The 72,089-nt window shown below is 43.3% G+C and overlaps 1 protein-coding gene across 1 annotated transcript; it reads right to left on the bottom strand.

The window, feature by feature from the left end:
- Positions 1 to 47,514: 47,514 nt before the first annotated feature.
- Positions 47,515 to 71,725, bottom strand: LOC126272347 (U6 snRNA-associated Sm-like protein LSm6). Its single transcript, XM_049975146.1, has 2 exons — positions 71,396 to 71,725; positions 47,515 to 47,772 (listed from the first exon to the last, which is right to left on the bottom strand). Exons 1-2 carry the CDS (start codon positions 71,484 to 71,486, stop codon positions 47,624 to 47,626), a joined length of 240 nt encoding a protein of 79 aa, XP_049831103.1. The 5' UTR covers positions 71,487 to 71,725; the 3' UTR covers positions 47,515 to 47,623.
- Positions 71,726 to 72,089: the final 364 nt, after the last annotated feature.

The following is a 72,089-nucleotide window of genomic DNA, read 5'->3' as shown; positions in this document are numbered from 1 at the left end:
CCAGTGGAAGATACAGATTGCAGACAGTAACAGCCTGAGGCATACACACCTGAACAGCAACAGCCTCTAAAGGTGTTTGTAGAGAGACAGACTCACAGTGAAGGGAGTGTAGGACGTAGATGCAGACGCCACCAGATACCCTTTCATAAGCTGCCCGGTTCCTATAATAACCTCGACAGCCATGGAGGGTGGGGTTCGCATCGCTGGAAACCAAATTGCTTGAAGAGCAATGCAGAGGAAAGAGTGAAGGCTGAGAAGTTGTCGAAGCTCAGCAAGATGGTGGAAGAGACCGCTGCAGTTCCACTGGAGGATGACATTGTCCACGGCTGAGAAAGGCGTGAAGGGACTGCGGAGGCAGATTACACTGCTGGGTCACCTGCTGCCACCGATTGAGTACCCGTGCAAATGACATCCATTGCGTCCGAGGGTCCGGTGAGATCTAGGTCCTCAGTGGACGCTAGAATCTCTACCTCATCCTCAGACACAGAGCTTGTATGTAGTGGTGGAGTGGGTGCCAGCACAGGTTCCTTGGTCGAAGGGGTCTGCAATTTCACTTTCGTGTGCTGTGCCCTTGGTTGCCCTTGCTGAGAGGGCTCCTTGGAGTCAGTCTCCGGGACTGAAGACAATTGTGAAGCTCAACGACCAGTGACCTGTGGCTTCATCAGCCACTGGTGGGTGTCTGCTATACTGCTGGTAGGAACCTGGGAAGGGAATGATCCAAGGGATCCCTTCCTAGCGAGAGAAGCAGAAGACGACTTATGCTTCTCTGTCTTGGAAGTGGGGGCCAGTGGTGCTGCTCCCAAGGTAGGTAGGAGTAACAGGGAGGTAAGTATCCCCCACCATCAATGGGGCAGGTGTGGCCCTTCGACTCTGAGAGCTGACTGTATGTGGTGCAGCTGATGGAACTGTAGCGGGAGTGACAGTGGTGGCATAAGATGACGTCATGCGCACAGGATGAATCCGTTCAAATTTCTGCTTAGCCTCAGTGTAGGTCAGTCGGTCCAGGGTCTTGTATTCCATTATTTTCCTTTCCTTCTGTAGAATCTTACAGTCCAGCAAGTAAGGGGGATGGTGCTCTCCACAGTTAAGACAGGTGGGAGGCAGGGCACAGGGAGTATCAGGATGGGATGGTTGACCACAATCACATATGAGGCAGCAATCACAGTGGGAAGACATATGGCTGAACTTCCAACACTTGAAGCACCACATCAGCGGAGGGGAATAAGGCTTGGCATCACAGTGGTAGACCATTACCCTGACCTTCTCAAGTAATGTGTCACCCTCGAAGGCCAAGATGAAGGCACTGGTGGCAACTTGATGATCCCTCCGACCCCTGTGGACGTGCCAGACGAAATGGACACCTCGTTGCTCTAAGTTGGCGCACAGCTCGTCATCGGACTGTAATGGCCTGAACCATATTTAAGTTTTTATGGGGCGTGAAAGTAACTGTAACATCCCTCAGCTTCTTACAAGCGAGCAAGGCTCGTGACTGAGCAGAGGATGCTGTTTTTATCAAGACTGACCCGGACCGCATTTTGGACAAGACCTCTACCTCCCTGAACATGTCCTCTAAACGCTCTACAAAGAACTGTGGCTTCATGGATACAGAGGATTCCCCATCAGCTCTGGTACAGATGGGATACCAGGGCGAATACGTTTCACTGTCATCCATAGCCTTACGTTCCTGCCATGGTGTGGCCAGAGACGGGCTTTGAATTGAGCCCTCAAATGCTTAGAGACTTCTGGTGGTTGGCCACCAGCAAGAGAAGACGCGCCATGCTTCATTGCATGTCATTCACCCTGATGCCACTTACTCTGACCAAGGACCATCCCCACAGGTGCCACCCATCCACAGCAAGGGCCAGCTGGCAGGATGTCCATTGCCAGGAGTCCTGATGCCCCAGGAAGATGGGCATCTACCCCTTGGCATATGTGGGGAGTTAACGGCGCAGGCATCAGTAGAGCGGTCCATGTGTTGTCAGGGGGCTACAACCAATAGGGTACATGGCGGTCCCACCACAATGGACTGGCTACCGTGCTGGATATTAGGTGCAAGGAAGTCCACATTCGTCGTCTCCACAAAAGAAACACTGCACAGTGCATAGTGGAAATAGCACCCAAAATAGCACCCACAAACATATCCTCACCCACGAAATGGAGAATGAGTGGGACAGCAATGCAACCATGATAAAGCTGACTAGAGGTCTCAATGCACGTTAAACAAAATGCACCATGTAAGGCGCCCTTCCCCAATTGGATCGATCTTCGGAAGAATTTGGAAAGATGGAGGTAAAACCCAAGAGGGGACCATCACATATAGGCCGAAACGTTTGAGACTCCTTTTAGCCGCCTCTTAAGACAGGCAGGAATAACGCGGGCCTATTACAACCCCCGAACGTGCGAGGGGAGGGGCATAGGTGACATCTTGATCAGTCAACCAAGTAGGCGACTGGTGTTGTGAAGGATGAAACAACATATCAGTGATCATCACTATGTGTTTGAGCAACTCTATGGAAAAAAATCCTTTGATTATGGCCATCCTAGGCCTCCGACATATCTTTCACTACCTGCACTTTCTCCTTGCTGACATTACCCCTGTTACTCTACCTTCTGATCATCACAATTACACAGGAATGTCTGTCGTACATCTTTGCTTTTCCTATAAGCTATTTTTATTTTGTGGAGAATTCATCACTTTACTGGGCGTAAAAGCTAGAGCAAAACGTGGACAGCATACCAGACCCGAGTCGCCATACACTGTGTCTGTTATCTATGCACAGAATGTGCCAGGAAGTTCATTTTTATGCTTTCTGTAAGTTTGGACACTTATACAATTATATGGTGTGATGGATTTTTTCCTTTTAACTAATTTTGTTACTGTGAATGTCAAAAGACCATTGCTGCCTTATGATAATGTATACCAATGGCACTCTGAAGCAGAAGTGCCATCTGGATTTGCTCTAATTGACTACATAGTGCCATTTGGTCGTACTCGACAATTATCTGCTGTCTTGTTACTGCACACCACCTTAGCACACAACTAAATACACTTTGTACATATCACAACACATTACACTAAGCCACATCACTTTGTTCAGAAAAAATAATCCAGCTTTATTGCTATGAGTAACTAAGTGTACAGGAAACTAAATTTATGGAACCTCATGGTTAGAACACCACTGTTAGTGGGTTCCCATACTACACACAGTATCCATTTTGCCGAACTACTTGTTATGCCTCCTCCTAGCCACTGTTAGGAAATATATACTATCATCTTACTGTACACCTGAGCTTGCAGCTGAGCCTGCTTGGAATTTTCCATTACTTGCCACTAGAAAACAGCACTTCTTGCCACCCAATCAATTTTGCTGACAGAATGCAGAGGTCTTAAGACAAATGATTCCAGGTGTCAGATTACACCTGCTTCCATGCAGAGGTCTTAAGACAAATGATTCCAGATGTCAGATTACACCTGCTTCCACATGAACACCAACTCATGCAGTTTGTAAGTATTCAGAAGTGCACAATGCCTCATATTTCCCAGTGCACTTCTGGGTTGATGCAATGTATTATTGTTACACAAGTGAACGTGGCTCATTCCGTTGGCTGTTGTCCAAGTTCAGCATTTCATGCTGCCACATTCCACACAGCATACTTCAACCGTTTGTTCAATGACATACAGCTAACTACCTACCGACATTCTCCCTGCTGCCAATTATCTTATGTGAAAGCTAGTGCTAGAACTTACTGGTCCTAATGTAACATGGTATATATTATTTGAGGCATCCAGGCTAGTATTAGATGGTGTTACTACTAAAGCCTCATAAACAAGTGATACCCACATTCAATGAGACACTTTAGTCCCATCACATTCTTTCATCAGCTGCTGCTGATCCTTACCATGAGGTACTGTATAATGTTTGCTCACCTTACTAAAGTGCGCATCATTTATGATGGTGGCCGCGTTTAGGTTCGTTCTGCGCATCTGATGTCACAAAACACAGTCAGCCAATGAACAGAGAACGACATTGCCAGAGCTCGACTGCAGTACAGGGCACAGCCGAGTGTCTTCAGTTTTAGAAACGTTCAGTCATAAATAAAGTAACTGAATGAAAGCAGTGTCTTGATAGCAGACTTTCTTTTATAGAAAGTTTGGAAAAAGCATTCTTTATGCCAATTGCTTCATATTCTATTAATTAATTAAACCAAACAAGCAATAAGCCTCCTAATTCAGGCGATAGCAAGGAAAGGATTTTGTATTATTCTCACTAACTGCTTTTTCGCAATAAAGAACAGCGGTAATTGTTTATTTCCTATTGTACTTCAACGAAACGTGAGTAATTCATAGTCATACCAACAGTGTTTGTCGGTATTTTGCATGATACTTTAAAGTCCTTCTGGAGATCTGCTGAATATATTGAATAACAAGTTTGCCTGCTAAGCAAAAGATTGAGAGTTCAAACCTTGATCAGTGATTAATATTTTCTTTATTTCAAAACAATATTGAAGTGTCTTACTTCATGTATTTTATTTGTTTGAATGTAATTTTTTGAAATTTCTAATGGCAACTAAAATTGACCATACGGAAAGTATACGCTATGGACTTTTACCTCTGCACACTCTTCAAAATTTCATGCAATGGTTTACTACATCTAATGCTGCACAATAACTGCACTCAACATCGAAACAAAATAAGTCATTTATGGGGGGAAGGTATCAGTCAAGATGATGTGTAAAAATCAAACTTTTGGGTCAAATAGTTTTTGTGAAATCGAATGACAAGTTGTCAAAGCACTTGGAACACCGTGTGTCTGCACAGCGCGGAATGCGGGGAGCACATCTCTGTAGCAGCGAAAGGGTTAATGCGGCCGTGGTGGCTTTACTTCATAAACTGCACGCTTCCCCCTAAATGTAAGTTTGCGAACTGTACTATACTATGGCGCTGCTTCTCTTGGCACGTACAACTGGCAATGCAGCAATCTCGCGCGTTTGGGCGGGCATGTGCGAGCTGCCAAGATAAAAGAATTCAACTATACTGATGCAAGTGCTCCACCTCCCCAAAACCACCCAACATCATCAGGTTTAATGTCTGAGTGGTTAGATAATGTGTTGTACACACACAAGTCAGTATAGTGACTGACCTTGACTTGACTATTTTAAAGGGCCAGGAAGTAGCACTATAATAAATTACCAATTGATCATGTGAAACATTGTTGTGAAGGTTGGGCCGAAGTGGAACACTTTGTACCTATGAGACATTACAATGGTATTTTTTACCACCAAGGAACAACTGTTAAGCATTTTGGAGCACACCAACCAAGCTTGATGCAGGTGGTGCTGTGCTGAAAACAATATCTGGCACAGCCGACCAAGGTGATACTGGTCGTTGGGATACAACTCTTCAACAAGTCACTTTTTTTACTGCCCAAAACCATGAAAAGTTTGTACGCCAGTGCGTGTGCCTCACACATATCAATGACAATCTTCTGTATACCAGACAAATTAGTAGCGTAGTTACAGAATTAATACAACAATATGAGGAATTCAATCCAGTATGAATTGGTTACTATCTGCCAGGAGCTATCAAACCTAACTGCTACCCTGGAAGTAACTAAGGCACTACAAATGTATTGTATAACACCCGTGTAGTGCAATTACATGCTACTACATTGCGTGCTATTATTCATCTAGGTTTACTCAGAAACTTAGCCCTAACTTACTAACATTTCTTTTCACTTACTGTTGCCAGTGAAAATGGTTTTCCCTATTTTGGAAACCACTCTGTCATATTATTATTCCAGTGCCAAGGTGTACTTGTCACAATTGGTAGACATTTTACAGGCACTAATATCTCTACCTTCACTTGTGCCAGTTGTGATTTCTTCTCCAGATGGCTGGCCAGCCACCCAGGAACACAGCCTCTGGCAAACCCAGCTTGTCCTGATCATTAGTCAAGATTGTCAAACACATGTGGCAATATCTCTTTTCTGTCTTGTATCCACACCAATTATTGCTTGTGTTCTATGCTATCCTATTCCTAGAAGAGATTAAAACTCCTCCTTGCCCTCATGCTGTCCTTAGGATTCACGAACTTTGGTTTGTCCCTGTCAGAAATAGTTTGTTGTACTCTGTGCCACAGCTTAGTAATTTTGATCTGCTATCAGTCTATGATCATGTTTCAGACCTACCAGGTCATCATTGCTAACAGTACAGCTTGCTGGTGTTACCCAAATATTCGAAGACTCAACTTTTAGGTTCAGTTACCAAACTATTAGCTAAAGAACATTGACAAGTCACTGTTGATCACACAGTTGCACACATCACTGAATGGATCAAAAAAGATTACATTTACTGAATGATTATTCGCAGTGCTATGACTGTTCCTCTAACTCTAATCCTTGTTTGGCTTCTATGAATTTTGTGTACCTGTGGCTATTGTGAATATTTTAAGCCATCATCTCAACCAATATCCAGGCAACAGCCATCAGGTGTATACTATGGCTAATACCTAGGCACACTGCAGTCATGGCCCTCTGGTATGTTAAGATGTAGAGATTAGAGGTTTGAGTTATTACACAGATATTCCTTTTAAATGGACAAATTTTCTGTCTTGGCATGGGGGGGGGGGGGGGGGGGGGGGGGGATCATTTAGAGTCACTATAGTGGATAATTGTGTATTGAAGTATATTTGTGTTTGAACATTAAAAGTCCTGCATATTGGGCATGGGTTATTTTGCAATTTTTATTAAGAAATGTAGGTGATTATACAGTTTTGTAAACCACAGTCACATAAATTACCTAACTGTCTTTGTTTATTGAACAAAGCACATCTCATGGCATTTTATTGCCTTCCTCTGATGTGAGCCCCATCCTTGAGTGTTACAATTGCCCATAATCTGTGAGGCCTACTTACTGAGCCTGCCGATCCCCTACGGCAGCACCAGCACTGTCAATTTTGACCACAGCCCTACACCGCAGCATCCAAGCCTAGTCATCTTAGCTCCACCCTCACGTCAATGGCATCACATCAGCAAGCCCACATCAAGACCCAACTCACAGGGGCCCTTGTCTGGAATTTTGTTTAATTTTGTATCGAGTTGTATGGGCCATTCTACACATGAATTTCACGGATGTCAGAGCCAAATCAATTTAAACCGTTACATGATATGTAACTGATATGTAACATGCCCCTTTTAAATTATTTGCTCTAGTTCCAGTCTCCCATTTTTTTTTAAAATCCTGTATTACCATAAATGTTGGCAGAACTTTCCATGAGAGCAATTCAAATTTGCATCCAGTTTCACAATTTGTAACTCATTTTTAGGATCCATACAACAGCTCCCATGAAAGGAGGAGGAAATGTGCAAGATGAGCAGTTTTATTGAGAGGAAAAACAGGTTTTCAAATTTTTTTCGAATTTCCCACATTAGCTGTCCATGGTACTGCCTCTTTGACAAGATTCTGGTTGAGTCTGGAGCAGGCATAATACTGGATGTTTTGCATAACACCCACACCCAGTCTACTTGAAAAATTGTTACACATTAGTACCATTGTGTAGGGACACTATGTTGAGTACCGCTGAAGAAGGGACTCCCATTGAAGCATGCTCTGCCTACCAGTAGGACGACTGGGTGGTGGTCACATGGAGTGCACTGAGCAGGTTGGTGAGAATGTGTCGGTATTGAGAATGCATTCCTGGATTGCCAGCGTGGGTCTGCGACTATGTGTCCACTAGTTCCTCCCTTTGGGAATGCAATGCCTCTCAATTTAACTGCGACAGCCTCCTGTCCTGTTGTTGTAGCAAGTTTGAATTTAGTATACCCTTTTGACATAGGCTTTCAGAGAAATAAAACCTCCACTGGTGACTGCAAACAGTCTTTTCTTTTGAAGATCTTCTCGTAACACCACCAGACACCCCCTTCCTTCCCATCCTGACCAAGTCCAGCATGTACCCATGGTTTAGCATATATTTTACCAGTCATATATGGTGGTAGGTACTGTCATAGGCTGCAGTTAGGTGAATTAATGTCACATCTGTGATCTGGCGACGTCAGATTCATTCTTGTATTCTTGTTCAGGTAAAGAAATTGACTATAAATGACCTCCCAGGGCAAAATCCACAGTTTATTTGTAAGAATGGGAGCAACAATTTCAGAAATACAGTTAGAATGATTCCCTCCAAGAACCTGTAGAGGTTGTGGAGGAGGCAAGTTGATAGATTTTTGGGCCTGATGATTCTTGTCTAGGCCTTATTAAGGCTACTACTTTTTGTCTTGCACCACATCTATGGTATCTTCAGCTATGAGACACACCTGTTCATTATGTTAAATATTCACATTTTGATTACAGGATCAAACATTTTTATTTGTGATAGTTATATTTGATCATCTGATCTGCAGCTCTGTTGTCTTTTGTTGACATGATAATTTATAAAAAGTACTGAGGAATTGGTGCTTCTGAAAAGGGAACTTCATCGAAAGATCATCCATACTTTTCAGTTAGTGTCACTGTTTCTTCACAGGCTGTGGAATGTAAGCCTTTCTGCAGTATTACAATATGTGCCTTCTAGTGATACCTTTCACAAAATGAACAAAGTGATCAGTTTTCTGGAACAAGATCAAATTATTCAATATTTTTTGTCTAGTTCTTCAGAAAAATAACCTCATTGTGTGTTCTTGAGGCTGAATTCCCTCTAGAAAGGGACACACACTATTTCAACAGCATAGATAATAGAGTGATGATGGTATTTATACAAGGAACTGTCAAATCTCCTTTCTCGCCTTTACTTCCAAAGATGTTATCTGGATTATATCTGCAATGCCTTTTGCTACTGTTGAAAGAAGGTAACAGTTTAGTCATATAAAAATTTTAGGCCACTGTGTTGAGACCATACTTCAGGATCTTTGCTTATTTTCTTCATTTTTTTAAACCTTCTGATATGATGTGTGAGTGGAATATACCCATAAAACGCTTTCTTGGTTTGGAGTGGAAGTCTGCTCTTTGCCCGATTCTGAATTCATTGGTAACAGATTTATACACTGGTCAGCCAGAACATTATGACCATCTACCTAATAGCCATATATCCACATTTGGCTTTGATACAAGCGGCAACACATCATAGCGTGGAAGCAATGAGTCCATGGTAGGCTGCTGTAGGGAGTTGGCACCACATCTGTACACAGAACTCACCCAGTCTCTATAAATTCCTGGGAAAGGGGGCAATGAGTCTGTAATACCACAACCATTTTTGGGATCCTGTATTCAGTCTCATCTCTACTCTCCCGAAGAGGCCATGTGTGTAATATCAGTAATTTACACCAATTTAATTTTGCTATTATAATTATGGAGTAATTAACAATTAAAGTTTGGATATTTCTAGTCATTGAAAGACAGCTAATTTTATGTTTTCAAGCTAAATAATTGTTTGTATCCCTAATAGAAATACGACATGATGATTGTTCAGTCAGAACCAAATATGCTCATGTTCTAATTGGTGTTAGTTAACAGAACTGTAATTACAACTATAAAGAAATGTAAAATTTTACTTGTGCAAAATGTAATTAATTGAATCTGGGCCTTTCATTCAATAACACTAATTGCTCTGTTCACCTGTAAATGACAGGTGATCATTCGTTAAGTAAATAAAATGATATATGCAAATTAAAGAAATATATTGTTGCAATGATAAAATGTAATTTATAGTCTTAATAGAAAAAGATTCTTTCTTGTCTTTTATTTCATGTAACTTTCTATGTAGTCTGGGAAGATGCATGTAAAAATTTTAATTGTGTAGATCTACAAATGTAATATGTAACAATGACAGTAATTGTTTAAAACCATATAAATAGAGGTGATTTGTATGCCATCAAAAGTCAGTCTGAACTCAGTCATGAGATAGTGTTAAGTCAGTTTGACGCATGTAGTTCACCACTGAACAACTAGCGTGTGAAATAAAACTCTTTGTGAACAAGAAATACTGGAATTTATTAAACCATTGCTTGACTCCTGTGTGGGGTGCAGTAACATCAAGATAAACCCATGGCAGCACTACGAAGCAGCATCTAGGATTACACAAGATATGTATTATTTATTAGGTGGAGGTTATCTGTAATATGATGTGGTATTTTGTGTGTGTGTGTGTGTGTGTGTGTGTGTGTGTGTGTGTGTGTGTGTGTGTGTGTGTGTGTGTGTGTTTTTTAAGCAACGATACACATCGCAAACTTCAGCACGCAAAAACATTTTTGCCACACATCCCAGATGTGTTCAATCAGGTTCAGATCTGGCAAGGTGGGGGGACATCACGCCAATTGGAACTCTACTGTGTTCCTCAAACCACTGCATCATACTCATTGCCTTGTGACATGGTGCATTATCTTGCTGAAAAATGCCACTGCTGTCGGGAAACACAATCATTATGAAGGGGTGTATGTGGTCTGCAACCAGTGTACAATACTCCTTGGCCATCATGGTGCCTTGCATGAGCTCCAGTAGACCCATGGATACCCATGTGAATGTTTCCCAGAGCATAATGGAGCCCCCGCCAGCTTGTCTCCATCCTGCATTACAGGTGTCAAGAAGCTGTTCCCCTGGATGATGTCGGATTCACGTTCTCCCACCAGCATGATAAAGAAGGTATCGAATTGATCAGACCATGCAGTGCTCTGCTACTGCACCAGTGTCCAGCGCTGATATATATATGAGGATTCCTCAGACCATGCAGCACTCTGTCACTGCACCAATGTCCAGTGCTGATGGTCACATGCCCACTTCAGTCTTAGTGTCTGATGTTATGGTGTCAACATTGGCACTTCAGCTACAGAGGCCCATCATTAGACGTGTTCGGCGCACTGTCTGCTGAGACAAACTTGTACTCTGTATAGCTTTAAAGTCTGATTTTAGTTCTGTCACAGTCCTGTCCCATTTTACCAGTCTGCTCAGCCTACAACATCCAACATCTTTAATGAGGGGTGACCACCCAACTCCATGATGTCTGGACGTGGTTTCACATTGATTTTGCCGTGTGCCAAAGACGCTCACCACAGTACTCCTTGAACACCTGACAACTCGTGCAATTTCCAAAACATTCGTGCCGAGCCTCCAAGCCATCACAACCTGCACTTGGTCAAACTCCGATAGATTGTGCACTTTCCCCATTCTACACACAGACAGCATGCTCGCTGATACTACATGCATCATTCATGTGTCTGACTAGCAGTCATTCCTCACAAGGTAACACTGCTATCATCTGGATGGGTTCATATCAATAGAAGGTCAGTGGTCATAAAGTTCCAGCTGATTAGTGTATGGTCATGTCACTATATATGATGGGTTTTCAACTGTCAGTGTGTGTGTGTGTGTGTGTGTGTGTGTGTGTGTGTGTGTAGGTGAGAGAGAGAGAGAGAGAGAGAGAGAGAGAGAGAGAGAGAGAGAGAGAGAGAGAGAGAGAGATTGAGTTGCAGACAGGCACAACAGAACACCATTACACAAACTCCCTTCTGTTTGTGTACAGGATGTTTTTAAGTCAGTTTGGTGAATGCTGCACTACCGCTTTAGATACATGTCTTTCAATGACAGGATTCCTATTGTTTATTTTGGGCTTCATCATTCTGAGTTCTGTGTGTTTCCTGAAGTAATAAAACAATGACTGACTGTTTGCTAATGTCAAACTGACAGAAAAAACCCTTCTAAAGTGATATACTTCCATTATTAATAGCTACTGCTTTGAGAGGAAAAAATATAAGGCGACTGATGTTATAGAATGCCTGTCTTTGTAGTGGAAGGATCTACCATTAATGCAATGCATAATTTTGCCATTAATATCATTCCTACTGTTCCTCAGCATATACATGATCACTACAGCTTCATGTTGCATCGTTCATGGTCATTCAAGAAAGCTCTTTCCTTATATGCTGCCAGGACATATAAATGGAGTATTTCTTTGCATTAAAGTCTATCACTACATTCCTAACATAGTGTGTTGCATTTTGAGCCTATCACCTTGATACACACACACACTCTCACACTCTCACACTCTCTCACTCTCTCTCTCTCTCTCTCTCTCTCTCTCTCTATCTATCTATCTATCTATCTATCTCTCTTATTCTCTCTCTCTCTCTCTCTCTCTCTCTCTCTCTCTCTCTCTCCTTGTGGAAAATCTGTACATGAAACTGAAACCGCCTGTGTGTTGCATTAACACTGAACAGAACAAATGATTATCTGGTGTGGATTAGGTAGTCCTGTCTACATCGAAGATTTAAGAAATCAAAATTACCCAACTTTCAAAGGTTCTTGAGCAAGGTGGAAAGTAAAACCAAAGGTAAAAGTCAACAATATGGTGGTCCCAATGTGGTACTATAATGAGTGCAGGAACCATGTGAGGAAAGTAAGACTTCTGATGGAGGTATCACACCTCTGCATCCGCCTCTACGACTAATGCTAACCCTATCATGGACAACATCATTAGTGCAAGATCAATGTATATATGAGAGGTCTTTATTTGCCAATAATAATTATCCTATCTTAACATAGGTTAACCTTATGATAGATCTGTAAGCAGTTACAGTCATAATATAATCTCAGAGGAAAGTAACAGTATGTTCACTACAATTTGAAGAGAGTGAGTGTTTGGTAGAGGAACTCTGAAATACCTTAATGAACTATAAGATTATGATGACAATGATGACTTTAGGTGACAGGCTCTCAACATGATGGTCACAGTGCGGCGACAAAAACTCAGCATGCCAATCTCACAGGTGGGGACGGAGGCTGTCCCCATATGCGGAGCAGTATGTAATGCATTAAAGTTTGGATCCCTTCCTCACCAATTTAGGGATGAGGCCTGACAGTTAACAAAATTTCACCACTCTTACAATCCAGAATCAGTATAGGTGAGGATGGTGGGTAGGTGTCCTTCGAGACTGAGGGCTGCTTTGAATCAGTATATAAGACACGTTTCCAAAAATATGATGAACTAAAAGTGGCACACCACAAAACTCACAGAGTGGTTGATCCTTCTGCTGGAGAAGGAACCTATTTGTTGAAGGGCTACGTCCGATGCACAGCCTGGTAGGCAGAACCTCCTTCCAGCAGTAAGGCTGACATGAAGTCTGTCATGGCTCTGTGGTTGCTTTGAATGATCACAGTTTGTTTTCTGACACCCTCAACCATTCATTCTCCCACTGAGACATGATGCATCTATCAGAAAATGAGATGGCAGTCTTCAACAGGATGGGACATTGATGGACAACACCAGCCCGACATGCTTCCTTGCTTGCTTTGTCGGCCATGTCGTTTCCCTGTATCCCGATGTGGCCAGATACCCAGCAAAACATCACCTCCTTGCAACAATATTGGAAACACCATAAGGAGTCACAGATGATCTGAATCAACTGGTCCGCTGGATACATTTGGTGAAATGCTTGTAGGGCACTAAGAAAGTCAGAGCAGACAAGAAACCTTGTACGCTTATGTCTGTGAATCTTCTCCAGTGCCATCGTAATTTGTAAATTGTTCTAGGAGATGGACTTCGAAAACCCTATCAGGGAAAACAGTGGAACGACCGAGGATATTCTGTTGCTGGGATCCATCTGTATAAACAATGATAAAACTGTGTGCTTAAAATGGAAGAAAACAAAGTTGTAAGTACAAGTCTTCTTCTACCACATCAAGATTAAAATCACTTTCGGCCTCAGAAGACACCAAAGTGGCAACACACCCCATCCCTGGCTGTGTATTCAGAAGTCTGATAGATCCAGATTCTTGAGACAGTCAGGAGCACAAATGCTGAATGGCTTGGTCGCATACGACTGATTCCTGAACAGCCATCAAAGTTGGGTTGGACAACTGCACTAAATGCCAATGATTGAGGCAACACTGAGAGTTTCAGAGCCTGTCAAGCCAAAAGAATATGCTGCCTAATCCAGAGTGGTTATTCAGCTGCCTCAGAAACTCTGAAGTGGGCTGGTCTGAAAGGCTCTAGTTGATATCTGAATGCACACATGGTGGACAGCATCTAACATCTCGAGGTAGGAAATACAGTCTGGTCCTTAGACCACACTGCCATAATCTGAACATGATTGAGTAAATGCCCTAGAAAACTGTCAGCTCCTCATGCTTTTCCACTAAGGCATTTCAAGAACTTCAGTGACTGGAAGCCCACTGTTCATAGGTGATTCAGGTGTGGGAGCCACGTTGATTTTGAGTCAAATAATAAACCCAAAAAGTGCACAGTTTCCTGAAAACGTAAAATAATGTCCCCCATTATGGACACTGGTTGGTAAAAACTTCGATGAGCATGGTTAAAATTGACACATGTCATCATCTCTCATGAACCATGAATCATGCAATTGGTGGGGAGGCTTGTGTGCATCAGTGATACAGATGGTCGTACCGTAGGTGCAACCACAACGGAGGAGTATCTGTTGAGAGGCCAGACAAACGTGTGGTTTCTGAAGAGGGGCAGCAGCCTTTCCAGTAGTTGCAGGGGCAACAGTCTGGATGATTGACTGATCTGGCCTTGTAACACTAACCAAAACGGCCTTGCTGTGATGGTACTGTGAATGGTTGAAAGCAAGGGGAAACTACAGCTGTAATTTTTCCCAAGCTTTACTGTATGGTTAAATGATGATGGCATCCTCTTGGGTAAAATATTCCTGAGGTAAAATAGTCCCCCACTCGGATCTCTGGGAGGGGACTACTCCAGAGGACGTCATTATCAAGAAAAAGAAAACTGGCGTTCTACGGATCGGAGCGTGGAATGTCAGATCCCTTAATCGGACAGGTAGGTTACAAAATTTAAAAACGGAAATGGATAGGTTAAAGTCAGATATAGTGGGAATTAGTGAAGTTCAGTGGCAGGAGGAACAAGACTTTTGGTCAGGTTATAAATACAGGTCAGGTTATACATACAAAATCAGATAGGGGTAATGCAGGAGTAGGTTTAATAATGAATAACAAAATAGGAGTGCCAGTAAGCTACTAAAAATAGCATAGTGATCACATTATTGTGGCCAAGATAGACACGAAGCCCACGCCTACTACAGTAGTACAGGTTTATATGCCAACTAGCTCTCTGCAGATGTTGAAGAAATTGATGAAATGTATGATGAGATAAAAGAAATTATTCAGGTAGCTAAAGGAGAGTAGGAGATGGGAGAGAAGGAAACATAATAGGTGAAACATAATAGGTGAAACATAATAGGTGGGGCTAAGAAATGAAAGAGGAAGCCGCCTGGTACAGTTTTGCACAGAGCATAACTTAATCATAGCTAACACTTGGTTCAAGAATCATGAAAGAAGGTTGCATACATGGAAGAATCCTGGAGATACTAGAAGGTATCAAATAGATTATGTAATGGTAAGACAAAGATTTGGGAACTAGGTTTTAAATTGTAAGACATTTCCAGGGGCGGATGTGGACTCTGACCACAATCTATTGGTTATGAACTGTAGATTAAAACTGAAGAAACTACAAAAAGGTGGGAATTTAAAGAGATGGGACCTGGATAAACTGACTAAACCAGAGGTTGTACAGAGTTTCAGGGAGAGTATAAGGGAACAATTGACAGGAATGGGGGAAATAAGTACAGTAGAAGAAGAATGTGTAGCTCTTAGGGATGAAGTAGTGAAGGCAGCAGAGGATCAAGTAGGTAAAAAGACGAGGGCTAGTAGAAATCTTTGGGTAACAGAAGAAATATTGAATTTAAGTGATGAAAGGAGAAAATACAGGGTGTTTCAAAAATGTCCAGTATATTTGAAACGGCAATAAAAACTAAACGAGCAGCGATAGAAATACACCGTTTGTTGCAATATGCTTGGGACAACAGTACATTTACAGGCGGACAAACTTTCGAAATTACATTAGTTAAAATTTTCAACAACAGATGGCGCTGCAAGTGATGTGAAAGATATAGAAGACAACGCAGTCTGTGGGTGCGCCATTCTGAACGTCGTCTTTCTGCTGTAAGCGTGTGCTGTTCACAACGTGCAAGTGTGCTGTGGACAACATGGTTTATTCCTTAGAACAGAGGATTTTTCTGGTGTTGGAATTCCACCGCCTAGAACACAGTGTTGTTGCAACAAGACAAAGTTTTCAACAGAGGTTTAATGTAACCAAAGGACCGAAAAGCGATACAATAAAGGATCTGTTTGAAAAATTTCTACGGACTGGGAACGTGGTGGATGAACGTGCTGGAAAGGTAGGGCAACCGCGTACGGCAACTACAGAGGGCAACGCGCAGCTAGTGCAGCACGTGATCCAACAGTGGCCTCGGGTTTAGGTTCGCCGTGTTGCAGCTGTGGTCCAAATGACGCCAACGTCCACGTATCGTCTCATGCGCCAGAGTTTACACCTCTATCCATACAAAATTCAAATGTGGCAACCCCTCAGCGCTGCTACTATTGCTGCACGAGAGACATTCGCTAACGATATAGTGCACAGGATTGATGACGGCGATATGCATGTGGGCAGCATTTGGTTTACTGACGAAGCTTATTTTTACCTGGACGGCTTCGTCAATAAACAGAACTGGTGCATATGGGGAACCGAAAAGCCCCATGTTGCAGTCCCATCATCCCTGCATCCTCAAAAAGTACTGGTCTGGGCCACCATTTCTTCCAAAGGAATCATTGGCCCATTTTTCAGATCCGAAACGATTACTGCATCATGCTATCTGGACATTCTTCGTGAATTTGTGGCGGTACAAATTGCCTTAGACGACACTGTGAACACCTCATGGTTTATGCAAGATGGTGCCCAGCCACATCGCACAGACGACGTCTTTAATTTCCTGAATGAATATTTCGATGATCGTGTGATTGCTTTGGGCTATCTGAAACATACAGGAGGTGGCGTGGATTGGCCTCCCTATTCGCCAGACATGAACCCCTGCGACTTCTTTCTGTGGGGACACTTGAAAGACCAGGTGTACCGCCAGAATCCAGAAACAATTGAACAGCTGAAACAGTACATCTAATCAGCATATGAAGCTATTCCGCCAGACACGTTGTCAAAGGTTTCGGGTAATTTCATTCAGAGACTACACCATATTATTGCTACGCATGGTGGATATGTGGAAAATATCTTACTATAGAGTTTCCCAGTCCGCAGCGCCATCTGTTGTTGACAATTGTAACTACTGTAATTTCGAAAGTTTGTCTGCCTGAAAATGTACTGTTGTCCCAAGCATATTGCAACAAACGGTGTATTTCTATTGCTGCTCGTTTAGTTTGTATTGCCGTTTCAAATATACCGGTCACTTTTGAAACACCCTGTATAAAATTGCAGTAAGTGAAGCAGGCTAAAAGGAATACAAACGTCTCAAAAATGAGATCAACAGGAAGTGCTAAATGGCTAAGCAGGGATGGCTAGAGGACAAATGTAAGGATGTAGAGGCTTATCGCACGAGGGTTAAGATAGATACTGCATACAGGAAAATTAAAGAGACCTTTGGATAAAAGAGAACCACTTGTATGAATATCCAGAGCTCAGATGGAAACCCAGTTCTATGCAAAGAAGGGAAAGCAGAAAGGTGGAAGGGGTATATAGAGCATCTATACAAGGACGATGTACTTGAGGACAATATTATGGAAGTGGAAGAGGATGTAGATGAAGATGAAATGGGAGATACTATACTGCGTGAAGAGTCTGACAGAGCACTGAAAGACTTGAGTCGAAACAAGGCCCCTGGAGTAGACAACATTCCATTGGAACTAGTGACGGCCTTGGGAGAGCCAGTCCTGACAAAACTCTACCATTTGGTGAGAAAGATGTATGAGACAGGGGAAATACCCCCAGAGTTCAAGAAGAATATAATAATTCCAATCCCAAAGAAAGCAGGTGTTGACAGATGTGAAAATTACCGAACAATCAGTTTAATAAGTCACAGCTGCAAAATACTAACACGAATTCTTTACAGATGAATGGGAAAACTGGTAGAAGCCGTCCTCGGGGTAGATCAGTTTGGATTCCGTAGAAATATTGGAACACGTGAGGCAATACTGACCTTACGACTTATCTTGGAAGAAAGATTAAGGAAAGGCAAACCTACGTTTCTAGCATTTGTAGACTTAGAGAAAGCTTTTGACATGTTGACTGGAATACTGTATTTCAAATTCTAAAGGTGGCAAGGGTAAAATACAGGGAGCGAAAGGCCATTTACAATTTGTACAGAAAACAGTGGTTGGAAGGGAGTCAGACAGAGTTGTAGCATCTCCCCGATGTTATTCAATCTGTATATTGAGCAAGCAGTAAAGGAAACAAAAGAAAAATTTGGAGTAGGTATTAAGATCCATGGAGAAGAAATAAAAACTTTGAGGTTCGCCGATGACATTGTAATTCTGTCACAGACAGCAAAGAACTTGGAATAGCAGTTAAACGGAATGGACAGTGTCTTGGAAGGAGGATATAAGATGAACATCAATGAAAGCAAAACAAGGATAATGGAATGTAGTCGAATTAAGTTGGGTGATGCTGACGGAATTACATTAGGAAATGAGACACTTAAAGTAGTAAAGGAGTTTTGCTATTTGGGGAGCAAAATAACTGATGATGGTCAAAGTAGAGAGGATATAAAATGTAGACTGGCAGTGGCAAGGAAAGCGTTTCTGAAGAAGAGAAATTTGTTAACCTTGATTATAGATGTAAGTGTCAGGAAGTCATTTCTGAAAGTATTTGTATGGAGCGTAGCCATGAATGGAAGTGAAACATGGACGATAAATAGTTTGGACAAGAAGAGAATTGAAGCTTTCAAAATGTGGTGCTACAGAAGAACGCTGAAGATTCAATGGGTAGATCACATAACTAATGATGAAGTATTGAATAGAATTGGGGAGAAGAGGAGTTTGTAGCACAACTTGACAAAAAGAAGGGACCGGTTAGTAGGACATGTTCTGAGGCATCAAGGGATCAGAAATTTAGTATTGGAGGGCAGCTTGGAGGGTAAAAATCGTAGAGAGAGACCAAGAGATGAATATACTAAGCAGTTTCAGAAGGATGTAGGCTGCAGTAGGTACTGGGAGATGAAGAAGCTTGCACAGGATAGGGTAGCATGGAGAGCTGCATCAAACCAGTCTCAGGACTGAAGACCACAACAACAACAACAAGCATCTTCTCTGGTGAGAACTGAAAACCAGTTGTCTTGGCTCAGGTTTCCAGCTTCCTGATGTCCAGCTGTAGCTGCCTTGTCATCATTGTAAGAGTAGAAGAAAAGTAGATAATCGTCCATAAACAAAGAGCATATGACAGGGCTCCTCATTGTAGAGGAAATGGCTTTGATAGCAATGTCAAAAAAGGGGACACTGAGTATGCTGCCTCGGGAGACCCCATTCTCTTGAACATAGCAGTCAGACAACACCACCAACATGATATCGAAAGTACTGGTCCTTGAGGAAGGACTGGATAAGAAGTGGCATACATCCATGTAATACCCTATTCACAAAGTTGGTGAAGGATGTTTTACCTCCAAGTATTGTCTTATGCTTTTTCGAGGTCACACAAACTAAATAATTTTGACGTTAGAAGGACTCCTGTATTGCCATCTCCAGTAGAATTAAGTTGTCTATGGTGGATCAGTAGCACTTGAATCTGTACTGGGAGCAGCTCAGGTGACCTCAGGATTCGAGCAGCCAAATGAGGTGGCAGTTGACCATGCATTCAAGATTCTTACCCATACAGTTAGTAAGGGCTACACTCTGGTAACTGTTAGGGTTTCTACTGTTCTTGCCTGGTTTCCATAATGGAATTAATACTGCCTTCTTCCAAGTTGCAGGGTACTGTCCATCAAATTAGGTCTGATTTAAACAAGAGAGGTGCTGTACTTTCACTTCAGAGCACAGCTAACACACAGCATGGCATAATGAATCCCATCAGGTCCTGGAGCAGTGTGTCTGGCAGTGGACAGAGCTGATTCCAGTTCCCGCATGGGGAGTGGAAGGTTGTAGACTTCCTCATTACGCAAGAAGAAATTGAGCTCTCTCACCTCTGCAGTCCCAAGGAATACGTGAAATACAGGAGCCTGTCTGGATGACACAGTGACAGTAAAAAACTGTTCAGCTAAAACATGAGCCATGTCTTTAGATGTGTCCACCAAGACCCCATTTCTTGACAAGGTTTTAAGGGGACATTTACTGCTCTTACCTAAAATCTGCCTTGTCGATTCACAAACTTGTGAAGTGAAAGTGGACTGATTAATGGAAGTCATGAGGTTTTTCCAGGAGTCTCTCTTCCATTCTTTTATGAGTCATCTCGCATGTGCTCTCACAGATCTGAAGGCATGAAGATTTTCTGTAGTTGGATGGTATTTGAAGTTCTGCAGAACTGTTCGTCTCACTCTGATTACCAAGTGACAGTCTTCATTCCACCAAAGTACAGGCCATCGTCTGAGGTAGTTGCTAGACTGGAAGAAGGGCTCGTGGCAGCCTGTTGGATCTCACATGTGATATGAGCCACCATCTTCTGTCCACAATCCCTTTTTTCAAAAATAGTCTCTCAACTGTGCTGCAACCAATTTGTCCTTTGAATCATTCATCTTTGTGGTCCCCTGTTGACCACTGTCCAAGTCGGCAAATAGGTCCACACTGGGAAGTGGTCACTACAAAGTAGATATGTAGCCACTTCCCACTGAACCAAGTTTGCAGTATCTGGGGAGCAAACATGAAAGTCAGTGGCTGAATAAGACCCTGTATCTGTGGAAAAGTGTGTCATATGACCCGAGTTCAAAAGGCAGATATTCTCAGAATGGATGATTTGCTCAATAGATCGACCCCTGGAGCAAGTTGTAGCCGAGCCTCACAGCACATTGTGCACATCAAAGCCCCATAAGGAGGAATGGGTGTAGAAGTGCCTGAAAGAGTTCTGTCAGTATGTCTGCATCCAAAGCCTCACGAGCTGGAAGATATAAAGAACACACCATGATGTTAAATGGTTCTAGAACTTTCGTGACAAGTGCTTATATGGCTCTGGTAAGAGGGACAGGAGAGCAGTGTCATCTGTCATCAATGACAACAGCCATTCCACTTTTAGCTGTGTCTCCAGTAATATCGTCCTTCCTTTAGTGGCGGTAACCCCTTAATGTAGGTGTATCAGTGACTTTAAAATGAGTTTCTTGTGAGCAGATGCAGAACGGTTTCTTCTGGACCAGGAGCTGTAATTCTTCCAAATGTGATCGGTATCCATTTAAATTCCACCCCAACAAAGAAGTCCCTGTGGGTGCCATTGATTAGTGATGGCTGGTCTTGTCTTTTTCCCTGAGAGGCGATGAGTTACCTCGGAGGTCAGGGTGAAGTTAGGCAGCGCCTGGCTCTACAGTTCCTCCAAGTGAAAATCTGTATCCTGAAGAGTAAAGTCCTCATCCGAGGAGAGAAATCTCGCTGGTACAAAAGGTTTAACTGCCACTTTCTTCAACTTTGAACTACTTTTGGAGGAACATTTTTCCTTACTTATGGGAGGAGTTGGTTGCTTGGGTTGAGGGGACAGCTTACTAGGCTTCTGATGGCTGGCTTACGTTTTAAGCCCATCACCAGTGGCTTCCGAATGATTTCTGGTTCAAGTGTAGTTCCCCCCCTCCCCCCCCCCCCCCCCCCACAGGTGCACCAGTAAGTGTGTGTGCTTGTACTTGAATCTGTGGTCTGAGTTTGTCTGGAGGCATCACACTTGGTGATTGGCTCGTTAACGGCCAATGCAAAAGAAGTACCGAAACCCAGAGGTTGCTTAGCTTTGAAAGCTTTTTTAGCTTCACAATAGGATGCATCTTGTGACTTTCAACTCCTGAATTTTCCTTTCCTTGTTGTAAACCCACACTTTCTGCTCCATACTGGGTGATCCCTGAAGCAGTTTATACATTTTGGAGGAAGTTTACAAGAATTATACGACTGGTGAGCTGAGCCTCCACAATTTCCACATGTAGCTCTCTCATTATATCTGACTGTAGTATGGCTGAAGCTTTGACATTTGAAGCATCGCATTGGGTTAGGAACAAACGGGTGGACCTTAAGACTGATGTAGTCTGCAAGGATATGTTCAGGTAATTCTGGAGTACTAAACATTACAATAAATGTCCAGATTTTTACAGTTTGCCATTGACTCTCATCATATAGTTCTACACTTCTGTGATGCCCGCACGTTTCCATTCGTCATGTAACTCCGCAGGGTCCATCACCACTATGTTGGAGAAGGGAACTACACCTTTACAGAAGTTATGGGTGTTAAGTAACTCAGCCTTGACTGGGTAGTCACTTAAGGTCTTACATCCCAGAACCTTAGATACTTGGTTTGAATTAGCAGTTTCAACTATTAACCCTTTAACTGCTCTGGACGTGTTAACGCATGCACTTGTGTACCTGTCCCTGTGTGCTCTGAACGTGTTAACGCGCACCACCAGTCCTTCTACCTGGTACTCTGAACGTGTCTATGTGTAGACACGTTCAGAGTACCAGGTAGAAGGACTGGTGGTGTGCATTAACACGTTAAGAGCACACAGGGACAGGTACAAAAGTGCATGCGTTAACACGTCCAGAGCAGTTAAAGGGTTAAAAAGTCATCGGTCACTTTTTATGGACCAACAATACCCCTCCCCCCCTCCCATGCCTTGTGAATGAATAAAGGAGAGACCTTCTCAAAGGTTCGTCCTGTTCTCTTGATTACAATGAAAGTGTTATGGCACACTAATGCCCTGTTACTGTGATTCTGAGGCTGCCTCTTGGAAGGACTGACCAACCAAGCTCTCTTTCATGATTGGGTGTAGGTAGTACCTGACATTACACCTATCATTTCAGGAGTAGTTGTTTGATGAGACCATTCTATAGGGATCCCACAAGATGCTACAGAAACAAACGCCAACCCAGGCAGTGCCTGAGCAAGCCTTATCCTTATAGAACTGGCAGGGGTGGGGGCAGCAGGTGCCCACTAGAGACCTCAACAGCCATTGACCTCATAAGCAACTAGCACGCTTTGGGGTCGAGGGTTTTTTTTTTTTTTTTTTTAGAACTGTGTACCTTCCTCGTGATCCAGGTGGTGGAACCAAGACCCCCATTCAACAAAACTACTTTTCGCTGCCAAATTGCATGGTGGTCGCTGAAGCATGGCCGGAGCTTATGGTAACAGAGGATGGGTGGTGTTTACCAGCCCCCAGCTCAGGAACCCAGTGTCGCCAAGCCTGTAGCTAATAAACAAATGCTGAACCCCATGGCAGTTAATGAACTGCTGTGACCATTCCTCCTCCTGGGGATCACTGAGGCACAAAATGCTCCAGAGGAAGTATCATTGAGATTCTTATCCTCTTTAAGGGCTTATGCCTGGTCAATATTGGGCAGACTTTTGTATGGAATGGTTCAAGATCATTCCTGCAAATGACCTGCCATTATATTTACCCTCCCTTGGAGACACTGCTCAGTGTATTATGGTTGCCAGTCTTCTCTCAGGAAGCTGCCACCCCATCCAGATTCAATTGCAAGACAAAACAACCATCTAAAAGAAGCCCCCAATGTGGATTATCACATCACGTCTTTGGTAGGAATAACCGTCAAAAATTCATTTTTGTTGATGATTTTGCTATTTTCTATTCCTTGCAATGCAACAACTACAGCAGACCATCAGGAAGCTAGAAAATGGACGAACACAATTAGTTCTAGGTTCTTATTAAAGAAAGCTCTGAGTGTAAATTGCAACTACTCATGTCAGAGCTTTAACCAAACAGAACTTAAAATGGTAAAAAGTGTTCAAATTTTAAGGAATATGTGCCAAATATTAGAAATAAAACTAACCTCACTAATGCACCTTAAGGACCTAATAGCAAATTCGTTGAACATTTTTAAATGCCTCGGTAGAAAGACATTAGGTGCAGACAGATCCGAACTTCTGCAGTTTTATAGAACACAGATCTTGACCAGATTATGACAGTGTTATTTATAGATCAGCATGAGTCTCCTATCACAGGATCTAGATGCTGCTCACCAAGTGGTCAGGCCACCAAGAGGTGACCTATTGGACCAGTACAGTTTTGCATTTGTTTGCAGAGGCTTGTGAACCGCACTCCGAGTATTATGACACCTCCTTATTGAAAGGCATGCTCTGGAAGCATTAGCATTGCCTCAGACATTTGCATTTAGTTTTATAGGACATCCAAACTTTTGAGTGAGTGGATTATCAGGAATTAACCAAATACGACCAAGCCATTCGAGATTCATGCTTCAGAGTGTCTCATGGATCTGGATTTATTGTATCTGGATAAAGAGCGTGGAACAAATTGTCACATTGTTATCTTCATAGAACTAAAGTGATTTTAATGATATGAATATAATAGAGGGAAACATACCAAGTGGGAAAAATATATCTAAAAACAAAGATGATGTGACTTACCAAACAAAAGCGCTGGCAGGTCGATAGACACACAAACAAACACAAACATACACACAAAATTTGAGCTTTCGCAACCGGCGGTTGCTTCGTCAAGAAAGAGGGAAAGGAGTCATTCCAATCCTGGGAGCGGAAAGACTTACCTTAGGGGGAAAAAGGGATAGGTATACACTCGCACACACACGCACGCACGCACGCACGCACACACATCCAACCGCACATACTCGGACTCAAGCAGACATTTGTAAAGACATTTCACAAATGTCTGCTTGTGTGTGTGTGTGTGTGTGTGTGTGTGTGTGTGTGTGTGTGTGTGTGTGTGTACACACGCGCGCGAGTGTATACCTATCCCTTTTTCCCCCTAAGGTAAGTCTTTCCGCTGCTGGAATTGGAATGACTCCTTACCCTCTCCCTTAACACCCACATCCTTTCATCTTTCCCTCTTCTTCCCTCTTTCCTGACGAAGCAACCGCCGGTTGCGAAAGCTCAAATTTTGTGTGTATGTTTGTGTGTCTATCGACCTGCCAGCGCTTTTGTTTGGTAAGTCACATCATCTTTGTTTTTAGATGTAAAGTGATTTTAAGTTTGACAGACTGTAAGAAATCAAAACTACTTTTATAAAAGTTGGTTTTCTGAATTTTAAGACTGCATCATCATTGTTTTATCATTATATACATATAGATCTAAACAGGGAACTCACTTGGTTGCTCAGCTAGCTTTACTGGTAATGTATTTTGAGTTCACCTCCCAGGCCAACTAACAAATTACATGCCAAAGTAAATGGAATACTGTAAATGAGTATGTAATTTTGTGTGTTCATAACTTCTCAGAAAATATGTATGTAAACTCATGTTTGAGCAAACTTTTGGCATATTACTTCATGCCAGCAAATTATCATAATGTCCAACATCAAATGAATGTTTGTGCATCACCATGAGCATGTCATGTTCAGTATTGATTCAGAGGACAATACATAAATAAATAAATAAGTACTGGAGCTTGTGAGACAGGATCAAAGTATATAGTTTCTCATCTTCTCCGACTCTTTCTGTGCTTTGTAATATGAACAACAAATGTATCCAGTAGAAAAAATTATTCAAACTGTCCAAGATGGTCCACAACTATGGCAGAGATGTAGTACTCTGCTGATTACTTCAGCATGGCGGGGCATGGAGAAATGATTGAACTGACAAAGCAACTAAAGAAAACTGTAGAGGAGGCTCTGTGATTTGGTATGGCAGATATCATCTCATTGTTGGGCATAAGGATCATGTGTCAGTGGGAAGGTGAGTAGTTGGAGGTAGTAAAAAAAAAAGCAACTGCAGCCAACCAAATTGACCATCTAGGCATGGAAAACACCTTGCTAATCACAACAATGGAAGGAAGTGTTGTTCATCAGATTAAGAATAGAACACTGTCCACTGACACACAGTTCCTTCCTCTGGCTGGGAGACTACTAATATGTAAAGCCTGTGGAATACTACTTTTGGTGCAACATATATTAATTCCACGTGTTTTACAATCTGGACAACACTCTGCTTTGCAGAGGAATTTTCAATCACCTTAGCTGCCAATGCCAAAAATATAACATACAGTTTAAGCTTATGTGAAGCACACAGATTTTGACCAGAGCTCAGTGTGTGTGTGAGTGTGTGAGAGTGTGTGTGTGTGTGTGTGTGTGTGTGTGTGTGTGTGTGTGTGTGTGTGTGTGTAAAAAATAAGTCTCATGGCTAATGAGCTCTGCAATTTTTTTGTAGTTCTCTAGTCTTCTTAATCTATTTTTCTACTCGGGTTGCCTCACATTTTTGAGTGCCTCATCAGCTTCATACATTTCTACTAATTTTGTAGTAGACGGCACATATGAATTAAACTTCACAGCCATCTTTACAAACATAGAACACTGCAGCAATCCTAGCACTCCTAGTGGTAACATTTCATATTGCAGTGAACAGAAGACAAGTGACTTTTATTATCAAATCTATAGCAAGGCCCTAGATTTTATCATATATAATTGACGATAGGCAAGATTTGACAAAGTCCCCTACTACACCATCAAATTTCTTTGACATAAATATTTGACATGTCAACTTTGACAAAGAAATATGATAGTGTAATACCGGCCTTAGGAATTCACACACATACATTTGAGTGGAATGGGAAAAAACTGTAATAACTGGTACATTGTTAAGTACCCTCTGCCTTGCGCTTCACAATGGTTTGCCGAATATTGATGTAGATGAAGTACACTTTCACAAATCGACTTTGAGCAATGAGATCATTTGAGAACCCTGCAAAGCAGGACACAGTGGCACTTTCTGTGGCCCAAAATCTTGGCTTTAACTAGAGGTAGATCCATTCACACACTGATTATTGAAGAGACTCAAAAAATTACAAAATTATAGATCTACAGGAAGAACTTTTTTTCAAACTATATATTTGAAGTACACCTGTCATAGGAAATACAGCTAGGTCTAAACTAGCAAACTCCTTTTGCTGCCGTTTGATATTCTCTGAATTTGTCCTCAAGATTTGATTACGAAATAAATTAGTTTATGATGTGGAGATGGATATCACTGTTAGACAGCAGAACTGTATTACGGGCAAATGTAAAATTTTCTCAAAGTCCTCTCCAGCCAACTCCAAGCCAAGGCAAGACAGGTCAATGTATCATGTCACAATCGGAACAACAAACAGGCAGAAAGCTAACAATGCGAATAGTAAAGCAAACCCAAAATGTATTTCCACATCCTGAGAATGAGAGGCCTGTATAATAAACACAGGAACAAGACCTCAGAAAGGAGAAGACATAACATAGTTTTAACACCACAGCTTGATTTTACAACAGAGTGTAAAAGTTTCACAAGAACATCTATCGGCCTGGTGATATAATAGAAATACAACAAGCTGAAGCCCTGAAAGCCATTCTTGCGCAACAAAGGGGTAGTGAAGACTGCTGATTTGTCTGGAAAAGTATGATGCATTCAGCCATCATCGAGTAAGCATAACATTATTGCCTCAGACAAGCAGTAAAAAATAGGCTTATGAGCCTTCCCATGAATGACGTTGCGGTACACCAGCTACAAGGCCAAACCTGTGAAGTGCTGCTATCGATTGCCAAGATGACTTCTGCCTTCGAAACAGCTACCTATCTGGTCTGTTTCACTCAATTGATGTGAGCTGCTGACCTCGCAACTACTGAAGAGAAGAGTTGAAGACTTCTACCAATAACTTGCTCAGCTCAATTGATGGTGCTTGATTCACTATACACCCCACAATAATCAGGAGGGACACTAGTTGCTGATGCCCTTGACTAGTACCTGTAAGTAGTCATTGACATCCCAAACCTCCCTTAGTGGAAAGGACTATGCTGTTGTCCATCTCCACACCGTACAGTGCTACTGAGAGGTTACCTGAGCACATCCCTTCCATGTCCACAAGAGCACTCTGGAAATATACAGTCTTTGACCTGGGCAGCAATGCCTGCTGTATGGGCTATGTCGGACACCAGCGAGACCTGCCATCCACTCAACACCATGTTTACATCAATGGTCACAGCTGGAGCGAAGTCCTCCGAAGACTGCTGATACAGCTTCAGCACATATTGAAGTCGTGCACTGACAGGTCTGCTCCACCACACTCCATTCTTCATCATCCTGACAGTAGTAATGCCCCAAGCCAGGCCCTTACAAACTGGCATCAGAAATGTATACGCTGGCTGCTGCCACCATAGTGGAACCATTTCTACAGCATCATTGTCACGACTGTCTGGATGAGCAGGAAACTGAGAACCTGCATAATCACCCTGATGCAACACAATGCAGTGAGGGAGAATTTTTCTGTTGATCTTTCTGATGATTTTATTGTTTGTCACCATGGCAAATTGTAGGGACATTAATTCTACTCCCAGTGTACAATTTGTTAAACTGTGGGAACCTGCAGACTCGTCAATATTTAGAGCAAGTAACAGTGAAATGTGTTTAGCACCAGTGAGATGCAGATTTGGAAATTTATCATGAAATGAGTTGCCACACACTACGTCAGTACCAGCTATGGGTCACATTTGCACAAGGTTTGGGCACTTGGTGCAGGACTGTTCAGAGTCACATTGGTCTATGATATCGTGTAGGGAGTAATTTCTTATATTGTTGTGTGTAGTTTCTTTTGTAGTGACAATAGTAGTAAAGTCTGCAAAATAGTGGAAACATGCATTGCTACTACAGGTGAAACTGCCACTGCTTTAACAGCACGAGTAAAAACTAATGAGCAGGAAAATAATAACCTGCATAACCATAGTGAAACCTTACAAGCTGTGGCACTGTAAGTACAGTCAGAGTCCTGATCCACCAGCAAAGAATTTAATAATGCTTTTTTCCAGAATAAAAACAACAGAGAATGTCACTATATTAATTAAATATGTATTACTTACAGCCGAACTGTGCAGTTGCATGAATGAATCATGGATGTTTATGGATAAATTATGGTTAATAGGTCAACTAAAACATATGTAATGTACCATGAGGTACTTAACAAGACATGAATACTCCAGGAGCTGGCTTGTGATTTGCACCAGCACTACCAGAAGCAAGAGAGCGAGAGATTTTTTAGAAGGAAATGCATATGTAGTGCAGAAGGCTAATGAGTCAGTGGAATCTTTTTCTGGTAGGATCCAGAAGAATTATGCACAAACACACACGCTAGATAACAGAACACATTCTCAATGGAGAGAAGTCCTTTGAAGAAAGAGCGATTTCAGGTGCGCCGCAGGGGAGTGTCATAGGACTGTTGCTATTCACAATATATATAAATGACCTAGTGGATAACATCGGAAGTTCACTGAGGCTTTTTATGGATGATGCTGTAGTATGTCAAGAGGTTGTAACAATGGAAAATTGTACTGAAATGCAGGAGGATCTGCAACAAATTGACGCATGGTGCAGGGAATGGCAATTGAATCTCAATGTAGACAAGTGTAATGTGCTGTGAATACACAGAAAGAAAGATCCTTTACCATGTAGCTACAATACAGCAGGTCAGCAACTGGAAGCAGTGAATTCGATAAATTATTTGGGAGTAGGCATTAGGAGTGATTTAAAATGGAATGGCCATATAAAATTAATCATCAGTAAAGCAGATGGCAGACTGAGATTCATTGGAAGAATCTTAAGGAAATGCAGTCCAAAAACAAAGGAAGTAGGTTACGGTACATTTGTTCGCCCACTGCTTGAACACTGCTCACTGGTGTGGGATCTGTACCAGATAGGGTTGATAGAAGAGATAGAGAATATCCAATGGAGAGCAGCGCACTTTGTTACAGGATCATTCAGTAATCGCGAAAGTTTTACGGAGATGATCGATAAACTCCAGTGGAAGACTCTGCAAGAGAGATGCTCAGCAGCTCGGTACGGGCTTTTGTTGAAGTTTCGAGAACATACCTTCACCGAGGAGTCAAGCAGTATATTGCTCCCTCCTACGTTTATCTCACGAAGAGACCATGAGGATAAAATCAGAGAGATTAGAGCCCACACAGAGGCATACCGACAATCTTTCTTTCCATAAACAATACGAGACTGGTATACAAGGGAGAACCGATAGAGGTATTCAAGGTACCCTCCGCCTCACACCATCAGGTGGCTCGTGGAGTATGGATGTAGCTGTAGATGTAGAAAGGACTGATACTAGCCACCAACCAAAAAGTTCCATTGCAAAGATTGCCAGAAGTGAACAAATCATTTGAAATGATAAGACTGGATGTCTTAGAACCATGTAATAGAATTTCTGCAGCGAATAAGAACATATTAAAAATAGTAGATCACTTTTCCTGATATGTTGAAATAATGGCAGTCCCAGATCAACAAGCTAACACAGTAGAGCAAGTCACAGTAAATAATTGGATCATGTTCAGAGTGCTGGATACTGTAACAATAGACCAAGGTGCAAATTTCACATCAGATCTAATGAAGCAGTTGTGTCATTTTCTTCGCTTTCACAAGTTAAGAACAAGTAATCTCCATCTATTAGTAAATGGATGAACTGAAAGGGTTCACCGGAGAATTTACGGAATTTTAAGCCACTCTGTTACCAGCCATCATGATAATTGGGATACCTACCTAGCATTAGAATGAACCAATACAGAAGTCTGAGAATATCATGGATGCACAGAGCAGCATTTAGGGAAGCTAACACAATACAGAATTGGTCAGTGGGTGTTGTAACCAACCCATATACACCAAAAGGTTTTTGGCTTTCACAGCCCACATCAAGTAACTGAAATGGCATCACCTGCCAAGTTGCAACTGCCGACAAAGGCTTTAATCAATAGTGACTCATTGTGCGTTTTGCTGAATGACAACTTCTCCAAATTTATCTTCAACATGTTCCCCAAAAATTAATGGCTTTGTCATAATTAAAGTATCTCTATTGGTTCAAGTACATACTACTGTATAAATGGGTTTGCTACTTGACATCCAGCTTGTTCCTCTTCTCGTGGAGTAGCCCGAGTAGCGACAGCAATAAGGTTACAACTATACGCACTGGAATTTCTATTCCTGTCTGACGAGATGGCCGGATCAGAACAGCCGTTGCTTTAATATAATTTAATATGTTTCATGTGCCCTGATGCCATGTACAACAATCAAGGGCTCTTCACATGGGCATCATCCAGCTGCAGCAAAGGCCATCTGGCATGATGGCCGTTGCTGGCAGTCTTGATGCCTCAGGACAATGAGCATCTAATCCTTGGGAAGTGTGGGGAGCTTGCAGGTCATGCATCATCAGTGTGATCCCTGTGTTTTCAGGGGGTTTAACTGAAAGGGGATTGATCCTACCAAGTCATACCGACTACCATGTTGGCCTTGAAGTGCAATAAGATTATAACTATCCACACTACAATTGCTATACCTGTCTGATAAGGCCGATTTAATTTAACATGTTTCATGTGCCCTAATGCCTACGCAAATATTGTACATGGGTAATCTTCAACACTGCATGCAGTAACATTATTTAAGGTTTTCTGCCCCAGTTGGTCTACACTGCAGAAAAATTTGGAAAATGTGACAACAAATTACTTTATCCAGAAGATGGTGAGTGAAAGAACATTTCAAGAAACAAAATCAGAACCTAAAGAATAGTCATATCGGCTTCAAAAGTTGCTTATATTATTTTAAGAGCTATTTTGGATACTGAGAGTTGCCTTCACTCGTCTAGATGTATGATAATTTGCAGCTTACAGTAAAATATCCATTGTAGCCTCAAACATTTGTGTTTTTTACACAATAATGCACATCCACTGCCGTAGAAAAATAAGACCCAGGGTGAACTATTGCCCAAAAAGATTTTTTGTTGAAATATCAGCCATTTGCAAACATCTTGGCAACTGTTGTCCATGCAAAATTTCTACTTATGGTGGTCCACTCCGCTTAGTTTCCTGCTTTCAGTAGCCAAGTAAGTGCTTTGTATTTCTGCATGGCAGTGGTAGTGGCATGTTTGAGAATGACATTGGCAAGGATATTGCTATGGGCTTCATATTGCATCAGGCTTGTCATTCTACTGGCTGATTAAATTTCCATGATTTCTCCAGGACTTTTCCAGAATTTAACTATATTTTTCCCAGATAGTCTTTTATGGGTGGAAGCTGAATGTTGAGTATGCTTTAAATATTCAGTATTTTTACTGCCTTTTTAAAGTGCTGGTTTTACATATGATGCTTAATGCAAAATATACTTGAGCAACTGACATTTCCACATACCACCAAATGGCAAAGTGAACTGCAATACACTGAAAAAAGCACATCACATTAGACAAGAAATATTTCAAATATGAACTACGCAATTTTGAAATCAGTTCCTAAAATAAGATGAAATTAACTGATCGGACCATCACACCTTGTGAAAAAATTGAAAATAACGCATTTATTCATTGTGTGCAAAGTCAAATAATGATATACATATAAATTTTAACTAATGGCCAACCAATTAAATAAAAGAACACTGGCAGAATACTTACAATTAAATGCAAATCCAACATTCACACACTTTTTGGAAGACTTCCTGTGAACAAGTATTTGAAACAGGGAATCTCCCATTTGATGATTCAGGAAGTGTATTTCGTTATATTGAACTGTTGCTGGAATGAATATTCAAGAGAACGATAGACTAGTCACATTAACACACTTGTAACTCTTCTGAATGTAATTTTCTCCATCAGCTGATTTAAAGAAAAACTTGAGCACTATTTTAAAATTTAAAATAAAAAACAAAAATCTGTAGAAGTCTCAAACATACAAAACTATAAGGAAGAAAGTTTTGTGACACTACCAACGTTTATTTTTTTCTTCAGTAAGTACCACTTCCCTACTTTCAGTTTCTGCTAGCAATTTTAACTTTTTATTGTAAGAAGTTGAATTTCTTCAAGGGCTCTCTTCTAATGCTCTGCCTTTTCCTTCTATTCTCTTTTTTATCCTTTGCCAGTGATTCCATATAAGGAGAATGAGCATTTTCATTATTTCAGCATTTGCTATCCCTCCTGAAGAAATAATAGCATCAAAAACCTGCCATTGATGAATCACATTTTTTTTTTTTTCTTTCTGATGTTCTATGACGCCTTACGAATTCACAGAAAACCCCTGTTCCAATGACACATTCCCATGAGAATTTCCATCTCACCAAAGATCTTACATCATGAAATTCCTCTTCCCACAAATGAACTTAAAAGTTTGATCCAGAAATGGTCCAATCTACTTTGCTTTCATTTCTACAAGAACTTTCTACTTTTCCTCTAGGTAGTGAACTACACTCCTTAAACTGATGTTTAACATTATCAGTTGTCATTGTAGAAAACCATTCTTTCTCAACCACAAGCGAAAGGTATAAATGTAAATGAGTGGTTGCTTCTACTGATTTGATTGCTACCTACCACATTTGGATCTAAAAATGAAATTGGCTTCATCAAATGGAATTTTAATGGTGACTTCTCCATTAAATTCTGTAATAGTACCTTCATACAGGTTGAACAGTCATTTTGGAACAGCTGCATGTGTAAATCTGTGATGCCTTCAGTCTTCTTTGACTCATAAAACATGCCAATTTTGCATCAAGTAATTTATCTTGGATGTGCTCTGAAACTACTTTGAAACTGTGAATGGTCTCTGACACTTCACGATTCTGAACATCTGTTAACAAATATGGATAAATTTGGGAAGAAAGAAATAACTCGCTCAGCTACATTTAAATTTTCCAGCCCCCTCCCTGAGCAAAACTTAAGCAGGAATGCACTGGAATATATAGAGTTAATATAATCAACTTTTCTTGCTGGCTTGTCCTCAAATAACTAGTACAACACTCATAAAAACTGCTGTACTGTATTCCAACCAGTGTTTAAATGAGGTGGAGGTGGTGGTGGTGGTTGTTGTTGCTTGAGGGTGCAAAATAGCTGATGTTGCAAGAGCCCATGTCAGAACTTAAACTGAGTGTTTAAAGGCATTACATAGTGTATGTAATCCACAGGTACCAATTTCTAAAAGCACTGTACCCTGAGATTGTTCTAACTCACTTGTTAACTCTCTTAGTACCTTCAAGTTGAAGTCTGGGCCATCCATTGATACCTGTGTAACTTTCTTCACATTTTCTTCACCCAAAACACTTTTTAGCCCATTTAAAAGGTCTCAGTTTCTTATGTATCCTAAAAAAACCCCAACATGTTAAGAAAATCTAAACTGGACTGAATGCGTAACTGTAATGTACAAGAAGACATCAGCATCTCTCTGTACCCTGCAAAAATATAAAAAGTTCTTCGCTCTTCAGAAAAAGAAACTTTTGCAAACATTTATACTACCAACTACTGATTACAGTGATGTGATCCTGCAACACCTTTCTCAGGAAAACTCGCAGCACCTGGAACTGCTTATGCAAGTCTGTGTTCATTATATCTATGACATTCGACTCCTTGATCGCATTTCACCATCATAAGCACAGTTATCTTGGCTGCACGAAGACAAGCACAGAGATTTCCATACCATCTGTCTTCTCTACTGTGTTATAGATGTCCACTGTCCCTTACAGATCTCCATGATCTTAATGCTATTATCTGAACAACATGGCAGAAACACTCATTCCAATCAGAGTAAAATCCTTTCCATCCCACTCCATCATTCAGCGACCTTCTTGAAGGCCTCCTCAGCAGCAGCAACTCAACTCTGGAACACCCTCCATATTATACTAGAAAACTCCAGCTTCAGAATACAGATAACAACATTTGTACTAAAGCAACAATACGACTACCATTGTCCCTGTATACACTTGTTACCGTAGTATATCCCTCATTTCAACCAGATCTTCCTCATTTTCCTGTATTCTTAGCTGATGTAATCTCGAAATTTTCTTTTCCCAGAACTCGTCATATCAGAAAAACTATTTTACAGCCCTACAAATTATTCTTTTATTTGTCTCTATCATTATTTTTACACTAGCACCACCACCACAGCTGCTGCTATTACAGGCTGCAGCTGCAGTAATACAAGTAATGCCAGCCAGTATTAACACTGTTAGTTCACTGACAGTACAATTGACTGACACCACCACTGCATACTCTCCCATCACTTTAATACTAGTTGCCATACTGAAATTGTTATTTTCTGAGGTAACTGTGATGTAATATACACTGTATGTGTGAAACCCTGGTCTGATATAATATGGCCTGAGGGCCCTAGGCATATCAGGTTAAATAAATAAATATCTCACAGAGACTTCGTTTTCCTCAGTATTCCAAAATCTGATTTCAGTAGTTAATTACGAAAAGAGCATGATTAATGTTAGGCATATAAACATTAAAGATGCCAAACTCGAGTACTGTGTATTGATAAAAGTTATACTATAACCTTAGTGAAACAAGCATAAATAAATATTACTACCATCTATTAATTTTATTCAGGCATGGCGAGTACAGGACCTCAAGCTGGGCCTGGCATTGCTTCCACTTACTTGCGTCAGGCTCCTCCTGTTTTCTTTCCTGTCGGTCCACCCTCTGTCAACTCTTGCTCACTTCTGACCCTGACGGTATTAGGGCACCCGAGGCCTAGGGAGTCTTTCATTTCTGTCCTCCTTGGCCCTTGCTCTAGTGCTTCAGATAGCTCATTCTTCGACTGTTGGAATTTTTTTCTCTTTCCATTTCTCTTGAAGTTAGTCAACACCTTCAATGGCGGATGAGGCCTGGAGACCCAACAGCGAAGAAGGTCGAAGTACCAACTCCAGCAGCATCTGTACTCCATGTCAGGAGCAGCCTTTCCTCCTGCTGGCAGTAGCTCTAAAATGCTTGGTGACAGGCTATGTGATGAGCTGACCATAAAAATTCTGTCACATGTTTTATGGAAACATTGTCTTCTGGATCCAGTACAAAGGCTAGGGCATCCCTCGTAGGTGACGCGTATTGGCATGGCCCAGTCAGTGTGAAAAATCTGCAAGGATTACCGTCGCATGGGTGGCGACAGCTAAACAAGCTAGCCCCCACACCCCGTCTTGCAGCACTCAATGTCGGCACCATGACTGGACAGTACAACGGATTACCTAAAGCCCTTGAAACTCAATGCAGAGACATCTGTGCAGTGCAAGAAACATGGTGGAGTGGAAACAAATTGTATGACACTGGATGCAGTTACAAGCTCATGTATAAGGGCACACATGGAACTGCTAGTGGCATTGGCATTGTAGTGTCATCCAAGTTTGATGGTAATATCTCTGAAGTGCAAAGATATGATGATCGCCTGATGAAGATGGTGTACATCACAGATGGCAGAAAAATCCACATTTTTCAGTGCCTACACTCCAAAAACTGGCCAAGCAACTTCCATTAAGGATGCCTTTTGGAGGACGCTTGATGCAAAGACTGCTGAAGTGCCCCCAGAAGATTACATCATCATACTTGGTGATCTGAATGGGCACATAGGGTGCAGAAAGGAAGAACATACTGCTCACGGTGCGTATGAATTCAGAGAAAAGAATGACAACGGTCAGAGTATCCTCGATTTCTCAGAAGCTCATAGCCTGGCAATTGCAAACACATGGTTCAAAAAGCGTGACTCACATCTAATCACGTATTACAGTGGCACTAATACCATGCAGGTCAACTACATTCTCATGATATGCCGTGATCTCAAAGATATGCTTGATGCAAAAGTCATCCCCTATGAAACAGTTGCGATGCAACACCATCTGTTGATCTGTAAGGTATGAATCAAGTTGCCAACAAACAAGCATGCAGATCGCACAGGACCTGCAAGAATCAAATCGTGGAAATTCAAGGATAAGGGTTGGGGGTTGTTTGGGGAAGGAGACCAGACAGCGAGGTCATTGGTCTCATCGGATTAGGGAAGGATGGGGAAGGAACCATCCCGGCATTTGCCTGGAGCAATTTAGGGAAATTACGGGAAACCTAAATCAGGATGGCCGGACACGGGATTGAACCGTCGTCCTCCTGAATGCGAGTCCAGTGTCTAACCACTGCGCCACCTCGCTCGGTTCAAGGATAAGGAAGCTGACATCATAGCCCAAATTACTTTGCCACCAATTACCACTGGAGAGCTGGGAGAAAGTGAAAGAGTCTACTCATGAAACTGCACATGCAATTCTTGGGACAACACAACCAGGACAACGGAGGACCTATAGAGATGTGTGGCTTTGGAATGACACCATCAAAGATGTGGTACACATAAAGAAAAGATTGTGTCATGAGTTTCAGATAAAACACAGGAGCAATGGATTTCCTACAGAACAGCCCAAAGAGATGCAAAACAGGCTATAGCAGCAACCGTATCCTCATGTTATGCTGATCTATACGCAAAACTTGACACACATGAAGGAGAGCAGGACTTATATCAAGTCGCTAAAGCAAGACATCACAATTCAAAAGATGTTCATCAGTTCTATGGAGTCAATGATGAGACGGGTAATCTGCTACTTGACTGGAAGGAAGCCAGAGAATGATGGTGCAGCTACTTCAAGAACATCTCAACAAAAGAGTTCCCCCATCCACCACTACCCACTGGCCATGCTGTTGAAGGGACCCTAAGAGAAATTGCAGTCGAAGAGGTCAAGACTGCTTTGAAGAAAATGAAGCCTGGGAAAGCCACCAGCGCAGATCATCTTCCAGCACAGTTACGGTGTTCCCATCATTGGAAGGCAGTCGAATGGTTAATGGAACTCTTCAACAAATCATTGACAAGGGGCAAACACTTACTGGTTGACAGCAGAGCATCACCGTGCCTATCTTTAACAGGAAGGGAAAATCCCGCTGAGTGCACCACCTACCACCCAATTTGACTTGTCTGCCATGCCATGAAAATCTTTGAGTGTGTTCTGGACCAAAGGATACGTGAGATCACACAGATTTCCAGAAACCAAGCTGGACTTGTGAAGAACTGCGCCACAACTGATGCAATTCATGCTGCAAGACTCTTAGTCGAGAAACATCATGGGAAAGCCAAGCCGCTGCATCTAGCATTCCTGGATCTCAAAAAGGCCTCTGATCGGGTGCCACACAGTCTCATCTGGGTAGCACTTTGTGCCGGAGCAGCTTATTATCTGGGTGCAGTTACTATATACACAGCCGAGAAGTTATGTCCGTACAACCTCAGGACTATCCAATTACTTCCCCATCACAGTCGGTGTCCATCAAGGTTCTGCATCACCACCACTTCTGTTCATTCTCGTAACAGACACTGTGACAGCTGATCTGCTCCAGCCAGTACCATGGACCCTATTTTATGCTGACGATGTGATGCTGGCAGCAGAAAACAAGCTTGATCTGCAGAGCCTAACTCAAGAATGGAGTGATCAGTTGGCGTAACACGGTTTGCGCCTTAATTTGAAGAAAACCAAGTACATGACATCAGACAGACATGAAATGGGAACCATCATGATTAATGATGAAGACCTGACTCGTGTGAGTGAGTTTAAGTACCTTAGTTCCACGATCACCATTGACGACAGACTCACGGAAGAGATCAACACCAGAACTCAGGCAGCCTGGATGAAGTGGCGTACAACAACCAGAGTCATGCAGGATGAAAGATAATTTAAAATCAAAAATCTATCACAATGTCATTTCACCAGTCGCCTTATATGGTTGAGTGTGCTGGCCAACTACAGTTAACGCTGCCCAAGTGTAATGGAAACGAAGATGCTAAGGTGGACAGCAGGCCTCACTAAGTTAGATCACGTTTCTATTGACAGCGTTAGGAAACAGTTAGGTGTTGCACTAATCTAGGACAAGATGGGCGAGAGTCGTCTTGGATGGTTTAGGCATGTTTTACGGACCGGTGATGACTATTGCCAAGGCAGGTTACACACTGAAAGTTGTCGGCAGTAGACCCAAAGGGCAACCTAAGCAACGTTGGGCTGATACAATTCATAAAGACCTTAAATGCGTGAACATCCACCCAGATGCAGCCCGTGATAGTGCAAAATGGAGACAACAGACCCATGTAGCGGACCCCGCAGGCTTGCATGACAAACGAAGGAAAAAGAAGAAGACTATAATGTGTTAATTGTAAAAAAAAGGTTACTCAAAATCAAAACATACCGTTCAATAAACACTGAAAAGAAAATTGAAATGAGAAATAATGAAGCAGGGCTCAAACCGTAATGTGAAATAATGAAGGAGGGCTCACTAAGATAGATTTTTGCTAAGTGAGGAAATAGCGCATCTTATGACACCACCTAGTTAATTGACTAACAGATGCCAATTGTGCTGCAGACCAAAGCCCTTGCTTCACTTGATCTCACTTGATTGCAAGGCTCACATATACGAAATACACTCCTGGAAATTGAAATAAGAACACCGTGAAATCATTGGCCCAGGAAGGGGAAACTTTATTGACACATTCCTGGGGTCAGATACATCACATGATCACACTGACAGAACCACAGGCACATAGACACAGGCAACAGAACATGCACAATGTCTGCACTAGTACAGTGTATATCCACCTTTCGCAGCAATGCAGGCTGCTATTCTCCCATTGAGACGATCGTAGAGATGCTGGATGTAGTCCTGTGGAACGGCTTGCCATGCCATTTCCACCTGGCGCCTCAGTTGAGCCAGCGTTCGTGCTGGACGTGCAGACCGCGTGAGACGACGCTTCATCCAGTCCCAAACATGCTCAAAGGGGGACAGATCCGGAGATCTTTCTGGCCAGGGTAGTTGACTTACACCTTCTAGAGCACGTTGGGTGGCACGGGATACATGTGGACGTGCATTGTCCTGTTGGAACAGCAAGTTCCCTTGCCGGTCTAGGAATGGTAGAATGATGGGTTCGATGACGGTTTGGATGTACCGTGCACTATTCAGTGTCCCCTCGACGATCACCAGAGGTGTACGGCCAGTGTAGGAGATCACTCCCCACACCATGACGCCGGGTGTTGGCCCTGTGTGCCTCGATCGTATGCAGTCCTGATTGTGGCGCTCACCTACACGGCGCCAAACATGCATACGACCATCATTGGCACCAAGGCAGAAGCAACTCTCATAGCTGAAGACGACACGTCTCCATTCGTCCCTCCATTCACGCCTGTCGCGACACCACTGGAGGCGAGCTGCACGATGTTGGGGCGTGAGCGGAAGACGGCCTAACGGTGTGCTGGACCGTAGCCCAGCTTTATGGAGACGGTTGCGAATGGTCCTCGCCGATACCCCAGGAGCAACAGTGTCCCTAATTTGCTGGGAAGTGGCGGTGCGGTCTCCTACGGCACTGCTTAGGATCCTACGGTCTTGGCGTGCATCCGTGTGTCGCTGCGGTCCGGTCCCAGGTCGACGGGCACGTGCACCTTCCGCCGACCACTGGCGACGTCATCAATGTACTGTGGAGACCTCACGCCCCATGTGTTGAGCAATTCGGCGGTACGTCCACCCGGCCTCCCGCATGCCCACTATACGCCCTCGCTCAAAGTCCGTCAACTGCACATACGGTTCACGTCCACGCTGTCGCGGCATGCTACCAGTGTTAAAGACTGCGATGGAGCTCCGTATGCCACAGCAAACTGGCTGACACTGACGGCGGCAGTGCACAAATGCTGCGCAGCTAGCGTCATTCGACGGCCAACATCGCGGTTCCTGGTGTGTCCGCTGTGCCGCGCATGTGATCATTGCTTGTACAGCCCTCTCGCAGTGTCCGGAGCAAGTATGGTGGGTCTGACACACCAGTGTCAATGTGTTCTTTTTTCCATTTCCAGGAGTGTATTTGGTCTGCCTTTTGGCAAAATCTGTCTTAGTGAACAGTGTAATAAGAAATGTCGCACTCACCACTACTAGTGCAGTTCAGACATGTTGGTATCTTTTACATGAGATCTGTATAACATTACAGCAGCACATGGGTTTTAAAGCAACCAACTAAAATTCTTGAAACATGCAAAAAAATCCCTGATTTTTACTGGAAACCGTTCCCAATACCTCCCAGTTTCCAGGTCGAGTGGCAGCCCTGTGCATGTTGTCCATCTACCTTTACAACTGTCTAGCATGAATAGAAGAGCTACAGTAGCTGACATCTTGCAGCATAACGTTCTAACTTAACATTTCTCTTCAGTAATGCAGGAAACGCCCAGCAAAACAACACCCGACTCACAGCAATGTGTCGCCCTCAGTCCTTCACATATCCAATCTTCTCCACAGCGATTGAATCAGATAGTACTGTTGACGAAAGATTGGTTAGCTTGGTTGTTTGCTGAAGAGATGTGACAGTAGCACAAGGAATTATCTCTAACAGAGTGATCTCCTCCATGCCAAGCAGCATGCAGTTGGAAAATATCAGCCGAGCAAAACACATTTTGCACTTTTCTCACATGATATTCTGAAAGCATGGTCAATGTTGATACAGTTTTTCTTGACTTTCAGAAAGCATTTGACTCAGTCCCACATCAGCACTTATTAATGAAAGTATGATCATGTGGGGTAAAAAAAAAGTTGTGACTGGACAAAGAACTTCTTGGTAATATTATATTGGATGAAGCATCACCAACAAGCATGGCCCCAAGAAAGTGTTTTGTGATTTGCTGTTTACGTTGCATATTAATGACCTGGCACACATTACCTCAGACTTTTAATGGAAGACCAATTACCTGAAAAAAGTTGTATAAATCCAGTATCATATTTCAAAAAGTGCTGCAAAGATTGGCAACTTGCTTTATATGTTCAGAAATGTAAAACTGTGCAGTTCGCAAACATGGTACTAAATGACATCAGTAGTCAAAATTAAAATGAGTCAACTGAGGCACAACAATTTGTGGGGATACAAAGTGAAATCATTGCTTTGGCTCAGTTGTAGGTAAAGCAAGTCGCTGACTTCGGTTTACTGCTAGGATCCTGGGAAAATACAATCAATCTATAAAAGACATTGCTGACAAAATACTCATGAGGCCCATACCAGAATATAATGTAAGTGTGAGAGACTCATATCAAACAGGACTAACATGGAATATGGAATCTAGAATATACACAAGGAATAGCAGCATGAATGCACTCAGGTACATCTGACTCAAGGGAGACTGAAAAATATGAACTGGCAAATGTTCGACAACAGATGTTGAAACGAGCTCATGAAAGTAAATACTTCTGCATTAAAGAAGACCACTTGTCGTAAAGCAGAAGCATTGAGTCAGTGATAGGCACACACAAAAAGAAAGGAAACTTTCTGGCTTTTGGAGTAATCCTTTTTTAGGGCTAGAGTAAAACACACACACACACACACACACGCACACACACACACCCCACCACCACCACCACCACCACCACCACCTCCTCCTGTTATCAGGTATGATGATGATGATGATGATGATGATGATGATGATGATGATCAGAACTTAACTGCATCTTTTCTTCATTTTCTGCTTTTCATATTAAGGATCTGATGTCCTGAATGTCTTCCATTACTGCTTTAGATATACCATAGAAGACCTCAAGTGAACCTCAAGCTTCTCTTCTGTTGTGCAGTGCCTAAACATACTGGCATTACTTCACAAAGTCCACTGCTATGACAACATCCTTTGAAAGTTTTAAGTAAAAGAACTTTGTTACTCTTCATTATTTACCAATCTTTTCTAAGTTTTTGTCATGTCTAGTTTAGCATCAAATCAGACAGAATTTGTATGCCTAACATACCAACACTGAGCTCTACTATAAATTTTTTTTCAAGAAAGTGCACTTGCTGTCTTAGATCCCATCTCACACTTTTCTTTGTACTGAGCTTAAATGTTTAACACTGGGAGTTTGTCATGAATAGACCCAAGACCACCTTACCAGCCAGTAACTAATCAGTATACCTAACTGGATGATGCAGAGTCTGCAGCAATATTTAAAATGTGTAAATCTGCCCTTGTAGAAGTTTTCACAAGTGTTTTGTACTGCTGAACTTTGCCCTATAGACTTGGCTCTTCAAGTGAGGCAACCACAGACTACAGCAGGAAGTTAGACAGGCTGTAGCATGCACTCCTTACTTCCTTGGCCTTCGCCGTTGTGGACAGTGGCTTGCACATGCGCGCGCGCGCCCACACACACACACACACACACACACACACACACACACACACACAATGGATCTACCTGGTGGTTAGCCTACACTAGCAGTGCCTGCCTGTGGGCAAGATGATGAGAGCTCCCTAGGATTGTAACAGCCTGCTGTAGATTATCTAAAAACAATTCTTGTTCTAGAATAGGCTTAACTGCCACGTCAGTGCAATTTCCTTAGTGAACTACAGCATGTACATCCATAGATAATGTGTTAAGGAATAGTTTCAACTGCTAAACAGCGAGCTTATGTAAACATTGGGCTTGAGGCTGAGGAGAAGCTTGTTTACTGCAAAGGGTGCAGCACATCCAACAGCATTGAAGGTTTTATACTAAAATATGATAAAAAGTGTGGTGTTGTCCCATGCTGAAGTTGGTACCTCACAACAGAACCACAACTAAGAACAGCCGCTGCCATATGCTATGATGAATGAGACACATTGGCACAGCCATGTCCTCAAGATGTTCCATCTGCTGCTACTGCAAGCATACTTGCATCAGAGTGCGGTGCCACTCAGCCTCCTACTAATCATCGCCTAAGGTGACAGCATTGTCTTATTTCAGATCAAGCAACTTGGTTAATAGTCAATTTTACATTGAAAGAAGAGACTATCATTCTGTATTGTTTCAAGTGGTAAGTTACAGCAAGGTTACCCAACAAAATTTTCTCGAGGACCCCCTTATCGTGCATGATCTGTACCTTGTCATGTCACAGTATCAAGTACCTAAAAGAGCCAAATTAAGAGTCTTTATGTTTTCTATTTTTGGTACTTAGAAAAAACATTGACATATTCATTACTGAAAAAATATTGAGCTTAAAACTTTTTCAATTTAGCCACCTCTGTTGTTGTTAAATTTTTGATTATTGCTCAAAATCTCTGTCTTCAAATCTGTGTGTTTGGTATAACAAACACCTTAAAAAATTGAAATTGAGTATGAACTGAAAATGACAGGAAAAAAGTGCACTAGAGATTGCATTGAGTAGACATGTGTGAAAAATAAGAACACTAATTTCATACAATGTATTATTTATTTGAAAAATACAGTTACAACATAGTACTCCATCAGTATACAGTTAGTTTTAATTTTCAGTTCTTAATGAGATGAGTTCAATCTGACCCTTGAGTCCATTATTTCTGAAGTATTAGGTTCCAAACTTGAAACTTTCACTCTGAAATCCGACCGCATGTCGAACTGATTCCTATATCTGTTTTAGATGAAACACTTGGAAGAAAATGCTTGCTCACACAGAAAATGCTTGCAAATGGAAGGATCTGTTTCACTGCCTTATCTCGAAGTTTCTTGTACTCTTTGCATGCTGATGCCCAGAAGTCTGCAATTTTATCACCGATGAAAATGTTTATCATCTTACCATAGCTGGAAAGATCCACAAGTTGATCTTGCTCTTCTTCAGTGAGGCCTCTGATTTTGTCTATTTCTTCACAGCTGAAGGGATTTCGAATATATCTGCCTACAGGGTCAGGTTCAGGGAAATACTCTCTAAAAGTGGTGGCTAGGCTGTGTAGATGCTTGATTACATTTATCTTGATGTGATTAGGCAAACTCTCCTCTGATGACTCCACAAATTGTTTTAAAGTAGAAAAGTTAGTTAGAGACTCATTTTCTATCCTTGACATCCAGATCTGACTTTTTGACCATAGCACTAATCTGCTCAACTTTGAACATGTCTACATTCTTTCCTTGCAAACTCAAGTTTAACACATTCAAGTGTTCAAACACATCAGCTAAGTATGCAACTGAGCAAAGCCAAAAGAAGTTAGTGAGAAAATCCGCGTACTTTGTGTCAAGAAGGAAGAGAACCTCATCTCTAAGCTCAAAAAATCTTGACAAGATCCTACCTCGAGAAAGCCATCTTACTTCTGTATGAATAAGAAGTTGCTCATGCTCACTGCTGATCCCTTTACACAACAAAGAAAATAATCTGGATTGTAGATGTTGAGTTTTAATGTAGTTGGTGATTTGAACTACTTCGTTAAGTATCTTTTGCGAAGGTTCAGGCAATCTTTTGGCTACTAAGGCTTCACGATAGATACAACAGTGAGTCCATTTAACCTCAAGGGCTACTGCTTTGATACGAGCTAGAAATCCTGTGTGTGTGTGTGTGTGTGTGTGTGTGTGTGTGTGTGTGTGTGTGTTTCTCCCCTCCTCCAGCCATTGACTTTGCTCCATCCGTCGACAAGCCTACACATTTTTCCCCAGTGACATCGTGTTCACTGAGATACTTATTTAACGGAGTAAAAATATTGTCTACTGTTGTATGCAGTAGTTCGCATGAAAAAAGAAAATCTTCGAACACTTGGTCTTCTCATAAGACTCGTGCGAAAACCAACATTATAGCTTTTTTTTGTGTGTGTGCTTTCATCCAATTGTAGAGCGTACATGTCACTCGTGCAAAGTCTAGTCACAATGTTTCTTCGATGTTAACTGCCATATCAGTAATTCATCTTTGAACAGTATTATTTGAGAGCGGGATAGTTCCTATTACCTTAGCAACTGCATCACCTCACATTCTCTTGCAAAGTATTAATGCTGATGGCAGTATACGTTCCTCAGCAACTGTGTGTTTTTCCCCACATTTAGCAACAAGCTGAGCCACCTCATAAGATGCAAGGGTTGAATGTTCATTTACGTTTGCACCACAGTGTTTGCTAATTCTTTTACGAGATGTTTTCAATTCTCCTAAATTATTTTTGAAAAAATCTAATGACTCACTTTTGTACTTTGGTTGCTTTGTTTCAAGATGGCGCTGGAGTTTTGCTGGTTTCATACATTCATTCGAAAGGCTTTCATAGCAAATTACACATTGAGGTTTAAGCTGTTGCTCAGGTCCAGTGAACATAAAAACACTGACAACTTCGGTTCGAGACTCACTGACTTATTTGCTTGAACATCAGATGCATTATCTTCATCTGTTGGCCTTTCTTGTTTTAACGAAACACTTTTTAACCAACAGTCCAATTTTAACTACGCGAATAGTAGCTTCCGTGAAAAACAACACTTTACACACTTCAGTTTTAATACAGAATATTCAATATGTAAACAACACGGTGTGTGAAAGCACTGGCAATAAGTTAACAATGGCCAATTTTCATCTGAAATGCGAGTTTCTGTGTAAAGTGACTGTCAGTTGTCAGCTACAAAGAGGTAGTGTGTGCAGTCTAACGGCATAAAGCAGAACTATTTGCCTCTATCTATTTCTAGTTTTGCACTAGAATGTACTAGTGTCAGTTGCCTCTAGGAAGACGCTAGACACAGAAGTTAGTGTTCACAAAAGCTCTGCTTGTGCAGGAAGTGGCCAAAACAAAACAAAAATCTGTTAACATAAGAAATATATTTAATACTTTTTTTATTCTAATAGCATCTTGGGGACCCCTTTGGCATAGCTCGTGGACTCCTGGGGGTCCGCAGGCCACCTGCTGGAAACCACTGAGTTACAGAGTTCAGCATCAGTGACAAGTAGACAGACATTTCTGAGGGTATGTGATCTAATACTGTGTGTGTGTGTGTGTGTGTGTGTGTGTGTGTGTGTGTGTGGTATCTACTAGATCTCCATAAGTACCAAATCTAGGCATAATAGAACCCACTACAGTGCTGGTATGACTGTGTCAAGTGTTTTTTCACCCAGCACTACGAGAAGTATCTTCCCACATTTCTTAAAATTCATCTCAAATATGCATTCTGATATTATACCTTAGTAACATTTTGGTTGTGTCTATTTCTTCTGCTGGGGGGGGGGGGGGGGGGGGGAAGAGGGAACACATTTTATTTACATTATTACAAAACTAAAATACTAAGACTCCTTATCAGTATAACAACTGAAAATATGAACATTATCTTAAGCACCTTACCAGCAGACAGTGAGTTCTGATCAAACAGAATGCATTACACCAGCTAAGTTTTCTAAATTAAAAGAAAGCAAGGAGTCTTGAGATCGAGTTTTCACTACTTTTCCACTCCCACACCACGGAGGACAATGGGGGCACCTTGGGAGAAAAGCGTAACATTTACAGACACGAGTTTACAGAATATTACCTACAAGGTTAACATATTCTATAGTCGGTGACAGCATTAATGCCCCTTGCTGCAGACCTCGGCAAGGAATGCTGCATAGTCAACTCGGCTGAAAGTGCACAGGCAGTAACTACATTACATTCTTGCACCTTGGCAACATGACAGACCGGCTCGTCTGAATGTGCTAGATGTTTGAAGAAAGACTACACTTTAAAAATAAGGTCCCTTGTCTGTTTGTGAAACACTTGGTTTCTTCTAGGAGTTTCAGCCATTATGAGAAAATTTGCATAACACACGGGAATTAATCAACGTTTCACACATGTAAAACACGACAGAATGATCAAATATGACCCAAGTTTACACAGCATGGAATGTGGAAACAGATTGAGTGCTGACTGGCTAGCTTCATAGCTGCCTACTGTGCATCCTCAGCCCAGAGGCCATAAATGCTGCTGTTGACTATGTGGTCTAACCTTTGTATATAACTGTTTCACACAATTCTTACCGAATGAAGAAAGTATCGACCTGTTTTATGGCACGGAAGTATTAACAATGCTAAATTACTACATTTTTTGTGCAATACATATTTATTGACACTTTATTTCATTCACAAAGTAGTTATCATATTACAATTTCAATTCTACATTAAAAAAATCTTCATGGTATAACAAAACAAAGAGAAATTAAGGCAAATTTCAATCATATTCTCCTCTTCTGAGTACTTATGTATAAAACATTATTCCCTCGGATAAATGCATCACCATACTTGTTTTTCAACTGACCGTTCACATATTCTTCAGTCTGTTCTAATGCAATGTTCATGTAACCATCAAGACAGGCAAGAACTCCTGCAAACAAAGATGTATAGAGCTTAAAACTTAATGTTCTGGTTAGTGTGTCAAAGGTTGTTTCTACTGACTGATCTCAAATTCTTAAGAGCAAATTAATAAATTACACTGGAAAACACGTGCTTCCAAATCTAAATAATAATACTGGTTGTAAAAATTACTTAAACATAACCTTTTTACCAAGAGGATTCAACAACGGTTATTCACTGACGTTCCAAAACATCACGAGCACTTCCCACCGCAGGATGGGAGGCCGCCTGGTTGCACTAGGGGGTACATAACATGGTAAGGAAGTATATATGCAGAGCAGAGATGAATGTGGTATCACTCTAGATACAATATGGGCCACAAATGGGAAAACTGACAAACATAAGTGACTTTGACAAAGGGCAGATATGTTATGGTGCCACACCTGGGAAGGTGCATTTCAAAAATGGCAGAGCTGATCCGCTATTTGCATAGTGCTTCTGTGAAATGTGATGGAAGGACAGTGAAACCAGAGGTAAGCAAGATGGTACAGCCTGATCTGCACAGCAGGATTAGTTGGTTTGTGGGATTGAAGGGACCAGACTACTAGGGCCATCGCTCCCTTTTTCCATGAACTTTTAACATCCACAAAGAATAAGAACAAACAATGGTGACACCTAGAGACAATACAGGACAAGAAAGACACAGACAGAGACCAGAAAAAAGGAAATCAAATAACACCGATTGTGACAGTGGTTGGCCGACCACAGAAACAAAAAAGGAAAAGTCACCAACCAAGAAATGCAGTAAAAACCTCTGTCTAAATAGGTGGCCAAAGGCCAGACTCAACACAAAAAAAGGACAAACACTTAGATCAAGCGATAAAAACCACCTGCACAAATAAAACTCAAAACCAAATTTGCCATTGCAACGTCATCTGATAAAAGTGCAGGAAGCTTATCAGGCCTTGCAAATGTCTGCCTCAGCGGAGTTAAAAGCGGACAGTCCAACAAGATGTGGATCACCGTCAAAGCTGACCGGCAGCGACATAAAGGTGGGTCCCCACAACACAATAAATAGCTGTGTGTAATCCAGGTGTGGCAAATGCACAGCTGGCACAGGACAACAGAGTCCTTGCGAGAGATCCGCAAGAAGGAGCACCACGCACCGGTAGCCTCGATGGCCCGAAGTTTGTTGGGTGAAGGAAGAGTACGCCATTCTTCACCCCAGGTGCGAAGTACCTTCTGCCACAAATCTGACCTGAGGTCACTCTCTGAAAGGCCAATCTCCAAGTCTGGTGTACGGACAGCCTGATTGGCCAGCACATCAACACGTTCATTTCCCGGGATGCTAATATGACACAGGGTCCACACAAAGACCACAGAGTGGCCGCAACGGGCAAGAGTATGTAGGGTCTACTGGATAGCGATCACCAGACGAGAACGAGGGAAACACTGGTTGATAGCTCGTAAACCACTCAGGGAGTTACTACAGATAATGAAGAAATCACCTTAGCACGAGTGAATATACTCTAGGGCGCAAGTGATGGCGAACAGCTCGGCAGTGAAAACAGTGCAGCCAGCCGGCAATGAGTGTTGTTCATAATGATCCCCTGGGGTATGAGCATAACCGACACGACCAGCAACCATCGAACCATCAGTATATACGTCAGAGCCATGAAATGTGTCAAGGATTGAAAGAAATCAACGACGGAGGGCCTCAGGAGGGATTGAGTCCTTTGGGCCCTGTGTCAAATCAAACCGAAGGCATGGGCAGGGCACACACCACGGTGGTATACATAGAGGGGCCCGGAAAAGAGGTGGAAGAGGAAAAACCTCAAGCCCAGAGAGAAGAGCTCTGACGCGAGCCGCGGTCATACGCCCTGGCCAGGGCCACTGTTCCGAAAGATTGACGAGTGACTGAGGGAACAGCAGACGATAATTGGGATGCCCAGACAAGCTACAAACGTGTGTAGCATAAGCGGCCAGTAATCGTTGGTGCCAGAACTGCAATGGACGAACAGCTGCCTCCACAAGTATGCTGTTCACAGGGCTTGTCCGGAAAGCTCCAGTGGCGAGTCGGATCCCGCTGTGAAGGATGGGGTCCAGGAACTGCAATGTAGAAGGTGATGCCGAACCATAAGCTAGGCTCCCATAATCTAGACGGGACTGAATTAACACCTGGTACAGCTGTACAAGGGTAGACCAATCAGCACCCCAGCTGGTGCAACTCAAGCAACGAAGAGCGTTAAGATGGTGTAGGCACTTCTGTTTAAGCTGCCGAATATGAAGGCGCCAAGTCAACCGGGTATCAAAAACCAATCCCAAAAACTGATGCGTCTCCACCACAGCTAGAGGTTCGCATTCAAGAGAAAGCCATGGCTCAGGGTGAAAAGTGCGTCGCCGGCATAAATGCATAATGCACGTCTTGGCAACCGAAAACTGGATGCCATGCGCTACAGCCCAAGACTGCACCTTGCAGATAGCACCCTGCAGCTGCTGTTCAGCAGCTGCAATATCAGTGGAACTAAAGTATAGGCAGAAGTCGTCAGCATACAAGGAAGCTGAGACAGATGTTGCCATCACCAAAGCGAGCCTATTAATTGCAATTAAAAAGAGGCAGACACTTAAGACAGATCCTTGCAGTACCCTGTTCTCCTGAACTCGGGAGGAATTATGGCAGGTCACAACTCGCACATGGAAGGAACGAAGCGACAGAAAATTTTGGATGAAAATTGGGAGCGGACCCCGGAAACTCCAACCATGAAGTGTAGAGAGGATGTGATGTCGCCATGTCGTATCGTATGCCTTCCGCAGGTCAAAAAAGATGTCAACCAGATGCTGATGGCGGGCAAAGGCCGTACGGATGGCAGACTCCAGGCACACCAGATTATCAGCAGCAGAGCAGCCCTTACAGAACCCACCCTGAGACGGAGCCAGAAGGCCCCGAGACTCAAGTAGCCAACTCAACCTCCAGCTCACCATACGTTCGAGCAACTTGCAAAGAATGTTGGTGAGGCTAATGGGGTGGCAGCTGTCCACCTCCAGTGGTGTTCTTGCCAGGTTTCAACATGGAGTTATGATGCTTTCCCACCATTGCAACAGGAATTCGCCCTCAACCAGAAATGGTTGTGAAGGTCTAGGAGGTGTCGCTGGCAGTCCACCGAGAGGTGTTTGAGCATCTGACAGTGGATGTGATCTGGTCCGGGAGTCGTATCAGGAAAAGTGGCTAAGGCACTTCGAAATTCCCACTCACTGAACAGAGCATTGTACGATTCAGGGGGGGCACTTGTGAAATGAAAGGCTCCGACGTTCCAACCACTCTTTCAAGGAGCGGAAGGCCAGAGGGTAATCTGCAGAAGCACAACTCTGAGCAAAATGCTCTGCTAAGCAGTTTGCAGTTTTGTTGCAGTCAGTACAGACTGCTCCATTCAGTGAAAGCGCAGGTACACTGACGGGGGTCCAATAGCCATTGTGTCACCTAATCTTGGCCCAAACCTGCAATGGAGAGATACGGAGGCCAATGGTGGAGACATATCTTTCCCAGCACACCTGCTTGTGTTGGTGAATAAGGCGGCGGGCTCGCGCATGGAGCCATTTAAAGGCGATGAGATGTTCCAATAAGGGATGCCGCTTTTGACGCTGGGGTGCCCAACTGTGATCTTTAATCACCTCAGCGATCTCAGGCGACCACCAAGGCACAGTCCTCCACAGAGGGGACCCAGAAGAACAGATAATGACAGAATCTGCGGCAGTAACGATGCCAGTGGTGATCGAGTGAATCACTGCATCAACGACGTCATTGGAAAGAGGCTCAGTAGTGTCCATGGAGGAGAATAATTCCCAGTCAGCCCTATTCATAGCCCATCAGCAGGGGCACCCAGAAGAGTGACGCTGTGACAGTGACAGAAAGATCGGAAAGTGGCCACAACCACACAAGTCATCATGCACACTCCACTGGACAGATGGTAATAGGCTAGGGCTGCAGATCAAAAGGTCGATGGCTGAGTATGTACCATGCACCACCCTGAAATGTGTGAAGGGAAAGGTCGAGCTGTGCCAATACTGGATCAAAGATGCTGCCTCGGACTGTTGCCATTGATCCACCCCAGAGAGGATTATGGGCATTGAAGTCACCCAGTAACAGAAAAAGTGGCAGCAATTGTGCTATCAGCGCAGCCAGGACATGCTGCGGGACATCACCATCCGGTGGAAGATAGAGACTAAAGGCAGTAAAAGCCTGAGGCGTCCACACCCAAACGACGACAGCCTCTAAAAGTGTTTGTAGAGGGACAGAATCGCTGTAAAGAGAGTGAAGAATGTAGATGCAGATGTCACCAGATACCCTCTCATAAACTGCCCGGTTCCTATAATAACCCTGATAGACAACAAGGGCGGGGGTTCGCATTGCCAGAAACAGTTTCTTGAAGAGCAGTGTAGAGGAAAGGGTGAAGGCTGAGAAGTTGTTGCAGCTCAGCAAGATGGTGGAAAAATCCGCTGCAGTTCCACTGGAGGATGACACTGTCCATGGCCAAGAAAGGCGTGAAGGGACCGGGGAGGCAGATTACGCGGCTGGGTCACCTGCTGCCACCGACTAAATATCTGTGGGAATGACATCCATTGTGCCTGAGAGTCCGGAGAGATCTAGGTCGTCAACGAACACCAGAATCTCTACCTCGCCCTCAGACGCAGAGCTTGTAGGTTGCGGTAGGGTGGGTGCCACCACAAGTTCCTTCATCTTAGAGGTCTTCTTCTTTGACTTTACTCGCTGCTCCTTGGGTTTCAGTGGCTGGGAGGGCTTCACCGATTCAGTCTCCAGAACAAAGAAGGATTGTGAAGCCCTATGGCTAGCTGCTTGCGGGCTCTTATGCCACTGACGGGCGTCATCCTTGCCACTTGTGAAAACCTGGGAAGGGAGGGACCCAAGGGACCCCTTGCGAGCGAGAGGAGCCGAAGAATTTGGACGTTTCTCCTGCTTAGAAGCGGGGATGGAAGTTCCCGATTGTGGAGGGGGGGGTGCTACCCCCGAAGTAGGTGGCAACAGGGTGGGTAGTGCCACCCATGGGCAAGGGAGCATGTGGAGTTTTACAGCTCGGTGATCCGACTGGAATTTGCTGAACTGATGGGGCTATCATGGTTGTCGTGGCGGCGGCATATGAGAAAGTCATTCGCATAGGATGGAGTTGTTCATGTTTCCTCTTAGCCTCAGTATAGGTCAGTCGGTCCAAGGTCTTTTATTCCATTATTTTCCACTCTTTCTGTATGATCCTGCAGTCTGGCGAGCAAGATGAATGATGCTCTCCGCAGTTGACACAGATGGGAGGCAGGGCACATGGAGTGTTGGGATGGGATGGGCACCCGCAATCTCAACATGTGAAGCTGGAAGTACAGCGGGAAGACATATGGGCGACTTCCAGCACTTAAAGCGCTGCATCTGGCGAGGGATATAGGGCTTGACATCAAAGCGGTAGACCATCAACTTGAGATTCTCTGGGAATGTATCACCCTCGAAGGTCAAGATGAAGGCACCGGCAGCAATCTGATTATCCTTCGGACCCCAATGAACGTGCTGGACAAAATGAACATCTCGACGCTCAGCTCATCATCGGACTGCATAAGAAGGCCCCGATGGAAAATAATACCCTGGACCATATTTAAACTCTTATGGGGTGTGATGGTAACAAATATCCCCCCCCCCCACTTGTGACAAGCAAGTAACCTTCGTGACAGGGCAGAGGATGCTGTTTTTATCAATTCTGACCCAGAACGCATTTTGGACAAGCCCTCCACCTCCCCAAACTTCTCTAAATACTCTATGAAGAATTGAGGCTTTGTTGACATGAAAGACTTCCTATCAGCTCTCCTACAAACTAGGAACTGGGGCGAATATGTGTCACTGCCATCCTGAGCCTTATACTCCTCCCACGTTGTGGCCAGGGAGGGGAATGACTTGGGATCATATTTCTGAGTGTTGAATTGAGCCCGAGAATGCTTAGAAACTGCTGGCGGCTGGCCAGCCGTGAGAGATGATGTACCATGCTTCATTGTGGGTCATCCGCCCTGATGCCACCCACCCCGACCAAGGGCCCTCTCCACAGGCACCACCCAGCCTCAGCAAGGGCCATCTGGCAGGATGGCCATTGCCGGGAGTCCCAATACCCCAGGGAGACAGGCATCTATTCCTTGGCACACGTGGAGATCATCAGGCATCAGCAGAGCGATCCCTGTGTTGTCAGGGGGCTACAACCAACAGGGTACATGGCGGCAACAGGAAGCCCATGGTCGTTGTCTCCACAAAAAGCAACACTGCACAGTGCGTGGTGGAAATCGCACCCAGGAATTTATCCTCTCCCAAGAGATGGGGAACGAGCAGGATGGCAATGCAATGATGAGAAAGCTGGCTAAAGGTCTCAATGCACGATTTTTTCTGTGTTATGGTTTTAGGGCGCAAAACTGCTACGGTCATTAGCACCCAGTCTGTGACTTAGGAAAAGGCATAAATGGGAACGAAACTCAAAAAATTGGAGAAACTAAAAATAGAAGGAAAGCTTAAAAAACCACTATAGAAGAGGGTTGTTGTTCCCAAAAAGAGCTTCAAATGACTGACATCTCACAGTCACTAATAAACTCGAGAACGCAATCAGCTGAGCGCGTGTCATCTGCTAAAATCGAAGATATATCAGGTGACAGCTGTAGACGGATGCGTAACGGAGTAAAATAGGGGCACTCAAGTAAAAGGTGTCTTACCGTCCACAGCTGAGAGCAGTGGGGACAGAGTGGGGGAGGATCAATGGCTAAAGACACAGTGCCCTATCCGGAGTCTAGTTAAAATTACCTCCTCCCGACGACGCGTTCGGGATGAAGAGGTCCAAGCACAGGGAAGAGCTTTCACGTCCCTCAATTTATTATTGGGAAGTGTCGACCAATGTGCGTGCCATAAAAGAGCAACACTATGACATAAACAACTTCATAGATCGGCGAAGGGAATTGTGCGAATAACTGGCTGAAGAAGAGAGACTGCAGCCTTGGCTGCTATATCAGCTGCCTCATTTCCACAGATACCAATGTGTCCTGGGATCCAGAGGAATGCCACAGAGATGCCCCCCAACTGGAGCAAGTGGAGGCAGTCTTGAATCCGGTGGACCAGGTACAGAGCTTTGAGACTGCGGAGAGAGCTGAGAGAATCTGAACAGATAACATACTGTATCCGCTGATGGCGACGGATGTATTGGACAGCCTAGAGAACATTGAAAAGCACCGCAGTATAAATCTAACACTGGTCAGGAAGCCGAAATAGATTTGGGGCGTCGCCAACAATATAGGCACTCCCTACACCTAACGATGTTTTCGAGCCATCAGTGTAAATAAATGTGGTTTCCTTCATTTGTGCACATAGAGTAGCAAATGGCCGACGATAAACAGGTGGAGGGGTACCATCCTTGGGAAATTAACAAAGGTCACGGAGGAGGCAGGTCCAGGCATGGATCCAAGGCGGTGCTATAACCCAAGTTGTCAAGAAGGTTTTAGGAAAGCGGAAGGAAAGAGAATGGAGCAGTTGACGGAAGCGGACTCCCGGTGGTAGTAGCGAGGAAGGGCGGCCTGCATACCCTAAATCCAAGGAGGCATCAAAAAAAATGTCACGGGCCGGATTAGCAGGCATAGAAGACAGATGGCTAGCATAACGACTCTGAAGGAATGCTCACCGATTGGACAGCGGAGGTTCAGCAGTCTCAGCATAAAGGTTTTCCACAGGGCTGGTGTAAAAAACTCCAGACACTAAACGTAATCCACGGTGGTGGATAGAGTCGAGACGCCGAAGAATAGACGGCTGAGCAGAGAAGTAAACTATGCTTCCATAGTGCAATTTCGAGCGCACTAAGGCGCTATAGAGGCAGAGAAGGACCACTTGGTCCGCTCCCCAGGAGGTACCATTCAGGACACGGAGGGTGTTGAGGGATCGCAGACAGCGAGCCGAAAGGTAGGAAACGTGGGGGGAAGAGAACAGTTTTCTGTCAAACATGAGACCCAAGAATTTAGCGACGTCCAAAAATGGAAGGTTGACAGGTCCTAGATGTAAGGAGGGTGGAAGAAACTCCTTACAATGCCAAAAATTAACAAAAACGGTCTTACTGGGAGAAAAGTGGAAGCTGGTTTCGATGCTCCAAGAGTGGAGGCAATTGAGACATCCTTGAAGACATCGTTCAAGAAGGCTGGTCCATTGAGAGCTGTAGTAGACAGCAAAATCGTCCACAAAGAGGGAGCCTGAGACATCAGGAAGGAGACAGTCCATAATTGGATTTATGGCAATGGCAAACAGTACAACACTCAGCACGGAGCCCTGGGGTACCCCGTTTGCTTGGGAGAAAGTACGGAGAGAGTAGTGTCCACCCGCCCTCTAAATGTGCGCTCTGCCATAAATTCGTGAAGAAAAAGGGGCAGCCGACCTCAAAAGCCCCAAGAGAACAGTGTGCGGAGGATGCCCGTCCAAATCGTATGCTCTTTCCAGATCAAAAAATATTGCTACCGTTTGGCGTTTACGGCGAAAATTGTTCATGATATACATGGAGGGAGCAACAAGATGGTCAACTGCAGAACGATGCTTTCGGAAACTGCATTGGGCAGGTGTTAAAAGACTGCTGGACTCCAGCCACCAAGCTAAATCGCAATTCACCATATGCTCCAAAACCTTACATACACTACTCATGAGAGAAATGGGGCAACAGCTAGTGGGGAGATGTTTGTTCTTTCCAGGTTTCGGAATAGGAACAACGATAGCTTCCCGCCATTGTCTGGGAAAAGTACTGTCGGTCCAAATTCGATTATAAAGGCGAAGGAGGTAACGCAGACTATGGGTTGACAAATGCAGCAACATTTGGATGTGGATACCATCCGGTCCAGGGGCGGAGGACCGAGAAGAAGAGCGTGCATCTTGGAGTTCCCGCATGGAGAAAACAATATTGTAGCTTTCGCGATTTTGAGAGGAGGAAGCAAGAGGTTGTGCTTCCGCTGCACGTTTCTTCGGGAGAAACGCTGGCGGGTAATTTGAAGAGCTCAAAATCTCAGCAAAGTGTTGACCCAATGAGTTAGAAATTGCGACGGGGTCCACTAACGTATCTTGCGTGACAGTGAGCCCAGAGACCGGGGAGAAACTAGGTGCGCCAGATAACCGTCGACTGACTCCAAACATCCGAGGAAGGAGTGAAGGTGTTAAATGAGCTAGTAAAGAAGTTCCAGCTTGCCTTCTTGCTATCGCGGATGACACGACGGCATCACGCACGGAACTGCTTATAGCGGATACAGTTGGCCAAAGTAAGATGGTGGCGGAAAACGCGAAGAGCATGTCGCCGCTCACGTGTTGCGTCATGGCATGCCTCTTTCCACCAAGGAACTGGGGGGCGCCGGGGCAATTCGGAGGTGCGTGGTATTGAACGTTCCGCAGCTGTAAGAATAACGTCTGTAATATGTGTGACCTCATCGTCGACGCCAGGAAAGTGACAGTCATTGAATGTCGCTAGAGACAAAAAAAGCGCCCAATCGGCTTGGGCAAACTTTCAGCATCATGGGCGCATGTATGGCAGTTGAGGCTACAGTCTAAGGACACATGGAAAATGGTCACTTGAGTGTGTATCATCAAGGGCGAACCATTCGAAGTGCCGAGCTAGCAAAACAGTACCGACCAAAAGGTCCAAATGAGAAAGTTGCCGTGAATCCAGACAAAAATGTAGGGTCCCCAGTGTTCAGGCAAACACGATCCGCTTGGTGGAAGACATCTAGCAATAGTGAGCCACGCGGACAAGGATGTGGAGATCTAAAGCGGGTGGTGGGCACTGAAGTCCGCAACCAACAAATAGGGGGGGGGGGGGGGGGAGGGGGGGGGAGCTGATCAAGCTGATGAAGGAGATCAGCTTGTGTCATTGGTGTGGACGATGGAATGTATAGAGTACCAAGAGAAAAGGTGTACCCAGAAAGAGAAAGACGGACAGCGACAGCTTGGAAGGAAGTGTTTAAGGGGATTGGATGATAATGGAGAGTATCATGCAGAAGAATCGTAAGTCCTCCATGTGCTGGAGTGACTTCAACAGAGGAGAGATCAAATCGGACAGACTGAAAATGGGGAAGAACAAAGTGGTCGTGGGGACGCAGCTTTGTTTCCTGAAGACAGAAGATGACCGGTGAGTAGGATCTTAAGAGGATCGACAATTCATCCAGATTGGCTCGAATGCTGCGGATATTTCAGTGGATAATGGACATAGGGCGAACATAAAATGGAGGAATGTGACCAAGGTTGCTTTCAACACAATGACTGCTCAGAGCTTGCGAGCAACAACATGGAACGGCATTCAGCCGAAGGCAGAAGATCCTGATCCATAGGTTGTTCAGGAGCAGCTCCTGCCACCAGCGATCGGCCGGTTGATCGGCCGCCAGCAGTGTGCCTCGGCAACACACAAGACGGCCGAGGGCGGCTACCGCCAGGTGGTGCTGCAGATGAAACAAGCCGTGGCGGAGAAGGAGAGGAACTGGGTTTCTTATTAGCCTTCTTGGAAACATGATGTTTAGATGAAGGAGGAACTGATGGTTGTGAAGTTGGGGTACGTAAAAAAAATCTTCACGCGTATGCCCTTTTTTCGAAGTCTTGGTGTCTGACTTTTGGGCTCGAGATTTAGCAGAACCCGATGAAGGGTGAGCCATAGAGTGAGCAGACGAAAGTGGGGAGGTTGAACAGGCGATCTTTGCGCTGGCCGATCGGACGACCGTGGAACTATAGGTGAGATCACAAGTCTTCGTGGCCGCCTCCTTTGCTGGCCGATGAGAGGCAAGGACAGTGCTGTATTTTCCTGTCCGAGGCACAGTGGGCTTTCGACTGGTGAATAATTTTCGAGCAGCAAAGTTCGACACCTTTTCCTTCACTCTGATTTCCTGAATGAGTTTTTCATCTTTAAAACTGGGGCAGTCTCGAGAGGAAGCAGCATGGTCACCCATACAGTTGGTGCAACGAGGGGATGGAGGTGGATAAGCATCCTCATGGGCATCCTTGCCACACGTAACATATTTGGCTGGCTTGGAACAGGACTGGCTGGTGTGATTGAACTGCTGACACCGATAGCAATGCGTAGGGTTTGGGATGTAAGGGCGAACAGAAATTATCTCATAGCTCACTTTGATTTTTGATGGGAGTTGAACTCTGTCAAATATCAAGAACACAGTACGGGTTGGAATTATGTTCGTGTCAACCCTTTTCATGACTATGAACAGCCATTACGTCCTGGGTCACACAGGTAGTGTTGAATTTCCTCGTCGGACAATCTGTTGAGGGAGCATGTGTGAACGACCCCACGCGAGGAATTTGAAGTGCGGTGCGCTTCCACCCAGACAGGGAAGGTGTGTGATAGCAATTTTTTTGCCTGGAGGGTACTGACCGTTTCTAACAACAAGGTGCCATTTCGTAATCTGGAACAAGACTTTACAGGACCTGCAATAGCGTCGACACCTTTCTGAATAATGAAAGGGTTGACCGTGGAGAAGCCATGACCTTCGTCAGACCGAGAAACAACAAGGAACGTGTGGCAACGATGGAAGGACTGTCTGTGGATGAGACTCATTGAACTTACGCTTGTGAGCAGACTTAGCAGAAGATGAGGAAACCATTGTGATAATATCCCACATGATTACCGGTGTCTCTGACAGCGCGCTGCTTCCTTGTGGAGGCCCTCTCTGAGGGCACTCCCACCTTAGGTTATTGTTCATACCTCCCGAGAAACATACGGAGGGACCAATCGGCACTTTCGGAAGGTATCAGCTCGGATAATCACCCCTCCCTGGGCCTGGCGGTTACCGGGGGGTACGTACGTGTCCCACCTGTCCACCTGGGGTGGGAAATTACGTGTTACCCCGTCACCGGCTACACATGGAAATGTGTGGGTCGGCCTTCAGACACGCACAGCGAGGAAAAAAGAGAAAGGGGAAAAAAACAAAGGGAAAGGAAGGAAGAGGGGTCTCAAATGCCGCAGCGGAGAAAAGGGCAAAGAAAAGAGGTAAGGAAAAGAGAAGGACAAAGGAAGGACGAAGACTTGCAAGCAGAGAAAACAAAGAATGTGTTACATTTTCGACCATCTGTCTCCGGACGTAGGCACAAAACATACTCCCAGAGGGGGAGAAAGGGAAGGAAAGAGGCGGAGGTGGGGGGGGGGGGGGGGGGTAGATGGGGGATGGGGAAGGATGCGGAAAGGGAAGGTATGCAGCCTGGAAAGGAAGGCCACATTAGCTTGGGGTCCCGTGCTTGCTACACACATATCCACAAAAAGAGTTGTGGACCCCCTGAGGGGTCAATGCATGATGGACACAATGCACCATGTAAGGTGCCCTTCCCCAGTTGGCTCGCTCTTTGGAAGAATTTGAAAATATCGAGGTCAAACCCGAGAGGGGACCATCACATACAGGCCAAAATCGTTTGAGACTCCTTTTAGTCGCCTCTTACAACAGGCAGGAATACCGTGGGCCTATTCTAATGCGAATCATGAAAGGTTGACGACGATGAGCACAAAGTGGTGAGGGATAACCACTTAACAAATGGTGATGTCTAAAATGACAACCAAGCTAAAATGATCTCTTCATGGCAAGAGGGCCAAGAGGAGGTCGGCCAAGTCAGAGGGAGAAGTCTAATGTCCCAGAGCTTGCTCCAATGAACGGAAGGACAGTGGTGAAGCCAAATTGACACCATCTGCTGACAAGACTGACATGGAGGAAGGAATGGATGAACTAGTGGGCTGTGGTAAAAGGACTGCAGCCTTGTTGCCTTTCAGACTGACATGACCACAGGCCCACAAACATCACATTGGTTCCCTCAAGAGTGAGCAAGTGGACACTTTCTTGGACCCATTGCAATAAGGGATGGACTGTGTACAGCACACAGAGGCTTTAAAGGGCACTGAGAGAATCAGAGCACATGACAACTCAAAAGCCTGTGTCACCTCATGTAGTTTGGCGTGATGCAGGGCAAAGAGCTCTGCTGTAAATATTCAACAGTGTTCTGGAAGGCGATACTGAAAATAATCAGTGCCAACGATGAAGGCACAGCCGTCACCATGGTTGGTCCAAGAGCCATCAGCATACCGAAAGGTACTATCATGAAGTTCCGTGAGAAGGTCGAGAAACTTACAGGGACAGATTGCATCTACAGTAGTTTCTTCAGAAGTGAATGAAGTCCAAGTTGAATACTGGCTGCTACAAGAAGCCAAGATGGTAAAGGATTCACATCCATCAGGAAGGTGGCAGGTAGCACGAAGTTAAGATACCAGAGCAATAGCTGAAAACAAACTCCAGGAGGTAACAGAAGAGGGACGTGCCCCATACTGGTGGTCAATGGAGTCTTAGGATAGAGGAGACACAGGATGGGTGGCCGGGCATGGCAGACACACAGCATGCTATCTGCAGAGAACACCAGATCGGTATGACAGCAGTAGTTTGGCAGCTTCTACATAGAGATTATAAACCACAATGGTGGATTTTATTTAGACATGCAAGATGTGTGGATGAGCAGATGCATAAACAAGACACCCACAGTCTAGTTTCAAACGGGCAAGGGATTGGTACAAACAGAGAAGAGTAGTCTCCGATCTGCTCCCCATGAAGTACCGCCTAGGACAGGTAGGACATTAATGGACTGAGTGCAGCTGCAACCAGATAAGACATGTGGGAGGACCTACAAAGTTTCCGATCAAGGATGAGCCCGAGGAATTTCATAATTTCAGCGAACAGAAGAGCAACAGGCTCAAGATGTAAAAATGGTGGAAGAAATCCATTGTGCCACCAGAAATTCATACAAATGGTTTCATCACAGGAAAAGCAAAAGCCATTGTTGAAGATGCTGCTCAAGGAGACAAGTTAGTGGAAACTGCAATAGACTGCAATTTTGTCAACGATAAGGGAGCCAGAGATGCTGTGTGGGAGACAGGCCATAATGGGTTTAAGGGTTACAACAGAGAGGACGATACTAAAGATGGAGCTCTGAGGCACCCACTTTGCTGGATAAAGGTGTCCAACAAGGCAGAACCCACATATACCTTGAAAACTCTCTTAAAAATTCCTGAAGGAAATTGGGTAGGCGGTCTCAGAAGCCCCACGTATAGGGAGTATGGAGATACCAGTCCTCCAGCAGGTGTCATAGGCTTTCTCCAAATCAAAAAACACGACCACACGCTGGTATTTCTTCAGAAAAATGTTTGTGGACATGGGTTGATAAAGTGACAAGATAGTCAACTGCAGAATGGTGTGCTCAAAATCCACATTGTGCAGCAATTAGTAAATTGTGAGACTCGAGCCACCATACCATCTAAGCATGAATCATACATCCCATCACCCTGCAAATGGAGTGTTAGCGACAAGGAAGGCTTCATGCCAACATCTGGGAGACATGCCATCTGCCCAGATGCAATTGTACATATGAAGGAGAAAGTGCTTGCCTGGAAGAGTGTGAACATTGTCCGGCCCTGGGCAGAAGACAGGGATGAAGTGAGAGCACGAGCTAGCTCCCTCATAGAAAAGATGGCATTGTAGCATTCACAATGCTGAGAGAAGGTATCACCCAAGCCGCCTCCACTCATTTCCAATGGAGGAAGGTGGGGTTATAGTGTGTGGAGTTCAAAACCTCTGCTCAATAGTGGCCCAAGGTGTTGGAGATAGTCATAGGGTCCACAACAACATCACCTGCTATGGTAAGGCAAGAAATCGGGAAATGGACCTTGGTTCCAGAGAACCAATGGAGGTTGCCCCACATGACGGAAGAGGGAGTGGAACTGTAAAAAGGACAAGTAAATGATATCCAGCTAACTTTTTTGCAATACTGAAGAATGCGATGACACTGTGCATGCAACTATTTATAACAAATACAGTTTGCCAGCATAGAATGACAGTTAAAAATGCAGAGAACATGTCTACACATGCGAATTGTGCCGCGGCATGCCTCAGTCCACCAAGGTACCGGGATATGGTACGGTAAAGGTGAAGTGCGAGGCATGAACCATTCTGCAGCGGTAAGGAGAATGTTTGTAAGTTATTCTACCTGGTCATCACAACTGAGGAAGTGCTCTTCATTGATGGTCACCAGGGAGTAAAGACTCTAGTCAACCTTAGAAAACTGTCAATTGGGTTTACACGTAGGTAGGGTGAGAGATAGCAAATGGATTGCACATGGGAAATGGTCACTTTAGTATGTGATAGAGAGAATGGACCAATCGAGATGACAGACTAGCTGGGCAGTGTAGAACAAGGGGTCTAAATGGGAATAGGTGTGCATGGAGTCTGAACAGAATGTGAGTACTCCAGTGTTATGGCAGGCGAGTTGATTACAAAGCCAACAAAGAGGACACCTCTCAGACAGGTTCACGAAGAGCCCCAGAGGAAATAGTGTGCATTAAAGTCACCACGCAGGAAAATGGGGAAAGGGAGTTGCCCAATAGGCTGAAGGAATTCTGCCCCGGCAACAATGAATGACAGAGGGATGTAGACGGTACAAAGAGAAACGGTTAATGAAGGAAATGGGGACTGCAACAGCTCGCAGCTGGGTGTTCATTGGTTTGCCAATAAATGTCATCCTGGATGGGCAGCATGACTCTTCCATGAGATGGAATGCCATCCTCAGGGCGAAGGTCAGAGTGGACTGGAAGGAAATGCAAGAGAAAAAAAGCCATTATGATGACGCAATTTTGTTTCCTGCAGGCATAAAACAAGCAGATGCTGTGATTCCAAGAGCAGCCATAATTCCTCCTTGCTGGATCTAATGCTGCGAACATTCCACTGGAGAAGAATCATGATGGGGAAAGGAGGCTAGGGAAAAAACGAAAGGCTTGTCACCTTGGCAGCTGACAAGTGCCAGCCTTCGAAGACCCACTGCTACAAGGTGCAGAGACTATAGGATCCTATTCCACAAGATCTCCAACAGATTCAGCATTTCCGCTGGGCCAGACTGCGGATTCCAGGACAAAACTGTTGGCAGTATGTAGAGGTAAAATGTAGGTCAGGCCATAGAGGCATCAATCTGCGACACCATTGAAGAGGATCTGCGAGTCTGAAGAATATAATTTGCCTTTGATTTCTTGGAGCCTTTGTGGTCATTAGATGAAGACTCGGATGCTTGTTAGATTGAGGGGCATAAAAAGTCTTTTTAGGAGTATTCCTTCTATCCTTTCTGGTGTAGTACGTGATTTCACAGCTGGAGGTGAAGATCTGGTGGCTTGCTGTACAGCTGGAGAGGAGACAGGGTTACTACCATGACATTAAGTGATTTTACAACCTTGGTGCTGAGGTCACAGGTCTGTGGCTGTGGCTGCATCAGAAGATTAGCCAACAACTTACGGGTGACCAAGGTAAGGCATTTTTTCCTTCACCCAGGTCTCTTGGATCACTCACTCATCGACATATACACAGGCCATTCTTAGGCTGAGGCTGCACGCTCACCACAGAAATCGGTACAGCAAGGGGAATGAGGAGGAGGAGGAGGAGGAGGAGGAGGAAGAGGCAGGCAATCACCCTCGTGAGCATTCCAACCACAAGTAAAACATTTGGTCATGTTTTGACAGGACATTTGAGTGTGATTATAACATTGACATTGGTAGCTGCTAATCAGGTTTGGAATGCACGATCGGATCACGATGACTCCATAGCCTGCTTTGATCTTCGATCGAAGCAGCACAATCACACATGAGAAAAATAGTGTGTGAAGGCACTATCAACCTTTTTCATCGCTCAATGGACTGCAGTGATACCCTGATCAGAGAGGTAAGATCGTATTTCTCCCTCGGTAAGACTAACGAGCAGCCTAGCATAAATAACAACTTGTGAAGAATTCAACACTCAATGGGCTTGGACATGAACAAGATAGCCGTGGAGGAGCGAAGCTGCAAGCAGTTGCTGGGCTAGAGAATCACAACTGGTCTCCAAAAGCAAAGTGCCATTAAATAAAAGAGTAGGATTTCACAGGGCCAGTAACTGCATCAACATCTTTCTGAATGATAACCAATTTAATCTTTATGAAGGACTGACCTCCTCCGTCTGTGATACCACAAAGAACTGAGGTGCTACTGGCAGAGTCTTGGAATCTTTAGCCTTATTCCACTTACATTTAGTAGGTGCAGACAGAGATGTTGATTGGCTCACTGCAAGAAAATTCTCATGATTGCCAGCATCTCCGATGGTGCACTGCTTCCAACTGCCCCCCCCCCCCCCTTCAGAGGGGGGGATTCACCAACCTTAGGTGATTGTTCACACCTGCCCAACTTCTGACAGAGGGACCAACTGGCAATTTAGGAAGGTAACAGCTCAGGCAATCACCCGACCCTGGGCTTGGTCTGAACCAGGGGATATGTGCAAACCCTACTGTCGACCTGGGGCTGGGAGTTACATGTTATCCAGTCACCTGTTATGTGTCAAACACACAGGGAAAAAGAAAAAAAAGAGGAACCTCAAACGCCAAAGCAGACTAAGCATATGAGATGGAGAATGAATAAAGATTCAAGAAAAAATAGAGGAAGAACTGTTCTGAGAGGATACTAAAACTTCAGAACACATTCCCAAAAATACCACAGACATGTCCCTCAAGGGAGGGGAAAAAGAATAGCAGGAGGCTAGACATGCAGCATGGAAGGGGAAAGGTGCTGCAAAGGCTGGGGCCCACAGTAACCAAGCATGAGCTCATCAAAGGGTGGTGAGCCCCCTGGGTTTGTGTAGCACACTTGATGACATAGTACAATGCTCCTGCACGCACAAGTGTTTTAGAGCATGCCATTCACTGTGTACTGTTGACAGATGGCTCCAGTTTGTTCTCATGTTGAACCAATGACATTAATTACAACAGCAGTGGACACAGCATGTCAGAGTGGACCATTAGCATATAGAAAAGTGTCGCCTGGCCATGCGAATCATGTTTCTTGTTACACCAGATCAATGGTCATATCCAGATATCCCATGATCTGGGTGAACAGCAAGTCAACACATGCACCGCACAACAGATGCTGATTTGTGAGGTCAGTATTATGCTATGACGTTCAACTGGCCTTCCATGAGGCCTTTACTTGTAATTGAAGTCACCATGAGAACTATGGGCTATGAAAATTATTGCAGACTACCAGAATCCTTTCATGCCTCGTGCCTTATCCAATGTCAATGACTTTTTCAGCAGAGTCCCTTATCATTTAGCTACAAAATGGCAGGTCAGCAACTGGAAGCAGTTAATTCCATAAATTATCTGGGAGTACTTATTAGGAGTGATTTAAAATGGAATGATCATATAAAGTTGATCGTCGGTAAAGCAGATGCCAGACAGATTCATTGGAAGAATCCTAAGGAAATGCAATCCGACAACAAAGGAAGTAGGTTACAGTACGCTTGTTCGCCCAATGCTTGAATACTGCTCAGCAGTGTGGGATCCGCACCAGGTAGGGTTGATAGAACAGATAGAGAAGATCCAAGTTTCGAGAACATACCTTCACCGAAGAGTCAAGCAGTATATTGCTCCCTCCTACGTATATCTCGCGAAGAGACCATGAGGATAAAATCAGAGAGATTAGAGCCCACACAGAAGCATACCGACAATCCTTCTTTCCACGTACAATACGAGACTGGAATAGAAGGGAGAACCGATAGAGGTACTCAGGGTACCCTCCGCCACACACCGTCAGGTGGCTTGCGGAGTACGGATGTAGATGTAGAGTAACTTTCCTTATCACAAAGCTAGAATTGTGCTACCACGGTTTGCACATGATAGTGAACTCCCACATTGATGACTACCACCTAATTCACTTGATCTGAAACTGATTGAACACATCTTACGCAATTGGACAACAATTTCATATCCTCCACCCCATTACTTTCTACAACTGTGCAACCTCTATGTAAACATCTCATGCCACATAACTCTGGTAACCTACAACAGACTTGTGGAAATCATTGCTGTACTGCATTCCATGATGGACCAACTCTGTATTAAAGAGGTGTTGATAATGTTTGGCTCACAAATGTATGTAACAAACTAAGTACTTGTGGTTAAAATGGAACGGGATCATAATCTACTGTTGTATTGTTTGTGGAACTGTACTTCTATATTTTCCAGTAATGGGAAAGGTTTTATGTAATGATTATACAAATGCGTGGTGCCTGTTCTTTCATACATTTAAATTGAAGGGGATCACAGCAGTCAGCTGCAGCAGGGCATTAAGCGGAATTCTGGGTTCAACTCCCACTCCAGTACACATTTTCACTTGATGCTGCTGATTCCACTTAATGTCCCGCTGCAGCTGACAGCAGTGATCCCTTCACAAAGTCACTCTTCCTGCCACTTCAGTACAACAAACTGTACTAAAAATGATGTACTTTGGAGAGACCTTTATGTGGTGTACCACTGAAACTCCACTTTTTGTAATTTCAAATTAGAAATATATGCCCTATGCCTCCATAGATGTCAAAGGAATTAAGTCAAGTATACATATGAAAAATCATCAACTATGGCATTTCAACTTCACGGGCACTGAACGATGGGAGCTGCTCAATTGGCTTCTGTCAGACAACAACACAGGCCAGATGATCTTGTCAACCAATCATAACATACACATATTCCTAGTTGTCAGAAAGGGGCCACTGGTTGCTGACTGACAGATTTGCAGCTTAGCCCGAGGTCCCAAAGTCTGAGTTAAGTCGGAAGGTAACAGTTTGGTTGCTAGTTGGCAAAGTAAAATATGTGAAAGCAAATATCTCACTTGGTGGGGAGTTATCTGTAGCTTACCTCAAGGCCAGGTACAATTGGCTGACTAGGTCATGTTTCTCGTGCTGTGATTGGCTGAGAAGCAAATCAAGCAGCCACCATTCTGATTTCAGTGCTGCCACAGCTAACATGCTGTATTCGGCAGTTTTCATATATAATTGTGTATTATAAAACTATGCAGTTTCAATGATAGACTACAACAAATATTTCTCCAAAAGGGATTGTTTTCAGTAGGGTTAGATTTTGCTACATTGGTATATAAAATCACTATTTATCGAAGCAATTTAAAGAAACTAGAGAATCTTTATGACCAGATGGAGATTTGAAGCCTGCTCATCCTAAATCCATGTCTAGTGTATCAATCATGACACCACTTCCACTACATAGTTAGCTTTAATAATCACTTTATAATGCACCTCAACATGTCTTTCATTCTTCTCTGGAACACAGCAATAGTTTGTTTAGGGAAACTGAGCAAATATATTGAGCAAGTATAAATGAACAATGCCCTCATTACTGTTGCAAAGGTTATCTTAATACCAGCAGAAAATCCAAGCGAGTTTAATGCAAAAACACAGTAGGGCCTATCATACACAAGGCCTGTTCTGGCCAGATGTAAGGAAGACGTGGAAAGTTTGTTGAAATTAGTGGACAGCATGCTTACATAGAAACAGTCTTAATTTTTTTAAAAAAAATCAGTAATGCCTGTAGTGTAGAAGTGAAAATTCTATCTAGGAAGGAAGATCATACAGGATGGCCAATGCAAGGAAGCTGTAGGTAAAACGACACAGGCGAATAAAGTTTCAATGAATTGAAAGAGAATTAATCAGAATGATGCAAAATTACTACAAAATTGCTGAGAAAACAGGATTACATGTTAATGAAGAAAAGACAGAATACCTGCCCATAAGTAAGAAAACCAGAAAAGATGCATGTCTGACTGTAGATGGATTCAATTTAAAGACTGTTGACCACTTCAAGTACCTAGGAAGTCTTTAGTAATAACAACAGAACTGCTAAAGAAATGGATGCCCATTTATCAACAGCAAACAAGACAGTTTTTTGTTTCATCAAAATTCTAAGAAAAAGATCACTCAGAAGTAACTTCAAAATCCGCTTATATCAATCTACCATTATACCTGTGATGTTGTATGGATGTGACACATTAACATTTAGAAAGAAAGGAGAAGAAAAACTTAATATTCGAAAGAAAAGTACCAAGGAAAATTTTTGGACCTGTATATGACAAAAATAACATGGAATGGAGAAGAGGAAGAAAAGAAGAATTAAGAGGGCTGTACAAACACAACAATATTCTTGAAGTTCTCAAGAGGAGAAGGTTGAATTGGGCAGGCCACAGAGCAAGAATGACAAGAGACTACCTAGAATGGCATTTAGCAGAATAGATGGAACGAGAAGAAGAGGGAGACCCAGAATCAGATGGTGGGATAACATTCGGAAGGACACAACTAGGATGAACAGCAACAGCAACAGGACAAACAGCGCAATGGACTGGCAGAAGTGGAAGAGGCTCAGAGAAGGCGTATGGTCGACAAGGCACTTGCCACATGTAAAGTAAAGTCGTATGGAACTGGGCAAAAAGTATGTCTCGACCACAGCACTGTACGGAAAAAAAAGACTGAAGAAGACACCCAAAGCATGCGAAGTTATCAAAGAAAGTTGAAAATTAGGTGAATAGATAAAGTGTCTGACGGCATACTAAAAATAATTGGTACTGAAGTTTATGAAAGACCCTTTCTGTAAGAAGGGATGGGCTAGTGGGACATATGTTATGGGATCATGAATAACTTTGTGCTAGAGGGAGCAGTAATGGGATAAATAGAAGGGACACACAAAAACTAGAATATGCAAATTACTTACAAAGGAACAAGAAACAAAGTTCAAACCAGCATCGTTTTTCACAGAACAAAATTATATTCTAGACTGCCTAGGGAGATGAAAAAGATTACTAAAAGACTTTTGTTTACAATGGCAACTAAAACAGTCATCAGAATAATTAGTGATTAATAATTTTATGTGATAACTACTAGACTCTGCCACACTGCAGTACTTCATCATAATGTAATGTTTTCACATGAAAATCATTTGCCAAGATCTGTGGGGGATGGCAGTAACGTCTTGTCATTCTGCTGAAGTTCAATACCGCTTTATCATGGAGGGATGCTGTCTCAGTTTTCCAGGCAGACTAAGGGGAGGGCATGAAGACATGCATGGGGTGTAGTTGCATGTTTATGGGCTTGGAGTGATGCAAGTGGTATAACAGCATGTTCATGGTCCACATATCAACAAAAGGTGTCAGTGTGTACAGTGGTGAAGAGCAAAACTATGTTTTCTGACATAAGTTATGTGGAGCAAACTGTGTGTAGACCAAAGAATATTGTACAATAGGGACCAACCCAATGAGACAGTTTGGGTGAATGGAGTGTGCTCTACATGGCTATCCTGATTTCGGTTTCCCTAAATCATTTCAGGCAATTGCCAGGATTGACCACCTACCCCACTCTAATGAAAGTACACGTACTGTAAGACTTGCCTGGCTGATTAAAAAAGTATTACAAAAGTACACAGTAGTTACTATACATAGAGATGGAAAGGTATGCACAAGACGAGAAACATAGGGCATAATCCGTATTATTTCAGGCAGGGGGTTACCTTCATAGTCTCTGATGTTATCGAATTTAGTATATGTTGAAATTCAGGAGTAAGTAAGAAACACATATTTCTTTGAAATCATAAAGCAATTATCTTCCAAATAAAAATAACCCACAAAATATTTAGAACTGTTCCAGAGATACAGCATTTTAAATTTTATTTTACGAAAATAGCATCTTTAAATGGTATGCGCACTGTCATCTTTGCAGGGCTGTATATCTGAGCAGATATTTTTTTTTGGGGGGGGGGGGGGGGACAAAAAATACGTATTCCTTATTTAATCCTTCATTTTACCATACGTTAAATTCAATAACATCTAAGACAATGAAGGTAAGATTTTTTCCTAACCTGCCTGAATTGATATGGACTATGCCATAGAGAACACCATTAAATGTACCTGAAAACAAAAACTTTGAGAAAGTTTACAACAGCATGGATTTTCCGCATATTGTGAGAAGAATCTGAAACAAAATACCCTACATTTTTCTCATATTTGTTGAATATGTGCAGCACGGACTGGGAAGGACCTTCTGGGACTTAATACTGAAGATTATTTTTACACTGGGATACAGTAGGCTACCTAACTTCACTTATTAATGAACACTTTGGCTTCCTACTCAAAAATACCATCATGAAGGACAATTCTCGCATGTGCAATCATGCATCTTAAGTTCACTGAGCCTTCATCAATTTTTTACGATTAATATGCTATTTACACCATACTGATATGTGAAGAGCCTTCGCCAAATACTGCATATAAAAATGGTGTCAAATAACATTTTACTTTAATGGTGGAAAAGTAATAGTAAAAATGAGGGATATATTTTCCGTTCATACTATCAGGAACTATCAGTTCGTGGCTGATCACTGTGATAACAGTATCAACGGAAACTAATTTACACAAATTTATTTCCCTGCGTTTATAACGTGCATCTGGCTTATTTTAAAGTCTGGATTCTTACACGGTCGTGCGTGTCAGCAAACTTCTTATGCTAAAAGGCCGCAAGAAAGCTTCTCACAGCCAATATTTTAGATACTGCCTCAATATGACAAACCAGTTTAGTTAACTACTGGGGCAAGGCGGAAAGAGAAATCAAGCTGTTGTTTTCAGTTCAGAGGCTGGTGTGCTGCAGTTCTCCATGCTACTCATCCTGTGCAAGCTGCCTCATCTCAGAGTAACCAAATGGTAACACAAGTAAAAAGTTATCTTTAATTATTGCTATCTGAAGCGTACCTCGGTAATCAACTCCACTGTTCAGCTTGACAACTACAGGGCGCCCATGTATCTGCTGGATGAACTGTGACAAAGCTTCTTTCCGGCTCATTTTTGTGTATTTTCTTTCTTTCAAAAGTCTGCAATTCTCTTAGGCGAAATTCATTAGAGTCAACGCTACAGTTCTGATTTTTTTTTTGTCCCATGTACCCTTTTCTCTTCGATCTGGCACTGCACACCACAAATGCACAAACAATGTACAACTGCCAATTTCGCGTCTAGCGGTTTAGGTTTCGATCTATCGATACATTACAAGCATACGAATCGTACATTACAAAATACAGACCACAGTGGATGCAAAGATAGACTGGAGCAAAGAGGTATTAGGGAACACACAAAGACCATAGAGGTAGAACAAGGGGAGATGGCGCTACAGACTCTGATTGTTTACAATTGCTTCTTGTTCGTTATTTCTGTCTTGTGCACGCGATATTTGTTTTATACATTAAATGTTACACTGTTTTAATGAACAACACAGCATAATGAACGCAAATTCAAACGTTTTTATGGTCTTAAATGCGTATTTGATACAGTAATACGACACGAAAATATGACGCTTCTGGCATCAGTACTGTAATTCCTTTTTGTTTATACACTTCGAATAACCGAGAAGAGAAGAATGTCCTATGAAAAGCGTGCTATCGTAATCCATTTC

The sequence above is a fragment of the Schistocerca gregaria genome, chromosome 5 (genome assembly GCF_023897955.1).
Source record: "Schistocerca gregaria isolate iqSchGreg1 chromosome 5, iqSchGreg1.2, whole genome shotgun sequence".
In the NCBI taxonomy this organism is placed as follows: domain Eukaryota; kingdom Metazoa; phylum Arthropoda; class Insecta; order Orthoptera; family Acrididae; genus Schistocerca; species Schistocerca gregaria.
Note: the sequence above shows the minus strand (reverse complement) of the source record. Positions and strands in the feature narration are given on the sequence as shown.

What these genes read in the sequence shown, in the direction of transcription:
- LOC126272347 (XM_049975146.1), bottom strand. Translation starts at nt 71,486, where the DNA reads ATGAGCCGGAAAGAAGCTTTGTCACAGTTCATCCAGCAGATACATGGG. An exon ending in CAGTGGAGTTGATTACCGAG is followed by an intron (nt 47,773 to 71,395) that starts GTACGCTTCAGA and finishes CTTTGTTTGCAG; the next exon opens with GAGTTCTTGCCTGTCTTGAT.